Source organism: Kogia breviceps, chromosome X (assembly GCF_026419965.1).
Source record: "Kogia breviceps isolate mKogBre1 chromosome X, mKogBre1 haplotype 1, whole genome shotgun sequence".
NCBI lineage: Eukaryota > Metazoa > Chordata > Mammalia > Artiodactyla > Physeteridae > Kogia > Kogia breviceps.
The window spans coordinates 104,718,498-104,790,586 of NC_081330.1; the positions used below are offsets into that span (position 1 = coordinate 104,718,498).

Consider the following 72,089-nt stretch of genomic DNA (forward strand, 5'->3'; position numbering starts at 1 on the left):
GAAATCTCATTTATATTTTTTCTTGTGGAAGTGTTAGTAGGTAGTACATTTCCAGCATATGAATAGCTTTTGGAATCAATAAATCCTGAAGATTAGTTTGAGACAGAGGAACTAAACTTCAAAAAGTAGCTTATCAAGGGCTACATTTATATGGCCTTTAGACATTTCTTATATTATTGTCCTGAATTTTTATTTAATTTCAAGAGTAACTGTCTTGTCTCTCTAACAACAACAGAAAACGAACCTTAGATATTATCTGTGTTTCCATTACAAATTTTTCTCTCCCAGAGGCTCAATAATAATGGTGTAATAAGTAGTAGATCTTATGGACTTTTTTAGTCCACTGAATACAGATCCACTAAATATTGGTACTGATACACTGCACTGTATTGTGAAAATTTTGAAGGTTCATCATGTTGAATTTGCTTTTTAAAAAAATTGGGGGAAAGATTGCAAATATGCAATATATAGTAGATTCCAGTGATTTTTATTTTTTAATTTATTTTTTAAAATAAATTTATTTATTTATTTTATTTTTGGCCGCATTGGGTCTTTGTTGCTGCGCATGGGCTTTCTCTAGTTGTGGCGAGCAGGGGCTTCTCTTTGTTGTGTTCTGTGGGCTTCTTATTGCTGTGGTTTCTCTTCTTGCAGAGCATGGACTCTAGGCACGCAGGTTTCAGTAGTTGTGGTGCGTGGGCTCAGTACTTGTGGCTCGCGGGCTCTAGAGCACAGGCTCAGTAGTTGTGGTGCATGGGCTTCGTTGCTCCACGGTTTGTGGGATCTTCCTGGACCAGGGCTCGAAACCGTGTCCCCTGTATTGGCAGGCAGATTCTTTTTTTTTTTTAATTTAAATTTTTTTTTATACAGCAGGTTCTTATTAGTCATCAATTTTATACATATCAGCGTATACATGTCAATCCCAATTGCCCAATTCATCACACCTCCACCCCCACCCCCCCACAGCTTCCCCGCCATGGTGTCCATATGTTTGTTCTCTACATCTGTGTCTCAACTTCTGCCCTGTAAACCGGTTCATCTGTACCATTTCTCTAGATTCCACATACACGTGTTAATATACGATATTTGTTTTTCTCTTTCTGACTTACTTCACTCTGTATGACAGTCTGTAGATCCATCCACGTCTCTACAAATGACCCAATTTCATTCCTTTTTATGGCTGAGTAATATTCCATTATATATATGTACCACATCTTCTTTATCCATTCGTCTGTTGATGGGCATTTAGGTTGCTTCCATGACCTGGCTATTGTAAATAGTGCTGCAATGAACATTGTGGTACATGTGTCTTTTTGAATTATGGTTTTCTCAAGGTTTATGCCCAGAAGTGGGATTGCTCTGTCATATGGTAGTTCTATTTGTAGTTTTATAAAGACGCAGACATAGAGAATGGACTTGAGGACACGGGGAGGGGGAAGGGTAAGCTGGGACAAAGTGAGAGAGTGGCATGGACATATATGTACTACCAAAAGTAAAATGGATAGCTAGTGGGAAGCAGCCACATAGCACAGGGAGATCAGCTCAGTGCTTGGTGACCACCTAGAGCGGTGGGATGGGGAGGGTGGGAGGGAGGGAGATGCAAGAGGGAAGAGATATAGGAACATGTGTATATGTATAACTGATTCACTTTGTTATAAAACAGAAACTAACACACCATTGTAAAGCAGTTATACTCCAATAAAGATGTTAAAGAAAAATAAATTGCTATTCATGAAATGCAAAACATATGAATAGATTTGTGAGGATATTTGATGTTGCTGTGTAGTTTTGATCACAGATGTCTATTTTGCAAACTACATTTGCCAGGGACTTGAAGCACCCTGCTGTTCTGTATCTGTGATATAGGATATGGAAATATTCCTTTGTGGTGAATTTTTATGAATATTGTAAAATTTAAAAATTATATTTAGTTGGGAGATATGATATAATGGTATAACTCAAGTTTTACCTACAATTTAAGTAAGTAGTATTCAATCTGGTTTGGGGGACTTGATGGAATTGTAAAAGGTGAAATAATAATTTCACTATTAAGGGGAGTTAACATTGTTTTGACCATAGATTTCAATTTTTGCTTAACAAAATAATTGTAATTATTTCATTATAATCTTAATGTAAGTGGAGCTATACAATCCTTTTTTTACCTAGCACTGTTATTTTGAGATTCCTCTCATGCTGTAGTGACTTAACTAGATCATTTTTTTAAGAGTAATTCTGCTTTTACTTTTGGCTTCATTCTCGCCAGTAATTGATATAACACTGTAATGTTCATAGCTCTACAAAAATATGAGAGGAAAAAAATATGAGAGGAGTATATATGAATGTTGGTCTCATAGTTGGCAAACTATTGATGAACCTAGAGATAGGTATATTCACATTATTTATTCTTGAATGAACTTGATTAGTTTGTGTATTTCAAGGAATATATCTATTTCATCTATCTTGTCAAAATTATAGTCAAAGTATTCGTGTTACTTCTTGTTATCCTTTAGATAGCTGTGGAATCTGTAGAGTGATGTCATGTCTTTCATTGCTGATTTTAGCAGTCTTTTTTTTACTAATTAGACTGGCTTGAGGTTAATATATTTTATTGGTCTTCTTAAAGAATTAGCTTTTACCTTCATTGATTTATCTCTATTTTTTTCTGTCTTCTATTTGATTGAGTTCTCCTCTCAATTTTGTTCTACTGTTGACATCTATTTTGCTCTTATATGTCTTGTAAATTCCATACTACTTAAAAAAATTACCTTTCTTTAAATACTGCATCACCACTGATTTTAATATATAGGAAATCTTATTTATTTACCCATGTAGTTATAAATTTCACTACTCCTTATTCCTTTAGACATTTATTTCCATCTGGTATAATTTTCTTTCTGCCTAAATGAAATTATTCAACTCTTTTGGGGGGTACTTTATGTCTGCTGGTAATGAATTTGTTCATCTTTTGTATGACTGAAAAAATCCCTATTTTGCCTTGGTTTAAAGATATGTTTTCACTGTACATAGAATTCTAAGTTTACCAGTTTTTTTTTTCTTTCTTTAAGGAGGCTGTCTACTTCTTCTCAGTTGCATTATTCAGATAAGAGGTCTGATTTCATCCTGATTTTTGTTTCTTTGTATGTAATGTGTCTTTTTTTCCCCCTGGCTCCTTTAAAATTTTTCTGTTTATCACGGTTTTTGAACAATTTGTTTACGATATGACGTGTCCTTTTTTTTTATGTTTCTTGTGCTTGAAGTTTGTTGAAGTTCTTGGATTTGGGGACTTACAGTTTCCATTAAATTTGGGGAAAATTTGCCATTATTTCTTCAGACATGTTTTCTGTGTTGCCTTCTCTCTCCTTTTCTTTGGAGACTCCAATTTTATATACATATACATTAGATTGTTTGAAGTTTTCTTCAAACAGTTTACCGATGCTCTGCTCATTTAAAAAAATTTTTTGTTTTTGTTTTATTTTGGATAATATTTCTTGCTTAGTCTTCAAGTTCACTAATCTTCTGCAGTGTCTAATATGTCATGGATGCCATTCAATGTGTGTTTTTTTTTTACCATCTTACCCTTTGAAGTTTTCATTTCTAGAAGCTTGATTTAGGACTTTAAAAAATATATTCCATGTCTCTAACTTTTTGAACCTTTTGAGTATAGTAATAAGAATTGTTCTGTGGTCATTTCTGCTAATTCTAACATCTGTGTCGATTATGAGTTGGCTTTGATTGCTTCATTTCTTCATTACAAGGGCGATTACTGCCTCTTTGATTCCTTGATAATTTATTATTAGATGCCAGCCATTGTAAATTTTACCTTCTTAGTTGCTGGATAATTTTGTATTTTTACAAATATTTTTTACCCTTTCTTCTGGGATACTGTTAAGTTGCTTGGAAATGGTTTGATCCTTTTAGGTCCTTTTAAATATTTGGTAGAAAGAAACATAGCAGTCTCCTGTTATATTATATGGCTAAATAATGTTGCTGTATTGTTCTTTTATAATATATGGTTAAATATTCCCCACCACTGAGGCAAGACCTTTCCATGTATATTGTCCATTGCCCTGTTAATTTTGAGGTTTTACAGTCTGGCTGATAGGAAAAGTCAGTATTTCAGTCCCTATATGAGTATTAGGCACTGTTTTCTATAGTCCATTTAAGTGATTCCTTTCCTGGCATCTAGTAATGTAGTCACACACATAAGCTGATGAGTAATCAGCTGAACAGTTAGTGTGGAGGTGCAAGATTCTGGAGTTCCCTCTCTGTGAATCATTCTCCTCTCTGGTACTCTGTCTTGAGAACTCTACCCACCTTGTTCTCTAGAGTCTCTCAGCTCTTTCTCCTTTATTTAGTGAGACTGCTGGTCTCTGCCTGGGATCCCCCTCCCTGAGCTGTGGCCTGGAAACTCAGGTAATGTGAAGCAATCATAAGGCTCACATCATTTATTTCCTGTCTCTCAGGAATCAGTCTCTGCTCCTTGATGTCCAGTATCTTGCAAACTGTTGTCTTATTTCCCTACCCTTTTTTTTAGGTGTTCCAGAGGGTAACTCTGATCCCTGTTACTCTATTTAGGCCAGAACAGAAAATGTAATTTACTTTTTCTTGCTTTGTCTCCACCAATTTGTCAATCTGCCTTCTCAAAAGTCACCAATGACTTCCAAATCATCAAGTATAGTCAGTCCCTGACTTACCATGGTTCGACTTTGTGATGGTGTGGAAGTAATACACATTCAGTAGAAACCATACTTCAGGTTTTGAATTTTATCTTTTCCCAGGCTAGTGATATGTGGTATGATACTCTTTCGTGATGCTGGGCAGCAGGAGTGAGCTGCAGCTCCGAGTCAGCCACGCTATCATGAATGTGAACAACTGGTACACTTAAAGCCATTCTGTACCCATTAACCATTCTTTTTTTTTCACTTTCAGCACAGTATTCAATAAATTACATGAGATATTTAACTCTTTATTAAAAATTGGCTTTTTGTTAGATTATTTTGCCCAAATGTAGGCTAGTGTAAGTGTTCTAAGCCCGTTTAAGATAGGCTAGGCTAACAAGCTATGTGGTTCGGTAGGTTAGGTCTATGAAATGCATTTTCAATTTATGATATTTTCAAGTTAAAATGGATTTATCAGGACATTACCCCATCATAAGTTGAGGAAGATCTGTACCTTATTACATTCTTACTGATCTCCATCATTAGAAATTATAGCTCACACTTATATCATTGAAACAAAGTTCTCGCTTAAAATCCATACCATTCTATTTTTCTTTTCCTCCAATACTCATGATATTTATCTACTTTAAATCCACGAAATAAATACCAAACTTCTTAGCATACATTAGGTGTTTTACAAGTTTGATGCGGCATAGCTCTTCTTTTGCCATAGCCAATAATACTCCAATACACAAATTACATATTAGATGTAATTCTTCAACCATGGCTGCAACTCGTATCTTTTCTTAAAATCCATTTTTTATTCATTTGTTTGCTCAACACATGTTTGTTAAGTTCCCATTTTGTGTCACAGTGTGCTGTATCCTCAAAACTATTGCAATTAAAGTTACAAACATTATGTTTTCCTATAATAAAATTTCTACCAGTTCTTTGCCAGATGAAATGAATTTTGTCATATGAATTATTTCAAAGATTTTGTTCAAACTTCATCCTTGAAGTACATTCTTTCTGAGTAAGTTTTGAGTGGGGCAGGTTAAGATTGTAAATCAGTGAAATAGAATTAAATGTGTCAGTACAACCAGGATGACCTAAGATTGGTGTGTCAGAAGCTAAAGTATGAAGCAAAGGAATAAAAATTTAGGTGACCATCATTCAATGGGAACTTGGTTTAGTCTAGTGACCATTGCGTGTAACTGTTATTATTATTATTATTATTCCCTGCAGTATGAATCACAGGCAGAACATCTCCACTTAAGGTCAAGGACAACGTGACATTTTCATTTAAAGAAGAAAAGATGATTAGCAAATTGCCTACAGTTAATGGCCAGTTAGGAAAACATCTGATATTCAGATACCCTTGAAAGTTCACTATCTCCCCATTTTGTGATATGGCATATACTTTTTCCATATGATGAGAGATGTACAATTAAAATTACACACACCCATTATTACAATTATCAAGTGAAATGTAATGAATCAGCATCATGTGCTCCAAGTAATGCTTTCAGAGCTCACTTCACTCAAATGAAAGAGATTATATTATTGTATGAAAATCAAAATCTTCCAATTATCCATCCTACTCTGGCCATGGAAGTCAATATCAGGAGATAAGACTATTGAAAAGGAGCCTGCTGAGGTTGTTTAACATCTCTCAAAGCCATATTTCTGAAAAGTGATTATAGCTGTAGAATCCCATCTCTTTGCTCAATTGCCCCATTTTTTGCTTCTTGAAGTATTAGGGAGCATGTTAATGTTGTATCTTAAAGGTAATTGTTACCATAATTTTCGTTTTTTATACCAACACACAATAAAAACATTTTTGACACCTTGTTGTCTAGGAAACCTTTTCAATATCAGATTATTCTACTAGCTTCCTCTTTTAGTGTTCATTTTGATTTTCCTTTTTTTTTAAATCAACATGACATTGTTAATTCTCTATATGCTTGGCTTCTATGTGTCACTTCTCTCTCTTGATATTATCAAATGTTTGTATATAATTATGTTTCCACTTAGTCTTCTGCTTTTCCAAGTTTTCCAAATTTAGTCTCCCTTGTTTAATATTTCTTTATAAATCATTCCAGGCATGCATCATTATGTTAATCTTCTCTGAACTTCAATTTCATCTAATTTTGCCCTTAATTTTCACTATGGAAGCATGCAAAGTTTGTTCTTCCTAAAATATCAAGAAAGTTCATATTTTATTACTTGAATAATCAAATGAAAAGAACATGACTGTGAAATTGTAGATTCATTTCTGACCTAGCAAAAGGAAACACAACCAAGAAGCTGTGTCGTGTGAAGTTCAACTAGATAGGAGAAAAGTATCAGCCATTATAGCATTGAAAGCATAATGTGAATATTCACAGACCAAAACTTTGTGAATTTTAGAAATTAAAGTGTTAAAAGATGAAATTCAGCATTCAACTATCATGAGAGGCACAGATTCTTTCCTGTAATAATGTACTTTATATAGGGAAAAATACCAAAGTACAGACTCATTTCTGATTTCTTAAAGAGGAAACACCTTATATCTTTTCAGAAATATAAGTCTAATACATGTTAGTTTTCCTTCATTTTCCTGGATCAGATTTTCAGTGTGTCTCACCACAAAAAAGTATCATTCTCATGGTCTCTCTTATGTCAGGCTTGTACCCTCCACTTTCTACATTGATGTAGAATATACTCTTCTTTTTTTGAAAATAACAGCTTTATTTTGATTATGATTCACGTACCATACAATTAACCCATTTCAAGTGAACAATTCAATGGCTTTTAGTGTGTTCACTCAGTTGGGCAGCTATCACAATGATCAATTTTAGAATATTGTCATCATCCCCAGAAGAAACACTATATCTATTAGTAGCCACTATCTTTTACCCCCATCTCCCTCAGCCCTTGGCAACCACAAATCTACTTTTTGTCCATAGATTTACCATTCTGGACATCTCATATAAATGATTACATAGAATATGTGGTCTTTTGTGGCTGGTTTATTTCACTTAGCATGATGTTTTCAAGGCTCATCCCTGTTGTAGCATATATCAATACTTCATTTCTTTTTATTGCTAAATAGTATTCCATTGCATACATATACAATATTTTATTTTTTCTGCTGTGAGTAAGGCTGCTATAAACATTTGCATATACTTTTTTAATGTGACATACATTTTCAATTCTCTTGGGTATATACCCAGGAATGGAATTTCTGGGTCATATGGTCGTAACTCTTTGTTTAACTTTTAGAGGAACTGTGAGATTATTTCAAAGCAGCTATACCATTTTACATTCCCAATAGCAGTATATGAAGGTTCTAATTTCTTCACATCCTCACCAACACTTGTTGTTATGTCTTTTTGATGATAGCCATGTCAGGGTGTGTGAAGTGGTATCTCGCTGTTGTTTCAATTTGCATTTCTCTGATGGTTAATGACATTAAGCATTTTTTCATGAATTTATAGACCATTGTATATCTTCTTCAAAGAAATGTTTATTCAGATATTTTGCCCATTTATAATTGGATTATTTGTCTATTATTGGTCTGTAAGAGTTCTTTATATATTCTAGATTACAGGCCCTTTATTATATATATGCTTTGCAAATATCTTCTCCCGTTCTGTGGATTGTCTTTTCATTTTCCTGATGGTGTCCTTTGAAGCACAAAAGTCTTTTAAAAAAATTTTTATGAAGTCTGATTTATCTATTTTTTTCTTTTGTTGCTTGTGCTATGATTTTGGTATCATATTTAAGAAGCTACTGCCTAATCCAAGGTCACAAAGATTTACCCCTAAGAGTTTAATAGCTTTAGCTCTTACATTTCCATTTTGAGTTAATTTTTTATATGATATAATATGAGAGATGGATCTAACTTCATTCTTTTGAATATGAATATTCAGTCATCTCAGCTCCATTTGTTGTAAAGACTATTCTTTCCCCCATTGAATTATCTTAGCAGTGCTGTTGAAAATCAATTAAATGTAAATGTGAAGATTTATTTCTGGGCTTTCCATTATATTCCACTGATCTATATGTCTAGCCTTATGCCAGTACCAAACTCTCTTGATGATTGTAGCTTTGTTTTAAGTTTTGACATATGGAAGTGTGAGTCCTCCAATCTTTTCAATATTGTTTTTGTTAGTCTGAGTCCCTTGAATGTCCATATGAATTTAGGGTCAATGTGTCAATTTGTGCAAAAAAGCTAACTGGAATTTTGATAAGGATTGTGTTTAAGGTGTAGATAAATTTGGGAAATATTGCTACCTTAACAATATGAAGTCTTCTGATCCAAGATGTCTTTCCATTTATTTAGGTTTTTAATTTCTTTCAGCAAGGTAATGCTACTTTCAGAGTATAAGTTTTATATTCTTTTGTTATAGGCCTCTGCCCTATAAGTAGAGGCTTTAAGTGGTTTAAAAAAAAATCATTTTCACCAGCTATGATTGTTTTGCTGGGGAATGGGTCTGCTTTTCATATCATCATTCCATAAGTGCTAGTGTGAGAATAATCTTGAGGTTGATTCTGACTGCATCCATTTCTTCCTTGAATTATATTGCTTTATTATTACCCTATAAACAATTAATGATCATTTTCTAAATATGATGTGCCATCTGCCTTACAAGCATTGTTTTTCATTTTTTCCCCATGATAATCTGGGCATAGAGAATGACTCACTATGTCCTGAAAACCCCTGTACCTTTTAGTAGTTATACCTTTAAAATGAACCTTTTTACATAGCTCTTTCCTCTACCTCTGTCAAAGAGTTTTCAGTCTTTGAAGGATCACTCAAGTACCACCATCTCCATCATGAATCCTTTTGCATTCTCAGGAGGCAAAAGAAGTATTTCCATCATCTGTCTATATTAGCAATTTGAAATTCTTCCATAGCCCTATCCCATTAAACTTTGCTCTAGAGTCATTTTATGTATACTTTTCTAATATATTATTCCATGAGCTCTTTGTAGGCAAGATTTCTTACCTTTTTATTAGTTCATATCCACAATACTTAGCCCAATTCCTTTCATATAATATGATCTCAAATTTTTGCTGAATCCAAGGGAATATGTTCTGTGTCAAAGTACTATGCAGCTTTTGTTCCCTTAAGGAATTCTAAATATAAAACATTCAAAATTGATCATGGAGCAATTTAAATTTGATATCTTTTAATTCTTTTACTGGACCATTAAAGCGCTATATTTCATCTTCTAATTAAGGGATCTAGCAAAAGGAACAAAGCTGGCCTTTCAGTCTTTACTGTGACTGCAGCAACACCATGGATTACAGTGTAGATTACACTGATTTACTGCTGAGTAAATGGAGACTTGTGGACTAGTCAACACTGTGTATACTCTGCTCATTGGTCATATTAGGTCACGGTATTGCTTCTATGTGCAATGACTTCACTGACTTATGGGGAAAATAAAATCTTTTCCTTCTAGGAGCTTTAACAGGTCTTATTTACTTTATTTTGGTTAAAATAAATACTTATGAAAAAGTAAAATTTCCAAGGAGTGGGTAGCATTAATAAGCACTGATATGCATTGATTTGATGATTTAGGAGTATGAAAAGTGGTTTGAGAAGCGTTATGAGCATTCATAATCATTTAGATATTTTTTTCTAGAGCTTTTTGGAAATGTGAAATTGAAAACAGATGAGATTTGGACTTGATGGTAAACAGTCCTTAGATTTGCCATGAGATGGCATAGAATCCATTTTCTTCCTCAGTACAAAAGACAATGGACAGTTTGAGTATTATACTTGCGCAATCTTATAGACTTGTTTTCCAATCTGTACATTTTGTTTCTGTGATAAGGCATGATTCATTTCAAATTTTTGTTATATTTTGTGATGGCTTTTTAAAAATTCTTGTTTCATATTGGTTGTTTTGTTTTTTCTATCTACTAGGATATATATGGGACAGAGAATTTTATATATATATATATATTTATATATATATAGGACAGCGAATTACAACAGGGCATATAAGTACATATATATGGAGTATATACACACATACAGAGAAAAATACAAATAAGAGAAAATAAAATAGGGAAATTCTTAAGATCTTTCTAATATTATTCTAATGTCATTTTTCTTATTTTAACCTAAATCTGTGCTTGAACAAATTCATTAAATAAGATAGAATACTTCTTTAAGATGGGATCATATATTTTTTTCTACTTTAATTCTTATGACAAGAATTTTTCACTTATATTCCCAGATTGCCTTTCTAAAATTGGTAATTTTTATTAGTGGCATTTAATTGAGTTTTAAAAATGATTAAAACTATGACTTTATAAACAAATTATTTGAAATTTCTCACAACACATGCTATGTATGTAATCCATAGATACAAGGCAACAACAAGATGTGTGGGCTCGGGTAAAGCTCAGATTTCAATTTAAACAATTAATAGTTTATTTTCTAAAAGAATTTCTAAATATCTTTAGAATAAATGACACAATACTAATAAATTCTGTTGTTTGTATTTGTATGTATGTATGTATTTACCTATTTTTTACAAAGAACTGGAAGTGATACAACATTGGCGGAGTTGTTCTTCTTTGAACCCCTGGAATCTAATATGAGGGGAATTTTGCTCAGTGCCTCTGTTACCTCCTAATTTCTTAGATTTATTTGACTGAACTTCCTGTTCTTTTTCCTTTTCACTGCTCCATTTGTGTTCTTCTTGAAGGTGAGATCTTTAACAGGATAAACTTTGTACTTCTTCAAATAGTCTTTAATTCAATTAAAATAGAATTACCCAATTAAAAGTCCTCATCACAAGAAAAAAAAAAATTGTAACTATGTATGGTGGTGGATGTTAACTAGACTTTTTGGGATGATCATTTCACAATATATACAAATATCAAATCATTATGTTATACACTTGAAATTAATACAATTTTATATCAATTATACCTCAATAAAATTTTTTTTAAAGTATTGAAAGAAAGAAAGAAAAATCTGGACCTCAGTAGTCTCTATCACCAAGTAACTTTTCTTTCTGTGATATTTTTTGTGTCCCTGGAACTGCCTTTCAGAGTGGCTGATGTCACTCACCTTGGACAGACCTGGGAAACTGCTGTGGATGCTTTGGTTGCTGGAAAGAGAGAGTATGATGAAGTCTAAGCTTGGCTAGATTATGTCACAGTGATCATGGAATATCCAACTAGCTAAGGAGGTGCCAGAAGAAAAGTTTCCAAATAACCAACATCTTTCCTTATCTTCCACAGAAAGCTTCCCCCCTTCCTCAGTGCTGAATAATGTATCTAGAGCAAAATGACTTGCACTCAAGTGCCTGCTTATTAAGAGAAGAGGTAAATATGCACGTTCAGGGGTGAGAATATAGGTATTAAGTATTTAAAGATGAGTTTCAACAATCCTTTTTTTGATCTTTTGCTTAACAACAAATGGCTTTGACAAAAATCTCTGGGTACACACACATGTGCATGCGTGCACGCACACACACACACACACACACACAAACACACACAAAGGTTGGGGGGGGGAGAAGCTTTTGTGTTATTGCTTATTTATTTAGCCTTACTTAGAAGACTGTAAGAAGACCATGTTTTCTTAATCCTCACTGTCCAAAGAACCAGGCTTCAGGTTATCTGCTAAAGAGTTCAGCATTTAATCAATCAACCATTCAGTTAAATGTATATTTTGCTCACTAAATGCAAGGGGTTTTAGATACAGCTTCTGGGTTGAATATTAAATTTCCATATTTAAACTTTCTTCTTCTTATATCTTGCATTCATTATTCAAAATTTTATCCTCGTTGTGTTACTTATACTTAGATTTATCCCTATTGCAAATTTCCTAGACTTTTCTTTCCCACCTCTAACCTACCTGCTCCTAATTTTCTTCTTTCTCATTTCCTTTCTATAAATCTGTTTTGCAAAGGTTTTGTCAGAAAGCAAAGTAGATTTTGGAATCGTAGAGGTCTATTTCAAAGTTATTATAATTATTATATTACTATTATTTTTACTATAGTTTTTTGAGCTCATGCTATCTGCCAGACACTTTAAAAATGTTCTAAATATATTAGTTCATATAATCTCTATAAGAAAAAAATTATCATCAAAGCAGTGTTTTCATTTTACAATCAATCACCCTCATAAATATTGTTTCTCTGGATCTGTATTCATCAGTTTAGTAAATAAATAGTTCGTGTGTTCATTTTGTACCATGAAATGTATAAGTTACTGTTGTTAAACAGTGATTAGCCTCATAATCTTTTTCTTAATGAGGATAACAAATAAGCAAAGAAAAAAACTATAATAGCAGGTAACAAATGCCGTGGTACAGATATCCTTGTCATCTCATAAGATAAAGATAGGGATGTCTGGGGAATGTTTTAGAGAAGGTAATATACTTTTCTTCTTGAATGAGGAATTAATCAGATACACAAGGTTGGTGTGGACATGACCATGGAGAGAGTATCCCAGGTGAATGGAAAAGAATGTGAAAGATCTCAGAGACATAAAACCTATGATATTTTCAGGTAATTTAAAGAAAGTCAATGAAAGGAAAATCAGAAAGAACAGAAAGTACCAGATATTGAGAGCTGGCAAAAGCAGAGTTTCTTTTTAAACCCCCCAGTTTTATTGAGGTATAATTGACCAAAAACATTGTGTAAATTTAAAGTGTACAATGTGATTATCTGATATACTTATATATTGTGAAGTGGTTACCACAATAAAGTTAGGTAATGTGTTTCAGAAGTTGTGTAGCCTTAGTTCAAATCCAGGTTCTGCCCATTGTTACCTTTTTGTGCCTCAGACTTATATCTGTATAATTGAGATAATAATAATATTTTCCTTATAAAGTTATTTAGGGGTTAAATCAGTTAATAGCTGCAAAGATTTTACAGTAGCCTCTATCATGTAACAAATGCTATATGAATGTTGGCTGCTGTTATGCTCTGCTAAAGAGACTGAAAGGACAGGTATATGTTTAGATTTTTTTTTAACAGGATGCCTGTGGAATAACTGAAATGAGTGGATAGTGGGATGCATAACTGCCCTCAGTGAGACCAGTAAGTAGGTGAGAAATGTTGCATGAACCAACTAAGATGGTACCTGTGCATATGGAGAAGAGGGCTTGGATGTAGTTTGGCCTTGACTCAGGACCTTTATTATATGGAGAAGGAAAATCTGTTCTGAAAAACTGGCTACACTGCTTACAGAAATAGGAAAAAAAAAGTAGGAAGAGGTTTTTCATTTGAACACCTTGTCTTTAGTTGCCTATCATGCATAGTAATGGAGATATCTGGTAAGTGGTTGAAAATGTATGTCTGGAGCTTACATTTAGATTTGTAAGAGAGTCATCATGAGAAAACTTGGTAAATTTTTGAATTATAGTTAGAAAAATTACGAATCATAAGTGCATAGCTCAATGAATTTTCATAAAATAAAACACCCATATCATCACTATATTTTAATCTGAAGATAACTCACTTGAACACATGAAACATATATTCTAGTCTGAGAGTGGTATTTTAGTATAAGAAACAAACCATAAACTAAATGAACTTCAAAATAATTGGAGTTATTTACTTGTGTTTATAAAACATTAACAAAGATATATGGAGTTTAGAGAAACCCTTATTAAAAAGCCATTTTCTTTCTCTTATACTTCCTTTCACCCATAAAATGTCTCAGTGATCTATTCCAGACTCTTCAATAGAACCCCAACCCTCTCTACAGTTCCTTTTAAAAACTCTGACAAAATATCTTTTCTTTAAGCAATAATATATTTCTTTTAATTGTTTAACTGTTCCTCTTCCCGTAATTGTATGTCCCATGCAACTCAAAGAACTAGGCTGTGAATGTTCAAAACACTTTCAGAGAATGGATATCAGCAAAAACATTAATAAAGAAGAATCAGAACCTCTTTTATAGGAAAATATTGGGAGTGCTCACAGAACAATATTTCTTTTATATATACATTTAAAAAGTTTTGAGAAGGAAGCTCTGGAAAACATCAGAAGTAGACATTGCATCAGGAAAAACAAGCAAGGGACATCTGGAGAGGAGTCATAGAAATCAAAGGAGGAAGAAATTTCAGAGAAATGGAGGGTGGCCATCAGTATAGTAGGTTTCAGAAGTAATGTAGGATGGTTTCCAAAAATTTTCAATAGGCTTTGACAAATTGGAAGTTTTTGGTGATTTTAGTAATTGCTTCTAGTGGAGTGACTAGAGAAGAAGCTAAGTTCCAGTGGGTTGGGAAGTGCATGGGCATTAAAAAATAGAGGTAGAGGGGCTTCCCTGGTAGTGCAGTGGTTGAGAATCTGCCTGCCAATGCAGGGGACATGGGTTTGAGCCCTGGTCTGGGAAGATCCCACATGCCGTGGAGCTACTGGGCCCGTGAGCCACAACTACTGAGCCTGCGCGTCTGGAGCCTGTGCTCTGCAACAAGAGAGGCCGCGATAGTGAGAGGCCTGCACACTGCAATGAAGAGTGGCCCCCGCTCACCACAACTAGAGGAAGCCCTCGCACAGAAACGAAGACCCAAGACAGCTAAAAATAAATAAATAAATACATAAATAAATTTATATATTAAAAAAAAAGTAGAGGTAGAGAATTTAGATGACATTTCAAAAGAACTAAAGTATGAGGGACATGAAAGGAATAGTAAGATTTCTGGCAGGGTGAAGGAGATGCAGAATAGATGGAGAGTTGCTTTTGAAGATTTGAGTGGCTTAAATGAACATTTTCTTAAATTCTGAAGAGGAAAGAACCGGTAGAAAGGAAGAAGATAATGATGTATAAATCAGATGAATTACGATGATTGAAGAAATGAAAGCATGTGGAATCCAGAACACAGATGGAAGGATTGTCACAGTCATGAGAAAGAATACTTCCTTTAGTGGGACATGTAGGTGAAGTGGATATGACTGTAGATACATTATAGAAGGATCAGGGAGGTGAGCTATGCCTTGCTGAAAAGGCAGTGTTTCTTGCTGAGACACTTGAAATCAAGTATGTTGCTTCCATGAGAAGTGATTCAAGTCCACTTTCTGACCCTTTCCTAATCCCTCACATAACACGTCTGAAGGGAGAAGGATAGTTTATGAATTGGTTAGAATGAATGTCTTGTTTACTTTTGGAATTGGATATTGTGTTAAATTTTATTTTATCATATTGGTTCTTTCTCTTTTACTCAAATGGCAGGAACATTAAGCAAACCAATGACCTACCCTGTTAGATAGTCTTTTTTTGTTGTTCTTCTGCCTCTTGCCCCTCAAATAGGAGATAGAAAGTAAGGAGGATTGAGTTTGGATGCATGCCATGTCATCTACATTCCTGCTTACCTATTTTCCCCTGGTGCCTTCCTCTGCCTAATTCCTGTTGGTAGGACCTGGTGAAATTGTCCCTTCTTCAAAGAGATTGCTAACCCCACATCTGAATCGTGACCAGTGTTATATTTGTGTGTCTCATAATAGCCCATTTTTTATGTCAAACAACTGTTGATATTTATAATTGCATGTTTTTGGTATTGTTGTTTCAATGTTGCTTTCCCATAAGACTGTAAGTTTTGGAAAGGTAGGTACAAAGTATTTTATAACTTTAAGTTCCCATTGTTCCTTTTACAATGATCTGTTTAGAGCACCTCCCGGCTAAGGAACCATATGTCTGTGGTCCACAGCAGGGTTAAGGTAATCTTGATTCTATGAACAAGCGCTGCAGTGTCACTATAGCTTGTATACTAGTTGGAGGTAAAGGCAATTGATTATTAATGATCTGGCTGACCTAATGGAAAACATACTCATTAAACTTTAAGAGGACACTGGCAATGTATTATTGGGAATTTTAAATGGTCCAGTGTCATTTGTTTCCTTTTTGTATTCTCACTTGATTTACTGTTTCTTAGTTAAAAACAATGCAAACACCTGATTACAGATCACCTAACCAGCTAAACACCAGACCAAACAGGAAAAGAAATGAGAAACAGATTAAAATTAATTTTTGATGTCCAACACATCATTAGTTAGTAGGCACATAAGCAAGTGATTATTTTCTTAGTTAATTCAGGAGTGCTAGACCAAAGAAGTTAAGAAAAAGCTTTTTAACTTTTTGTTTGTTTCTGTTTTTAAAACTTTCAGAGCAGTGCAGGTAAACCTCAAAAGTGACACGTAACTTGGTTCAGAGGCATAAGCCCTGCTGGAATTAAGCCTAAAGTTACTGTTAATCTTATAATAAAATTGTATTATATGTGTGTTTAAAGTGCTTCCCCTGTATGAATACGGAATAACTCAGAAGGCATGGCAAGGCTTATTTAAAATAAAGCATAAAAATAATTCCAAGCATACAATGATTGTTTCTGACCTCTGAGTTTCTATAGGATGATAGCAGCTTCTTAAATCCTAATCTTTCCACACATGCTCTAGAACCCATAGAGATCAACAAGGAAAGAAAATAAAACCATGAAAAACTTATGCCAAAAGCATAGAAGTCAGAGAATACTACAACTTGGGTTTATGTCTACTAGGAAGACATCTGAAACCAACAAACTCGTTTTGCAGCCCAGGCTGAAGGGGAGATTCAGATGAGACTGCTGAAAATCACGAGCATGCAGCAGGATAAAGCTGGTGCCAGAACGCAGATAAATTTCTCCTAGAAAAATGAGGTCTTACCCTGAGTGGAAAAATACCAAAAACAAGTAAGAGACGAGAAGAATCAGAAAACACTGGGTACTAAGAATCCAAAGGAAGGGACCTAAAAGTGTGGGACCAGAGGTAACAGTCATAGAAAGGCACGGCTTCTGGGAGAAAGGGAGCAACTTGGAAGGGATGAGCATCCCCTGGACTTTTGAAAATGAAGAGAAAGAAAAAAGTATATGGAGGAGATTAGAGGTCCTACAGAAACAAAATAATGCATAATCAGAATATATAATCCTCTTTTAATTGTGTCATTCATTAAAGAAATTGCACTTCACTATAGCAATTATATTCTAACTCTAGAAAATAATTAGGAAGAAAAAGAGAGTTATACATGATTATAGGGTTTTGACATTTTGATCTGCCAATAGCAAAGAGCATAAATAATACTGAGATCTTGGTTTCTAAAAATAATTCCTTTCTGAAAGCAACCAGGATTCCTTGGAGATACGGCCTATTGTAGGAAAGGTCAGAGAAAGTACAAGGTAAATCAGAAAGCAAGGAAGTGCTCAAACACAGATGAGACCATATCAAAAGAATTCAGTACTTGACTTCAAGTTGGGCCCAATGGATACATTTGGTACAGTGTGAGCATTTAATAATGATGGTAATACATTAAACAAAAATAAATATCTATGAGTAAGAGTAAAGAAAATTTCATAATTATTTTGGAAAGAGAGGAGAGGGATAGAAAAGATAGGAAATGATCTCTTAAATATAGGATTTAAGATCATACCAAATGATCTCAGCAAGTAAATGTAAAAAGAATTTCAGAATTAGAAACTCACTATTTTGTAACTCCTGATGTCATAATATTTTCAGTTAAGGGTCAATGGCTGAAACCATATGGTAAAGAAATGTGGAAAACAGGATCTTTACAATCCCTTAAATTACGTATTAATTACAAATGGAAAATATGTCTTTGCAACAGAGAAATCAGTGGCCCTCTCATAAATCACTAATATTATGACCTGGCATTAATGAAATGCAGAGAAAGTTACACAATATTACCTACGTGGTGTCCTTGCCAGAAATATTTTATCTGAATTTAAACATGGGAACACAGTCTGATTAATCCTGAAAGTGTAACATACTGAAGAACAACTGGCCTTGACCCTGCAAAGGATTCAATGTAATTAGAAGTACAGGACAGTAGATCAACTCTTCCAGATCATGGAAGACTTAAAGAGCCATCATAGCAAAATACGATGGTTGATGGTTGAATTAGATTGAATCATGGGGAAAACCAGCAGTAAAATACATTTTGGGGAAAATAAAAGTTTTAGATTGTATGGAAGGAAAAATAATTTTCCCTTTACCCTTCTAGATTCTTGGCTAAGATGCTATAAGGGTAGAAAAACTTTCCTTCTATCCTTCTAAGTTCTTTGGCTGGTCTAATAATCAAATAGACATAAAACAGATTAACAGGAGAAAGACATAATTTCGTATGTAAGAGAGTCCCATAAAATATGAGACCCAAAAAGCAGCCAGGTAATTGAAGCTTATATAACATCCTGAGCTAAGGAAAGGGATAGGGGTCTGGGGATACAAAAGGAAGGAAGGCATTCACAGGAATGCAGAGGAGATGTTTAGAAAACAATGGTTATCCTATTATGCAGGTAAGTTTCTTAGGTAAAAAGTTATCTCTGTTAATAGCTCTCTTCCTGTATAGGCTCCCTTTCCAATGTAAATTTAGGAACTTGAGATAGAGGTAAAGAGCTTTTCCTGAATCTGTTGGGTTTTGATTGTTTATAGCTCAAAATAATCCTCTTGCAAGAGTAGCATATTCTGGGGTGGCAAATGCTGCTCCCCTTAAGTTCCACCTTTGAAACTTCAAATTTTCACGACCCAGTTGCTAAATTGTTGGATTGCTGCCTATCTCGTTGACCCAGTCTCAGTCTTGAGAATAGGTCAGTTGAGTTAACAGTTGTGTTTCATTTCAGGAGGTGGATGATGCAGGTGGGCTCCCTAAGTTAGGCTTGTATTGCATAAACAAGCAAATAGATATTTAATAAGAGAATTTCCATGGAATAGAGAGTTTCTATGGAAGAAAAAGAAAAATGAAGGTTAATGGTTGGAGCAAATTATGAACCCAGTGTCTGAGTCCTGAGAGCTGCCAGTCAAGAAGACCTCTAGATATCAGGCTTGAAACATCTTCAGATGGAGAGAGGGCAGACAGACAGTGGGAATCTGATGGATTTTCCTGGTTTGCAGTTTGAATGTCTCTGATGAGGGCACTGGGTGTACCAGTCTGAGTGGCCCATGCAGTAAAAGGCACAAAGGAGATTGTCTAAACAAGCTATTGTGGTGATTTCTCTGAAGTTTATATCGAGTCATTCACGTTCTGTTTGCAGGGGTGTAGGAAAAAGCTTTTGTTCTCCCATGTAAGGATGGGAGAAAATCAGAAATATTAGTTTGGAGAGTTGTAGCCAGGTATTTGAGGGAACTGAAGGAATTAAAGATCCAGTCCACTTTACAGGCAAATAATAAAACCTCAAGGACAAGAAACAGCCCTAGAATCTAATATCCACGAAGGTGTGTTGCTGAAACATACTTTTTATCTCTAAAAAATTTCGACACCCTCATTTTTACAAAGAAGCCAAAATAAGACTAATTTGTTTGCAAAGTAAGTCTAATTTCAATAAAATTTGTCCTGATTTTGTACAGAAGTGCAGCAAGAATAGTGATTGACCACATAAGCTCTTTTAAACATGCTTTGCCGGAATTTTTCAAAAGGAATCTCAGATTGAACTTCTGAACTTTTTTTTTTGGCTGTGCCCTGCAGCTTGTGGGATCTTAGTACCCCAACTGGCGGTCGAACCTGCACCCTCAGCAGTGAAAGCATGGAGTCTTAACCACTGGACCACCAGGGAATTCCCCAGATTGAACTTGTAAAAGCCTCTTGAGGGTAGGAAGCCAAACCAAAGACTTGCCATCTGACTTCACTTGCAATACCTATAGTTATAGGTGAATTCTTCTCTTCTCGAGGTTCCCCAATTATCCTGAGATTACTGCACCTGTCAAGAAGTTCATTACTCACCTGATTAGGCTGTTGGGAACCCTGTAAGCAAGGTTCCAGGCTGTCTTTTCAAGGGTTTTTATTAGCTCCATAAAGTCACCCTTAATTTCTTAAAGTTGTCTGGTCATATTTGATTCTATGTACATTATTCTCAAATATGACATTCCAGTCAAAGCCTTGATTAATATAATCAGTTTCCAATTGTGTCCTGTTACAAGGAAAGCAGATATCTATTGCACTTATGCAGATAACTAACTGTATTGCTGTGAGATGAACAAGAGTTTCCAAAATCTGGAGGGTCAGGTAGGGAGAAAAAGTAAATGTTTCATCTTTGTTTACAAAGGTGTATCTTACCCAATTGCTGCTAGCTTAAGAGAAAAAGTTTTTTTTTTTAACATCTTTATTTGAGTATAACTGTTTTACAATGGTGTGTTAGTTTCTGCTTTATAACAAAGTGAATCAGTTATACATATACATATGTTCCCATATCTCTTCCCTCTTGCATCTCCCTCCCTCCTACCCTCCCTATCCCACCCCTCTAGGTGGTCACAAGCCACCTAGCTGATCTCCCTGTGCTATGTGGCTACTTCCCACTAGCTAGCTATTTTACGTTTGGTAGTGTATATATATGTCCGTGCCACTCTCTCACTTTGTCACAACTTACCCTTCCCCCTCCCCATATCCTCAAGTCCATGCTCTAGTAGGTCTGTGTCTTTATTCCCATCTTACCCCTAGGTTCTTCATGACCTTTTTTTTTTGTTAGATTCCATATATATGTGTTAGCATATAGTATTTGTTTTTCTCTTTCTGACTTACTTCACTCTGTATGACAGACTCTAGGTCCATCCACCTCACCACAAATAACTCAATTTCATTTCTTTTTATGGCTGAGGAATATTCCATTGAATTGCACTTTATTTTTGACTTGGCCCCCAAATTAGTCACACAATTACACAATGTTTAACAGTTACTCCTTCTTGGATTTATCTACATGTATATCACTTCCTTTGCTCAGTATTGTTCTTTAATCCCACTTCTTCATGGTGAGTTTAATTCCCTTCAGTAAGAAACCTATTCCTTGGAAGTTTTACTATTGAGGGTCTATAGGTAGAAATTTCTGTCTTTGTCTGAAAATGTCATCTCTCTTTTTTTTTTTTTTTTTCGCGGTACGCGGGCCTCTCACTGTTGTGGCCTCTCCCATTGCGGAGCACAGGCTCCGGACGCGCAGGCTCAGCGGCCATGGCTCACGGGCCCAGCCGCTCCGCGGCATGTGGGATCTTCCCGGACCGGGGCACGAACCCGCATCCCCTGCACCGGCAGGCGGGCTCCCAACCACTGCGCCACCAGGGAAGCCCTGTTTTCATTTCTTTTACTGATGACTCCATGCACTTCTTTTATCTGAGGATTTATTTCTAACTTAATCTCTGAGAAGTACTATTTCTTCAAATACTTGTTAAATTCACTCTAATCTCACCTTCTAACAATATTATTAGATGAATGTGGGTCTTCCGTTTTATCCCGTATTCCTTTATCATTCACATTTTCATTTAATCTCATAATTTTTTCTGGCTTATTTTCAACTTATAAAATTCAAATTCAGTTTTATCAAATATGTTATTTAAACTTTCTATGGAGTTTTGAACTCCAGTGAACTTACTTTTTATGCCTTTTTCTGCGTCAATTGAGATGATCATGTGGTTTTTCTGTCCTTCATTCTGTTAATGTGGTGTTTCACATTGATTGATTTTCATATGTTGAACCATCCTTGCTTTTTACAAATAAATCCCACTTGGCCATGGTGTATAATCCTTTTAATATGGTGTTCAGTTCATTTTTCTAGTTGGATTATAGCTTATCTTTGAAGGTTCCAGCTTATCCTTGATCTCCTAACTTCAAATCATCTCTCATTCCTCACTGCCAGCCCTACTGACTTCAGGACCGGTACCAAGAGGCAGGGGCAGTGGATTTACATAGACTGCTTAACCAAGTCCCACTATCATGTAAGGTTTAATCCCTATAATAAAGTCCTTCTAGTGGTTCTACTTCTCCAATCAAACCTTAATATAGAGTTTATCTAGTGTCATTTGATATTCTGATCAAGGAAAAAGGGAGAAAGCCAAGGTATAAAGTATAGGAACAGAAAGAAAAAAAATACAAAGGGAAATATATTAAATTTAGGATGATGCACTGAACATAAATATGCTGTAAAAATCTAAAAACTGGATGAAATTGATTATTTCCTAGTAAAATATATATCACCAGAATTGATTGAAGAAGAGTGTGAAAAACAAAAGAGAGGGCTTCCCTAGTGGCGCAGTGGTTGGGAGCCCGCCTGCCGATGCAGGGGATGCGGGTTCGTGCCCCGGTCCGGGAAGATCCCACATGCCGCGGAGCGGCTGGGCCCGTGAGCCATGGCCGCTGAGCCTGTGCTCCGCAAAGGGAGAGGCCACAACAGTGAGAGGCCCGCGTACCCCCCCCCCCAAAAAAAAAAAAAAAAAAAAAGAACCCTTAGAAGACTTTCATTGCTACTTTTGGTGAATTTGTCCACATTTCCATCTGGTTTGGCTTGGAGATCCCACCTCCGTGTTCTAGTGCTGGGCATGTGACCAAGACCTGGCCAGTTAGAATCCCCTGAACTTGAGGTATTAACAGAAATCCCAAGCTGAGTCAGTCTTTTATATAAAGGCTTTCTCTTTGCCTGGGTTCAGTAAATTCGTAATATATAAAAATAGAGTTGCTTTTGGTCATTTTTCTTGCCACCCCTTGGAGAAAGCTTTCCCCAAAATAATACAAAACAAAACAAAACAAACTGCAGAGGGAGGCATATCCAAGTCAGAGAAACATTTTCTATTTATATCCTTTGGACCCCCACACTTACCTGTGTCTGAAAGTATCAGCACTTTCAAACTTTGGTGTATTGTGAGTCAATAAATTACTTTTTAGCCTTTAAACTAATTTGTAAGGGTTCTCTAAAATTACAACTTATGATTAATACAGTGACCGTGGCAGCAATTGCATAAGATTTCAAGAAGCTAATTTGCTTGCAGAAATGAAGTTTGGGTATATACTGTTTCAAGTTCAAATACTCTGAAACTCTTTCCCCGTTGCTGAATTTTAAAATTCCTTTATATTGGATTTCAAAATACAAAAGAAAATAGGCTCTGGTTCAAGATGTTTGTGAATGTAAGCATACGTAGCCATTACCTTTGCCTCTCAAGAACCTATCATAATAATGGTGAAATCTGAAAGAAAGGGAAGCCCACTACTATAATATGCAAGGAGGGGGCCTCAGCTTCTGAGGTATATATGTGCCCAGCAGAACTCCTGAGTAACTCAGGATGGCAAGAGGGAGAAGTAGACTGCAAGTCTATGAGGGGCTGAGTTACTTCACCTACACCTTTTTCTCCCAAGCAAAAAGCCTGACAGAAAGGCATTTAACCACCCTCTTACCAATTCTTTCTTTTAAAAAGGAACCTTTTAGGGCTTCCCTGGTGGCGCAGTGGTTGAGAGTCCGCCTGCCGATGCAGGGGACGCGGGTTCGTGCCCCGGTCCGGGAGGATCCCGCATACCGCAGAGCGGCTGAGCCCGTGAGCCCGTGAGCCCGTGAGCCATGGCCGCTGAGCCTGCGCGTCCGGAGCCTGTGCTCCGCAACGGGAGAGGCCGCAACAGTGAGAGGCCCGAGTACCGGAAAAAAAAAAAAAAAAAAAAAGGAGCCTTTAAAAAAAGATATGTAAAGACTGTTTCCAGGTGATCTATAATGGCCAGTATGTTTGTTACAGTTCCTGCCAAAGACTTATTCTTTCAACATTTGTAGGTTTTTAGAATAGTGGCAGGTCTCCATCTGTTCATGGTAAAACTAAGCCTTTCAGGTTCTTTCCTAGTCCATGAATTATTCCTATTTCTCCCAGGATTTATTTTTCTATTTTTAATATTTATCTTATTCTCTCATGTCATGCCTATCTCAAATATCTCAACAAATACTTATGGAACATCTACTTTGGGCAAGGCAGTATTTTGGGTGCTATGACTATTGTAGTGAAAATTACAAAACCCTTGCTTTCCTAGGAGTTTACATTCTTAACATCTAGAGATATTTTGTTTTCTCTTCATATTTACGAATGAAGACCGTGAGCTCCGTGTTTATGATTATCTTTATACCTCTCATTTTTCTGTCTTGATTATCTTTGCTATCTTCTTTATGTCTGTCTACTTTATAATTGGCTCCTGTTCCAAAGGATTCCATCCATCTCCCTCCACTACTACCATGAAACATACTTTCACAGGCAATACCCTGTACTTCTTTGACTTCAATCTGGCATCTTTACCCTAATTTTAGAAGCATACTTGATATTTGTGATAGCTAGATGAACATTGCCACTAAAATATCACTCTGACATCTCAAATCTCAGAGATTCCAGCTGAATTGTCATCTATTCCTCTACTATGACAAACAAGTTATATTGCCTTTCTTATATCAGTGGAACTTCTCACCATCTACTCAGTCACCTGAACCAGAAACTTAAGGTCATCTTTAAATTATCCAAGCAGCCACCAAATTTTATTGTGCTTCTTTAATACTACTTGAATCTATATGCATCCATATCTCAACTGTCTCACCATTATTTCAGGACTTTATACTGTTTTCTTCCAGTTAATGCCATAACTCCGTAAGTGGGACAATCTAAATTTTGACAATCTGTTCATACCCCTGCTAGTATGACCATTCTAAAAATTGAAAAATTTTATTCCTATTAGAAAAATCATGTTGTCTGTGCATTGCTTAGAAGATCTAGTTCAACTCTTCAGCCTGATACACAATACCACTTGTTACCTCTTTGGCCTCATCTCTTCATTTTTTGCTAATGTACTTACATCTCTTCCTCTTCTACCCCAGAGTATGATGATTCATACTTACTGTTTACTGAGCCCTAAATTTTCAATGCATCTTTACTGTTGCATGCAGTGTTTATTTTGCTTAGAATAAAATTAATGACTTCATTTCATTTGCTAATTGCTACTAGTCCTGTAAGATACAACTCAGATATAACCCAACTTTAAGGAGTTTTGAATTATTAGTGTAGATTTCTCCTCCTAGATCATTCCATTATATCCTGTATCTGAATCTGTGTCAGGGCATCCCTCACATAGAGTGTTACTGTATGTTTATTCATCTGCCTTCTTTAAAATTTAATATATTTCTTAATGATAAGTGCTGTACTTCTTAACTATAACCCTAGCACCCAGCATTGGGCATGGCACATTCTTGGTCAGTGTTGAATGCCTGAAATAGTGATTTAAAAAAGGGTTGGCAGATATTATAACTTAATAGGCAAGAAACCCTATACAAATATGTTAAGTAAGTGAGAGAGGTCTAGGTTGAAATAGATCAAATCCAGGATGGTAGCTAACACTATTAAAATAGGTTTTCTTTGGAGAATAAAGGGTGAAAAATAAGTCTGGGATGCTCACAGTGGCCCAAAATTCTGAAGCTGTGTGTGTGTGTGTGTGTGTGTGTGTGTGTGTGTGTGTGTGTGTGTGTATGCTAGTAACTGTTCTAGTTCTTAGAAATGTAGTAGTAATTTTTAAAAAAAGAAAGATCTTTTGGAGCTTCTATTTTGGGATGGGAATGGGGAAGAAAACAAGCACAAGATAAATAAAATTTTTTTTAGATAGTCACAAGTGCTACTAAAGAAAAAAAAATACACTGCCAGAATAGAAGATGACAAGGCCAGGGGTGGTAGATAACTGTGTTGTGACTAGTGATGTCAGAATGGATAACCCAGAACTGAGTTGGCTCATAATTAGTGTCTGTCCTGTACGAATGGTGGATGAGAGAAAAAGGAATTTCCCCAAAATGCTTTTCCAAATCCCCACATTTTTGCAGTGATGTTAAAGATGCTGGCTTGATGATTAAAAATGGAGAGTTTTGAAAATCACACAAAGGAGAGCCTCTTATTTCATAGTGAAAAAGCCTGAGTTAAGATGGTAAAGAATTTTCAAATCTTAAATGAAGTCACAGAAAAGAAATACAGTTCAGATTTCCATTCGAAATTCTCATACCAGGAAACTTCTCATTGAAGGGAGTATACATTCACCTCTCAAATAATGAAAAGATATGAAATGTTTGGTTAATTGTGGTAAAGAAGATACTGAAGATCTCAAAGTATTGTATATTGATAACAAGTAATACTACTTAACAGAAACGTCACATTTCTTTGTGAACTTTCCAGTGCATGCAGTGTTTTGATGTTCATGTTGTTTAATGCTCAAGCTTGTTTGCACTTACAAAAGAATCTTTTTTTTTTTTTTTTTTTTAGTGGTACGCGGGCCTCTCACTGTTGTGGCGTCTCCCGTTGCGGAGCACAGGCTCTGGACGCGCAGGCCCAGCGGCCATGGCTCACGGGCCTAGCCGCTCCGCGGCACGCGGGATCCTCCCGGACCGGGGCACGAACCCGTGTTCCCTGCATCGGCAGGCAGATCCTCAACCACTGCGCCACCAGAGAAGCCCCAAAAGAATCTTTATACTTAATTCTTCATGGAATATTGAGAGCACAACTTATTTTCATGGTTAGCCAAAAAAGGTAGACTTTATATTGCTATCAAAAACCTATCCACAGGCTATAACTACTTTCAAAAAGAATTCGTTATTCAGATAAGTTTATTTTTGGAATTAGGCCAAAATAAACAAATATTTAAAAAACTACAAAGAATAGGCTTCCCTGGTGGCGCAGTGGTTGAGAATCCGCCTGCCAATGCAGGGGATACGGGTTCGTGCCCCGGTCTGGGAAGATCCCACATGCTGCGGAGTGGCTGGGCCCGTGAGCCATGGCCGCTGAGCCTGCGCGTCCGGAGCCTGTGCTCCGCAACGGGAGAGGCCACAACAGTGAGAGGCCCGCTTACCACAAAAAAAAAACAAAACAAAACAAAAAAAACAACTACAAAGAATACAGAGAAAATTCTTAAGATGGAAATATTTATGCTCACAATCACAGTGAGTGATGCTGTGTATTTAAACTGATGTACTGTAATGTAAAAAACGTATCAGGTTGAGCTCAGAAGATTCAGGTACAAATCTTCTCAATTTCTGATTTGTCAGGGCAGATAGAGAGGAATATGATTTGGAAGAGCAATATAATACTCAGCGATCGCTTTGAGACAAAAATAAGTGGCTATATAGTTTCAAAGTCAGAGTGTTAAATTGGGTTTATGATATAAGCAGCATACATTGGTAGAATGAGATAGGGTGATGTGAAGTAAAATTAGAGCGATAAGATATTGGTGGTTGTTCAAACAGGAAGGATACTGTCTTCTAGGAGCTTCAGTAGCAGGAATTAGGGATTCCATTCTTGGGAAAAATGGTAGAATATAATGTCATAGTGGGCCTAGAACCAAGACATTAAGCCATTTACTTGTCTAGGACTCATTATAATCATTTTCTAGGTACAGGATGGATCCCGGATGAGAAGTTGTATTAGTTTTCTGTTGCTGCATAAGAAATTAGTACAAATGTAATGGCTTAAAACAGCATCCCTTTATTAGCTCACAGTTCTATAGACTTCCCTGGTGGCACAGTGGTTAAGAATCTGCCTGCCAATGCAAGGGACACGGGTTCGAGCCCTGGTCCGGGAAGATCCCACCTGCCGCGGAGCAACTAAGCCTGTGTGCCACAACTACTGAGCCTGTGCTCTAGAGCCTGCGAGCCACAACTACTGAGCCCACGTGCCACAACTACTGAGCCCGTGCGCCTAGAGCCCCTGCTCCACAACAAGAGAGGCCACCACAATGAGAAGCCTGCACACTGCAACGAAGAGTAGCCCCCGCTCACCGCAAGTAGAGAAAGCCCACGTGCAGCAATGAAGACCCAACACAGCCAAAAATAAACAAATAAATAAATAAATTTATTAAAAAAAAAAAATCCCATGCCAGGGATACTGGCATGGAGTGACTAGGTTCTGTGTTCAAGGTCTTAAAGGTCTGAAATCAGCATTTTTAAACCCTTGTCAGATAATTCTAACATCTAATTCATCTTGGGTTGGCATCGTCTGTCACATCTTATTCAGGCTGTCATGTATCTGGTTCTCGGTGTAAGTAGTGATATTTTATTGTCTTTTGGACATTTTGGCTATTATGTTAGGATACTTTGGTCCCTATTTAAAGTGTTTTTTTCTTTTAAATTTTTAGCAGGCATTCACCCTTTATAGGTTTGGCACACATTTCCTGTATTTTTATGGACTGTGGTTCCATGATAACCTAATTTTCAGAACTTTTGTGGTACTCTTTTGGTCTGGTTATCTTGTACAGGTGGGGTTACCTCTGGTCCCTTCTCATGCTGCTTATGGGGTCTGAAGTAGCTTCCCCAGGATACGGCACTTGGTGCTTCTGGTGAGGGAAGGGAATCTCTGGAACACTTGATGAAGAATCCTTCCTGTCAGGGTCTCCCTGGACTGTAAGGAATGGAGGGTGCTTACCAGGTTGAGCGCTTTCAGTGGAGGGATCTCCGTTGCTGGTACCAGCAAGTTGCCTGATGTTTCTGGGTAGGGGAGAGGAGTCTCAGGCCCATCTGAGGAGAGCATTTTCCAGGTGGGAGCTTTTTGTGGTAGGATCACTTTTGCTGGTACCCTTAGCCACTGATGTGTCTGGGTGGTGAAGGGGGATCTCAGGCCCAGTGGGGAAGGAAAGCACTTTCCATGGTCATTTATTGTCATCAGATCAGGGCTTCCAATTGTTCCTCCTTGCAGGTTCTGCAAGGCTCACCTGGTGTTTGGGGGATTCCCATTTGATGTGATGGAGGAAGAGCCTATTTGAGCCACTTCCTGTTACTAAGTTGGGAGTTAGGAAATGCTGGGCCTGGATCGCATTTTTTTGTTGGTAGAGGGTCATAAGGCGCCCTGCCATGAGGTTGTTCATCCATTCTGAGGGTCTCTAGGCAATTCACCTTCTTTAGACCTTTCAGAGCTCTCCTTTGGTTGTCTCATATTATTTCCAGGATATATAGTTGTGCATATAAAGGGGGAGCAGGGAGAGAGAAGTATAAACCATCTTATCTGGATTAGAAGTCCTCTCTGTGCCTTTTAAGTGCTCACCTGATTAGGTCGGGCTCACTCTGGATAATCTCCCAATCAACTGTGCTATATATCATAATCTAATAATGGGAATGATATTCCATCACATTCACAAGTCTCATACTCAAGGGAAGGGGCTACTACAAGGATCATTGGGCATCATCTTAGAATTCTGTCGACCACAGAAGGTGCATGTGAATGTACTGAAGCATTAATTAAGCAATTATCATCCTTTGGAAGGTTTTAATCTGTTAGGATAGTATGAAAGCCAAGTACTGTTATAATTATTCTACTCACTTTAAGTGAAGTATATCTGATATCAAAAATACTTCATAAAAATCAGAATATTCAAACAACTTTCAGAAGTTAATGTAAATTTCAGAGGTTTGATCCAAGCCTTCATTTCTGGCCATGCAGATATCTTCTGTGTGAAAAATATGCTACCTCAAAGATGTTTTAAAAAACTTCACCACCACTCCCCATTTATATTTTGTAGTTACGTGCAAATACTGTGGCTGCCAGCAATTCACATAGAAAATAAAGGTCAGTGACGTTTCTGACTTTAACTTTTTAGAGAAGGTTTATACTTAACACTGCCTACGTTTGTATAGGTTGTACATTGCACAAAATTTCTGATTATTGCTTTAGGTTATAATACAATGTACTCTCACCTATACCAGGATTGAAAATTTTAAGCAAAATTTTCTGGACTTGCCAATACAACCCCCCCAAAAAATAGTTTTCAGGCTGAATTAGGAGAAAAATCCTTCACTTATATTTAGGTTGGAAGGAAGCATGACCTAAATTTTGATTTCAAATACTCACGGTTTTGGGTGATGGTTTTACTGGGGACAATTAGAATTGAACTATGTAGACATGTTTTTTGAAGCCAAGTTTTAGCTTTAAGGCTTTCATATTGCAGCTTGAGAGGCTCCAAGCAGCAATTGGGTACTTTGGGTCATTCACACAAGGATTAAGAGTCATATATAAACCATAAAACCCTTTATAAGAAATCAGAATCTGTTTTAAAAATTAATTATATGAACTAAACATATATAGAAAGAAATTGAAGCTTGAATATATTTAAGAAGCAAAAATTAAAGACATACCTATAACTGCCCTTTTTCCTTATCTGTTTACAATCACAGCAAATCAAAGTGTGACATGTTTAAGAGAAAGGTAATTAAGTTCTAAGGCTTTGTCGTCTTGTCACTTTTAAAAATACAAGATCTGAGTAGATGAAAGGAAAATAGAGAGGGTTGTTAAAGAGCTGAGTCATAGAGTGCAATAGAGAACAAGCGGAAGAGGCAAGAAAGAGTACATAGACTGGGTTTGAAGAGAGTTGGGAATCCTGGTTGTGGTAGATGGTCTCTGATTTGCTTATCGGATCTACGCGCCATCCTTCTTAACCCTGCTCCGCGATTCCAGGAGGCTGACCTTTATCAGCTTCATCGACCAGTCTCTGTGTCTTCAGGTTGGGTTTGGCTAATATGAACTACTGACAAGAGATTAGAAGTCAGGAGGAAAGAAGGTAAGGGTATTTATTTCCATGATCTGCCCCCTTCCATACTTTAGGTTGGCAGTGGATGCCATTTTCTAAGTTTACATCTCTTGTTGGGTGGACTTCTACTACAACTCTTAAGACATTCTGGGCTGCAGGAACTACTATCTCTCTATGCCCCTTCAAACCTAGTGGTTATAATACTGGCTTCTCACAGTTGCTAGCCTCAGGGTACTTCATCATCTCTTGGTTTCCCTTCATTCTTTACACACTTTAGTCTCTTCATTAAATGCTATCCCATCACTCTTTTATTTTTTTATTTTTTTTAACATCTTTATTTGAGTATAACTGTTTTACAATAGTGTGTTAGTTTCTCCTTTACAACAAAGTGAATCAGTTATACATATACATATGTTCCCATATCTCTTCCCTCTTGTGTCACCCTCCCTCCCACCCTCCCTATCCCACCCCTCTAGGTGGTCACAAAGCACAGAGGTGAACTCCCTGTGCTATGTGGCAGCTTCCCACTAGCTATCTAATTTACATTTGGTAGTGTGTATATGTCCCTGCCACTCTCTCACATCGTCACAGCTTACCCTTCCCCCTCCCCATATCCTCAAGTCCATGCTCTAGTAGGTCTATGTTTTATTCCCGTCCTACCACTAATCTCTTCATGACATTTTTTTTCTTAGATTCCATATGTATGTGTTAGCATACGGTATTTGTTTTTCTCCTTCTGACTTACTTCACTCTGTATGACAGACTCCAGGTCTATCCACCTCATTACAAATAACTCAGTTTCATTTCTTTTTATGGCTGAGTAATATTCCATTGTATATATGTGCCACATCTCATCAGAAACTCTAGAAACAATAAATGCTGGAGAGGGTGTGGAGAAAAGGGAACACTCTTGCACTGCTGGTGGGAATGTAAATGGATACAGCCACTATGGAGAACAGTATGGAGGTTCCTTAAAAAACTACAAATAGAACTACCATATGACCCCGCAATCCCACTACTAGGCATATACCCTGAGAAAACCATAATTCAAAAAGAGTCATGTACCAAAATGTTTATTGCTGCTCTATTTACGATAGCCAGGACATGGAAGCATCTCATCACTCTTTTAAAGTGCACCATCAGTTTTTAGCTAGAGCTGACTGATACATTGGTAGTGGGGAATAGGAGAAACTTTAAGGTAGTGTTAGGGAGGTGGGATAAACTGCTGTGGAGAGAGATAGGAAGAGAAGGGTTTCAAAACTTTTTATGGCATTCTATGAATGTAACATGACTTCTTTATGTGAATGGCTCTAATATAGTCTTAAATTGCTTCTTAATTATTGATATTTGGTTGGGTTTCTGTTTCTTTGCATGCACAACCAGGACTGAACAAGGCTAAGAGATGTCTGGGATTTACATGAGTAGATAATACTACTAGGATCTATCTAGATTCATTATATCATATTAAGACATTTCTCCCATGGAATCAGGAACAACCCAACCCAGTGCACATGCTAAGTTTTTATTGAAATTCAGTGAACTGCTATGGTGTGAAATTAATTTTTATTGTCAAATTGAACAATATTGTTTGACTTTTTAATATTTCCTTTTATTATGGAACAGAAATTGGGGAAAGCCCAATAATTCCTTCAGGAACTACTGTTTCAGTTCACATTGTTACATATAGATTCAGATTTAGATTAGGTTCAGATTGTTATATTTAAGTACAAATAAAAGTGGACATTGAGGCAGGTGACTGTTGTTTGTCCATCACTATACCACTTTATATAGCTGAGAATTCAGTTCTCAATTAGGATTTCATTCTCATTGGAATCCACTACTTGCCCACGACAAATGGGACAGGTAGGGTTCTCAGACAGCCAGCGATCAATGCAGTGAATGTGATATTCATGGGAGCAAGGTAGGATGCGAAGCATGCTGTCTTCTGTGTACTCTGTAATGCAAATGCTACAGGCTTTTAACGCATCATTTTCACCAAAAGATCTTACAGCCAAGTTGTCAATCTGTGCTTTGGTGAGTCCTGTAGTTTCGTATAGATCATCTTCATTAAAGAGGAAAAACTGATCCAGATCATGGGAGGACCAAGAGTCACTGTCATCAAATAGTACTGGGGTCATTTGTGTACCCTCTTGCCTGGTCTCTGATGATAAGTTTCTTTCTTCACTGGTTTGAAACATCAGTGAGCTAATTTCTGAATTTTCATCACTTGGGCTGGAACTGGAAATAGGACTAAAACGGGAATTAAACCTACAATTGGGGCTTGAATGACAAATCAGTGGGGAACTTGAATGGGGATCATAGCTAGGATTTGAATAAGAACCGAATCTATCACTACCACTACCATTAGGACTATCACTTCTATTTGGTGACTCTGGCCATTCCATGTTTTGACTTGGAGGTGAGACACTATGCTCTAAATTATTGTCACTGTCCATAAGGTTACTTGAGTTACTAAATTCTGTCATTGTCTGCCTTAATGTACTCTGAATTGGAACAGATGTTGTATCATTTAAGCTAGTATTTAAAATTCTACAAACGGGGTTTCTGATGGTATTGACATAAGCTCTCACATCTGCCTGCTCAGAATGTGAATACATATGCCTCAGTCCTCGTTCACTTTCAGAAGTGACAGTGTTGTTTGGTGTTTCAGATGTTAACTGAGTTCTACTAGCTATGCTGTCTCTCTGAGAATATGCTCCAGAATGAACTTGTCCTACTTCAAGATTGAAGGCTATGGTTGGATATATTTCCCTCATTCCCCAAGATTCACCACTGCTGGTTGTATCTGGAGAATTTTCTCCATGAACTGCATTCCTTGTTCTAGAAGTTTCAATAAGACCACTATCTTGTAACTCAAATCCAGTCATTTGCTGTCTCAATATTTCTTGGTGCTCAGTTCCAGAAAATCTCGCATTCTCACTTACCAGAAGCTGCTCAAAAGTCTGAGATGGTATACTATGATTAAGTCTTTGTACAATTTCCCTAAGTGAACATGGAGGCGACCAACTTTCAGTTCTTGCTCTGGTTCTCTGACACTCTGGGCTCCTACTTCTTGCTCTTCTCTGACTTCTGGTAGGTGGGAATTCCATTAATGTTTCAGTTGTATCTTGTTCAGACATAGATGGTCTTGTAAATATTGCTTCAGATTGTGGATTTTCCACTTGCCTTTGTCTGTCTTCCATATTTTCTCTTCTGGGAAGTCTCACAGATGCTACATATTCATTCTCTGGATTTGGACTCCCATTATCAATGTTAAAATGTATTTCTAAACTGAATCTGAACATACCACTTTTAGGATTGATTTGGCTCTCTTCTCTCTAAGATTGGTTTTCTCTTTGTCCACTGGTGATATTTTCAGTTTGTCCAAAACAGTTAAGCCAGTCTATTATAGAGTCACCACTAGACACATCATCTGAAGAGTCTCCTCTATCTGTTAACAAAAAAAAAGGGCAGGGGGCATAAAAGAACTACCAAAATTAGAACCATCATAAAATAGCACTCTGAAACTTTGTTTCAAAAACAAACAAAAAATGAGAACTTAAATACTCAGATGTTTTAAGCTGATTTCACGTTTATAGGGTTAATATTTTATAAACTACACTGTCTAGATTTATAAGTAAAGGTAGAAAAGTTTCAATTCCATCTGAAAAGAGTGAGCTAATCCTAGGTAAACTTAGAGAATTTTTTAAAAAGGGAATCTGGAGGAAGTCTATTTTTCAGTATTTCATCATATACACAGCCCTGTATACCACTGTAGGAGGAATGTCAAGGGACTTTTTTTTCAGTCCACTGTCAAAACACTAATGCAATTAAACAAGGTAAACACCAGTTAAGGTACAATGCTAGTATTTTAGTTCAATTTACGTTATTGTCTAATTTTCATTAGTCTCCAACATTACTATTTCTAGGCTCTTCACTTATGTGCTTTTGATAATATATAAGCTGTTTTAAAATATAAGATTATTGCCCAAACATAAACAAGTATTATAGGTTTAAAAGTGTTTGAATTTTGAATACTTCTTAATGTTACCAAGATTTTAAATTGACATTAAATTGAAGGTCAGATCAAATGAATAGACTGAACATAGCATGGTACATATAAGACCATATTCAAGAACCAGAGTATTATAGTATCCTCTTCATTAGACAGTAAAATTCTGTACTTCACACTGGGAGAGAAGGCACCAGACCTGAGGTTCGAGCAGAGTTTCTCAGCCTTAGCACTATTGACATTTTGGTGCTGGACAATCCTTTGTTTTGGGGAGCCATCCTGTGAATTGTGGGATATTTGGCAGCATCCCTGGCCTCTGCCCACTAGATGCTAGTAATACCCATGCCTCCCCTGTGACAACCAAAAATATCTCTAGCCATTGTCAAATGTCCCCAGGTGTTGGAGAGAGCAAAATTGTCCCCAGTTGAGAACCACTTGATTAGAATATAAAATATTTCTGTTTGCTTTTTTTTACGTGTCTATGTAGAAAAAAATAATTCAGGAAGTACGAGGGACTTTCAATTGAGGTAGAAAACCAAGAAAAATACAAATAGGCTACTTCACACTGTTTCCCAATTAAAACAACCCCAATGTAAATCAGGAAAACAAACAAACATACCTTGACATTCTCACCAAAAATCAAGTAAATGCCAGTTCTTTTTATGAGGTTACTTACCAAATTAATTTACATCACTTCTGTATAATTTACTGTTTACTATTATGAAGTTACTATTTCCTATTATGAAGTTCCTTATTCATCCCATCCTGTTCCCTCCAAAAGCAAAATATACCTGTATTTTCATCCGAGTCTTGTGGGGGGTTTTCTTTAATTAGCTGAAGTCTTCTCAGCAACTCTTCTGTACTTTCACCTGGAATGCCTAGAAGATTGTTGCCTCTCATAAACTTGTAATTTTCTTCACTCAGATTATTTACGAACCTGGAGAAATCTTCCCAAACCAATCGGTCCGTTTGACTTAGGCGTTGGGTCGAAACTCCAACTCCTTCATCGTTGGAATCCGAGTTTTCCGTCTTAATAAACAATTGGAAAATTATCTGAAAGGCACGACACACTGTTGAAATTCACCAATGGTCGTTTAGTTTTCTTCGCTTTCTACTTCCTGCCAGAGTGTCCGGTTCTGACTCAGTCGGATAACCCTCCGCATACGTTCCTCCCTTCTCCCGTACCCGACTCAGTTCTGTTGCCCCTGGTGACGTGACGTAACATAACGGTCGGGAGCCCCGTCTATCCCGGAACGTGCTAGACGTTGCCTAGGCATCTATTATCTTCCCCACCGTTACCGAGTAGGGACTGGATTCAAGTTAGGTTTCCTTTCATTCAAAACCAGCCAATATTACTGAGGGTTTATAGTGTACCAAGCACCGTCTTTCACCTCGTTTCACCCACATGAGCCTTTTCTCAGGTTTTCAGGAGGCGTTTTCAGGCTCTGATATGCTGTATTTATTCGTTACATTACATATGCCTGCCTTCTTCAAAATGCCATGCCAAAGTCAGCCTAGTTAAATGCAGCAATTCTCATTTTCAGGTGCCCAGGGACCTCCGCCTTTTCTCCTCATGAATTTCTCAAATCATAGACTCTCACTAAGAAAGCCCACAATTTTTGATAATTTACCAGAGCCCTAGCTGAGTCCCTTTCGTGTGCCCTCTCCCTTTTAACTGTTAATGGCTTCATCTTGCATTATACGGTCCTTCAATCTTGTTTCAAACAAACAAGAAACACCAAAACTTTGGCAGCCTTTTCTGCTCAGCCAGGGAATTCCTTCTCCACAAAAGCATCAGGTTCATTTTTGTCCTCCTTTCTCATAAGTATTATAAATATTACTTAAACAAAACTAGCCAGAACATCACAGGAACTTTTAAGACAGATACATAATAGTTACTTTGTCTGCCACAATGAGTACTGACTTTGCTGATTTTGTTGCATGTATAACCTGAAAGCCTTGGTGAAAATAAAATAATGCTCATTTGCAATGCTATCTGAGGGAGACCTCTAAGAGCTTCTGGACTCATTAATATTACCAGCCCCACTTAACACTTGTTTAGGAGCTCTTTGTTCAACTTATTCATGTAAAGACAAGATTTGGCTGCTGAATTTGAGACTTTATTCAATTTGACTTATTTAATAATTAATCCATCCAACTTAAACTGGGTCAGTTATTGCCTTAGTGGCTAGAGATATGTCAATTGTTGAAGCAGTTTGTACTCCGAAGTAATTCACACACCAAGTGAGGGAAACACCACATAGAAACTATCAAAATACAGTATATTTTATAATAGATTTATATATGCAGTATTGTGTAAGTACAGAGAACTATGTAGCAGTTATTTAATGGGAGTTGGGAAATGTTTCACAGAGGTATTATATTTAAATCTGAATCTTTAAATTTAATTATACTTTCTATAGATGGAAAGTGGCAGTTATGTCTTGCTGGAGAAAGACTATGTCAGATGAAAGAAGTAGACTTGAAAGACCTTGGCTTGTTTGGGCAACTGTGGCCACAATTTTGGGATTGGGTGGAAATGTGGAGTTAATCTCAGAAAGAGTAATTGACACAAACTATAAGTTGAGTTTTGATTTTTTTCATGTAAGAAATAGGACACTGATTAAGATGTTTTGGTATTTTTTTGAGAACAAGCAGTAGATTTTATTTTTGTCTGCTTAGTGTCCCCCTTAACATACTTATGCTAATAGCATCCTGATTTTCATGGGGGAAGAACCCATTCTACAATCTTAGTCCACTTGGTTTAGGTTTAGCTGAATTCATTGCCATGGGTAGAGGAAAGGACACATGATGCAGCCATGTCCAATCAGTATATCTCAAATTGGTTATGGTGATTGGTTTAAGCATGGGCATGTGACCAAAAGTACATTTAAGCGTTAAATCTGAGATGTTAGCTAGAACTACTGAAAATGAGAAATCATTTTCCACTGTGGTTGCTAAGCTGATAGGATATAAACCTGAAGATGCTTGTGGCTATGTTATGTCCCAAGAATGAGGAACATTGACATAAAGAGACAGAGGAAAACAATAATGGAGAAAGAGCAAGATACCTGAGAAAAAATTTGAGAAATACCTGAAGCTAGATGTGCCTTAAGATTTTTAGATCTGTAAAACAACGTATTTCATTTTTAAAATGTAAGCTTGTGAAAGATTCCTGCCACTTATCATTGGAAGGCTCCTAATAGTTGTAACAGGAGAGCCATATGATTGGTGGTGTAATCAGATGTCAAAAAGTAATTTGATACAGGGGAGGGGGTCAGAGAATGAGTGAAATATGTGTGGGAGATTAAGTGGTACAAACCTCCAATTACAAAATAAAGGAGTCAAGGGAATGAGATGTACACTGTCGAGGATATAGTCAATAGTAATGTAATATCTTTGTATGCTGACAGATGGTAACTAGACTTGTGATCATTTTATAATGTACAGAAATATCTAATCACTGTGTTGTGCACCAGTGACTAACGTAGTGTTGTAGGCCAAGTATACTTCAAAAGACAAACAAACTAACTAATAGAAAAAGAGATCAGATTTGTGGGTACCAGAGGTGGATGGGGAGGTTGGATGAAGGTGGTCAAAAGGTACAAACTTCTAGTTACAAGATAAATAAGTATAGGGATGTAATGTATAACATGATTAATATAATTTAGACTGCTGTATGTTGCATATGAAAGTTGTTAAGAGTAAATCCTGATTTCTCATTACAAGGAAAAAATATTTTTTTTCTTTTTCTTTTATTTTGTATCTATATGAGGTCATGGATGTTTGCTAAACTTATTGTGGTAATCATTTCATGATGTATGTAAGTGTAGGGGAACCAAAATTTCCACCACAAAATGTTTCTTTGGTATGCAGGTGATTTCAAGCTGAAAAAAAATCTAGGCCCAGAAGTCTCAGGAAGAAACTTTTGACCTTGCTCCTAACCGCCTAAAAAAATTTAGATAGAGGGCCAATTATTCCCCAATAGAGCTATCACCAGAAATATCTACAAAGAATATGGGCTAGTAGTGGTAGGAGAAACTCAGCAGGGCCTAGAGATCAGACTCCACTCTGTGTCCATTGTCTCTCTACACGGCTCATCTAGCAAACATTTGCTTTTCCATCTTCATATAAATCACCTTGCTGCCATTTGAAGTCTCAAACACTACCCACAACATCCTCTTTTGTTTTTAGCTGAAGATGATATTTAAGGTGAGGGTTTCAGCCATATTGGTCATTCAGTTTTCCTGGGTCTCTCCCATATGTACATGTTATTAAACTTTGTTTGATTTTCTCCTGTTAATCTGTCTCATGTTAATTTAATTCTTATACCAGTCAGAAAAATCTAGAAGGGTAAAGGAAAATTTCTTATTGCCCAACATAAGTCAAATCATTATGCTGTACAGTAAGTTCCCTACAAAGGAACGAATTCCACTCTGAGAGTGCGTTCATAAGTCCAATTTGTTCGTGAGTCCAACAAAGTTAGCCTAGGTACCCAGTTAACACAATCGTCTATATAGTACTGTACTGCAATAGGTTTATAATACTTTTCACACAAATAATACATAAAAAACAAAAATATACAGAAAACATTTTTAATCTTACAGTACAGCACCTTGAAAAGTACAGTAGTACAGTACAACAGCTGGCATACAGGGGCTGGCATCGAGTGAACGGGCAAGAAGAGTTACTAACTGGAGGAGGGGGAGAAGGTGGGAGATGGTAGAGCTGAGGGATCGTCAGCAACAGGAGACGGAGGGCAAGCTGCAATTTCACTCATGCCTGACGTTGTTGGCACAGGTTGTGGTTCCTTGCTGGATTCAATTCTGTCTCCCCTTTTGAAAAAACAATCCAGTGATGTCTGCGTAGTAGCTCTTCTTTTCTTGCCACAGGTGATGACACGGTAGTACTGGATTGCATTGTGAATGGCTGCTGCAACCTTTGTGTACTGTTTTTTGTTTGGATCCTATGCCTCAAAAACTAACAGTGCCTCCCCAAATAAAGAAAATCCCCTTGCCATTTCCCGCATGGTGAATCTCTTCGGTTCCTCAGTTATTTCTTCTTCCTCTTGTCTCTCTTCATCCTTTCTCTGGGCTGCCAATTCCATCTTTTCGCCTCGCTCCACTCTCTCAATTATTTTCAGTTTTGTTTCCATCGTTATCACTGCTTCTTAGCAGTACCAGCTACATCATCGCTGCTTTTATGCTTGCTTCCGGACATCCTGGGCTTGAAATAAAGATACTGTACTACTGTATTCTATACAGTACTGTAAAGTACACAAAAGCACAACCACTTGTAGAGGATGCACACACATGACAGTGTACGCCAGACACGTGAACTAACTTACTTGATTGGACATGTGACCACATGTTCGCATATTTGACCTTTCACAACTTGAAGGTTCGTGTGTAGGGGACTTACTGTATGCCTTAGACTTAAGACAGTGCTAAATGTCAAGTATATCTCCATAAAACTGGAAGAAAAAAACAAGTAATTTATAATAAAATTGCCATGTAAAACTTGCTTTTGTCCATTCTATTAACATGTTTATGCAATTTAAGTTTTATTGGATTTAGTTTTTTTTTTTTTTTTTTGCGGTATGCGGGCCTCTCACTGTTGTGGCCTCTCCTGTTGCAGAGCACAGGCTCTGGACACGCAGGCTCAGCGGCCATGGCTCACGGGCTTAGCCGCTCCGCGGCATGTGGGATCTTCCTGGACCGGGGCACGAACCCATGTCCCCTGCAATGGCAGGCAGACTCTCAACCACTGTGCCACCAGGGAAGCCCTGGATTTAGTTTTTATGAAAAAATAAGCAAACAATTTTTCTGTCATTTATTTGTTTAATAAGTATTTATTAGGCTTTGAAATTCTGTAAAGTTGAAGGAAATGAACAATTTCATTTGATTATGAATGAAATGTGGTTATGACATATAATGATAATATTGTGAATAAATTTCCTACTTCTTTTGTACCATGAGGTCCTTTCAGAATGTCCCTTTTTTTTTTTTTTTCGGTATGCGGGCCTTTCACTGTTGTGGCCTCTCCCATTGTGGAGCACAGGCTCCGGACGTGCAGGCTCAGCGGCCATGGCTCACAGGCCTAGCCGCTCTGCAGCATGTGGGATCTTCCCAGACCGGGGCACGAACCCGTGTCCCCTGCATCGGCAGGTGGACTCTCAACCCACTGTGCCACCAGGGAATCCCTGAATGTCCCTATTTTTGTATGTGTTTCATTTATTATACAATGTATTCTGATACCTTGGCCCAGTAATACTCATTTAATTCTCATATGAAGAGAAAATATCCTGAGGTAAAGTACCACTGAACATTTGGCTTATATTAAGAAACAGAATGGTCCTGGTGGGAACTAAAATGTCTTTCACTGATACCTTACTAATGAGTGAGATAATGTTATGTGACCAATTAGCTCCCTGGTAGGATTTTTAGGATGCCTAAATTTAGCAAAGTCTAAGTGTGAGTAAGTGTGTACTTATGTGTGTTCCTGCATGTATGTGTGGTGTATTTGAAAAGTTTGAACAGATGTTTGGTTAGGTTAATAACCATTGGCTTAAGTGTGGTTTCTGGATACTAGTAATAAGTCTATTTCACTGAAGTTTTGAAAGTTCCTCTACAGTGTGAACATACTTTATCTAGAACTTTGAATTCCTATAACACTATAGTTATTGTCTACTTTAAAGTCTTATTTTTAATATTTGTTCTATGCATAAACAAAAAGATACAGCATGTTGTTAGCACTTAGAAAGTTACAGTTTACTTCTTAACATTTTTTCATATTTAAGTTTGTAACTGAAGATGGTCAGATTGACCACTTTGGGAATGAAAGGAAAAGATAAAAGCATATTTACTTTTAAATTCACCTGCCAGATGTGCTCACTGTATGCTCTGTTATATATGTAAGGCCAGGGTGACTGGAAGTGCAATTGTCAGGCTTTTTCATAAACTGGATAACCATTTGTTTCTGTGCAGCACATTACCTTTACATAGGAGCAATCAGGAGGAAAGGTGAAATAGGCAAGCATTCTGCACTACAAAACACCACCTTTAACAGCTAACCAGCATTACTCAACTGCTGTACAGCTGTGTCTAGTGCACAGAAATACATAAGAGATTAGAACTATGTTTGATAAATAATCCTTAAAAAATTCTTTTCATCTTAAATGTCTCTATACCAGTGCAGGTCCAGATTATGAGTTAAACCCAAAGGTAAACAGCATATGTAAATAAAGTTATAATAACTTCAAGGAGGTCTAATTTTAAAAGAATGATGTTAATGATGAGTCAATCACTAGACAGTTTTTGACTACTCTAAAAGAAAAGGCTGCACACATTTTCTTAAGTCAGGAGGGCCACAAATTAGATAACAATCTGTTTACTTTCAAACAAAATGCAGTAGCGCTTCCCTGGTGGCTCAGTGATTGAGAATCCGCCTGCCGATGCAGGGGACATGGGTTCGTGCCCCGGTCCGGGAAGATCCCATGTGCCGCGGAGCAGCTGGGCCCGTGAGCCATGGCTACTGAGCATGCGCGTCCGGAGCTTGTGCTCCGCAATTGGAGAGGCCACAACAGTGAGAGGCCCGCATACCACACAAAAAAACAAAAAACAAACCCAAAATGCAGTAAAGAGAAATGAATTTTTACCTCAAGTATTCAAACCAATAATAACTTGAAGTTGTTCACCTCACTAACTTAGAAGACAGTTGAATAACAGCAACAAAATACCATACAAAACGAGGTTTACCACTTGAGGCAAAACTTAAAACAAGTAAGAAGTTATACAACATGCTAAAGAATAACATTTTCAACAGCTAGTGGCTTATTTCAAGGACTCTTTGATAACCTGAGAATGTTGCTCCCCTCCCCTCCCCCCAAGTCCTCAGGTTGTTTGCTAATGACTCATTATCCTAATGGGGCACCGCTCCTTCCTCTTTAGGAAACTTGGAGGGATTTTTCAATTGTGATCAGGACTTGGGCTTTTTTCTGGTGTAAGTCTTATGGATCTAGACCTGGACGTGGTTACTGAGGAAGCTCTGGACCCAGAGGAGGACTTGGACTTGGAACTTCGAGTAGTTCTGGATCTAGAGGTTGATGGAGATCTATCATCAGAGCAAGATGGAGTCTTCGCATGGCTGAAGGGAGATCGACGCTGAGATCAAGATCGTCTCCTGCTGCTGGAACGACAGTGGCAAGGAAGCCTCGGGCTGCGGCTCTGGGTGGCCATCCAGCAGGATCCCGTCGAGGGCATCCATGGTGTCCTTGGCGTGCCACTTGTCGTGGAAGCGGACAACAGCAAAGCCACGGAACTTTGGTGAAGCGGTCCCACGGGATGTACACGTCGCCAACGTGCCCATACTTCTCAAAGACGCGCCTCAGGGTGTTGGGTGAGGTGTGGTAGGTCAGATTGTCCACCTTGGGGGAGATCATGCCGTCCACGCTGGGAGGAGGGCAGCTGTAACTCATGGCCTTTGCGTGCTCAGCTGGGGCTCCACGAACTGAATTCTGTCTGAGCAAGCGGCAGTCTGACAAGGCTGAGAGCACGGCCCAGGCGTCATAATGGTTGCCATGAGTTTGTTCTGCCTGAAGCTCCTCCTCTTTGTATCAGTTGCCATCAGCGTGTGGCTGCTTAGAGAAACAAGAATGTTCCATCCGCCTGGACTATCTTCAGGGCTGAGACCGCCTGAGGAACAGCTCTGTACCAATTTTTCTTTTTCTAAGGGAAAGTTCATGACTAACATCATTATATGACTTTCCCAGTATGTTTCTAAACACCCAGATTCAATTATGGATAAAAGTATATACATATAGATATAATTATGTGATGAAGTACATGGCAATGCTGATTCATGTATGCTAGAAACATTTGTCTACTTTAGAGACAAAAAAAATACCAAACAAATGAACAGATAGGGTGATTCAGTAATACTAACAAGCAAGGAGAACATGAGAGCCACCTACAGGGTGTGAACTGTAATCAGAAACTCAATATGGGTCCCTTATTCTGCTTAAAAAAAATAAGAGTCAAAGTTGTCATGATCTGTGTGATTCCAAATTACATAATTGAATATAACTCAGATTACTAAAATTAAACTTTCTCATTCATTAACCAGATATACTTTCTGATGGAGTAAGTTCATTTGATGTGCCTTTCATTTAAAAAATGTTTAGAATTAATATTTCATCAAATTGTTGACAAGGCATCTTTTCTTATGTATCATGTCCATGGGACTCTAAGAAATGAGCTTGACAATGATAGGGGTAGAAAGTAGTATTCCATTAGGTATTTTTCACCTACAATGAACATTGTGTGCTCTTTACAAGTGGCAGGGAGGGGGAAATTTCCCCCTCTACCCCTTTTGAGTTCTTATGGCTGGACTAGTAAGAAAATTGGCACAAGGCAGATTAACAGGAAAAAAAGAAACACGTTTTAATTCTTGTGCACAGAAGTCTCATAGAAACGGGACCTAAGGAGTAGCCAAAGCAGGAAGCTTTTATACGTTTTAGATAAACGATAAATTTGTGAAGAATTGACAGGACAAAGACACTTAGGCTTTTGGTGCTTAATTAGTGAAAAATCTAAACAGTTTGGGCTTGGGGTAGTCAGTTAAAGAAGTAATACGGTTTGTTTATATACAGGCTTCTCTGCCTGAATTCCCTGTTTCTGGCGATAAGGTTGTCCTACCTCCAGATGCAGGGAGAGCACCTTTCACATGAGATTTTTATCTCCTGCTTTCAGAGGGACAGGGAAGTATCTTGTGTCCCTTTTGTACTGGCTGTTTCTTAAGTAACTTTAATTAAAAATAATCAATATGCCATTGATTGACATTGTTGGGCCCCAACAAAAGCCACAACATCTTCTGCACGTTATTAATTCCTACGTATGTGCTCTGGTTATCCACTACTGCATAACAACCTACATCAAAATTTAGTGGCTAAAACAAATTTATCATTATTTTATCTCATAATTCTAAGACACTGGAAGCCAGGCAGAGAACAGTAGGGCTTCTTTCTTGATTTTATTAGCTGAATTAGCTAAGGAGACTGGGATGGCTCTTTTGGAACTACTGGGTGTTGGCTGGTTCCTATCTCCCACCCCCAACCCCCCTTTCCAGAGCCAGTCCATGTAGTCTGGTAGATTTTTTTTTTTTTCATCCCTCGCTTGCAATTGATCCATACCTTTGAAAATGTCTTTCCAGAGTCTTCCCTGGTGGAGCAGTGGATAAGACTCCACACTCCCCATTCAGGGAGCTGGGGTTCAATCTCTGATCAGGGAACTAGAAAAAAAAATATTTTTTTAGAACTTTTAAATTTTATTTTATTTATTTTTATACAGCAGTTTCTTATTAGTCATCCATTTTATACACATCAGTGTATACATGTCAATCCCAATCGCCCAATTCATGCCCCCCACCACCACTTTCCCCCCTTGGTGTCTATACATTTGTTCTCTACATCTTTGTCTTTATTTCTGCCCTGCAAACTGGTTCATCTGTACCATTTTTCTAGGTTCCACATATATGCGTTAATATACGATATTTGTTTTTCTCTTTCTGACTTACTTCACTCTGTATGACAGTCTCTAGATCCATCCACGTCTCTACAAATGACCCAATTTCATTCCTTTTTATGGCTGAGTAATATTCCATTGGATATATGTACCACATCTTTATCCATTCATCTGTTGATGGGCATTTAGGTTGCTTCCATGACCTGGCTATTGTAAGTAGTGCTGCAATGAACATTGGAATGCATGTGTCTTTTTGAATTATGGTTTTCTCTGGGTATATGCCCAGTAGTGGGATTGCTGGATCATATGGTAATTCTACTTTTAGTTTTCTAAGGAACCTCCATACTGTTCTCCATAGTGGCTGTATCAATCTACATTCCCACCAACAGTGCAAGAGGGTTCCCTTTTCTCCACACCCTCTCCAGCATTCGTTGTTTGTAGATTTTCTGATGATGCCCATTCTAACTGGTGTGAGGTGATACCTCATTGTAGTCTTGATTTGCATTTCTCTAATAATTAGTGATGTTCAGCAGCTTTTCATATGCTTCTTGGCCATCTGTATGTCTTCTTTGGAGAAATGTCTACTTAGGTCTTCTGCCCATTTTTGGATTGGGTTGTTTGTTTTCTTAATATTGACCTGCATAAGCTGTTTATATATTTTGGAGATTAATCCTTTGTCCATTGATTCATTTGCAAATACTTTCTCCCATTCTGAGAGTTGTCTTTTCATCTTGTTTGTAGTTTCCTTTGCTTTGCAAAAGATTTTAAGTTTCATTAGGTCCCCTTTGTTTGTTTTTATTTCAGTTACTCTAGGAGGTGGATCAAAAAAGATCTTGCTGTGATTTATGTCAAAAAGTGTTCTTCCTATGTTTTCCTCTAAGAGTTTTATAGTGTCCAGTCTTACATTTAGGTCTCTAATCCATTTTGAGTTTATTTTTGTGTATGGTGTTAGGGAGTGTTCTAATCTCATTCTTTTACATATAGTTGTCCAGTTTTCCCAGCACCACTTATTGAAGAGGCTGTCTTTTCTCCATTGCATATCCTTGCCTCCTTTGTCATAGATTAGTTGACCATAGGTGTGTGGGTTTATCTCTGGGCTTTCTATCCTGTTCCATTGATCCATATTTCTGTTTTTGTGCCAGTACCACACTGTCTTGATTACTGTAGCTTTGTAGTATAGTGTGAAGTCAGGGAGCCTGATTCCTCCAGCTCCCTTTTTCTTTCTCAAGATTGCTTTGGCTATTTGGGGTCTTTTTTGTCTCCATACAAATTTTAAGATTTTTTGTTCTAGTTCTGTAAAAAATGCCATTGGTAATTTGATGGGGATTGCATTGAATCTGTAGATTGCTTTGGGTCGTATAGTCATTTTCACAATATTGATTCCTCCAGTCCAAGAACATGGTATATCTCTCCATCTGTGTCACCTTTGATTTCTTTCATCAGTGTCTTATAGTTTTCTGAGTACAGGTCTTTTACCTCTTTAGGTAGGTTTATTCCTAGGTATTTTATTCTTTTTGTTGCAGTGGTGAATGGGATTGTTTCCTTAATTTCTCTCTCTGAACTTTCGTTGTTAGTGTATAGAAATGCAAGAGATTTCTATGCATTCATTTTGTATCCTGCAACTTTACCGAATTCATTGATTAGCTCTAGTAGTTTTCTGGTGACATCTTTAGGATTCTCTATGTATAGTATCATGTCATCTGCAAACAGTGACAGTTTTGCTTCTTCTTTTCCAATTTGCATTCCTTTTATTTCTTTTTCTTCTCTGATTGCCATGGCTAGGACTTCCAAAACTGTGTTGAATAATAGTGGCGAGAGTGGACATCCTTGTCTTATTCCTAATCTTAGAGGAAATGGTTTCAGTTTTTCACCATTGAGAGTGATCTTTGCTGTGGGTTTGTCGTATATGGCCTTTATTATGTTGAGGTAGATTCCCTCTATGCCCCCTTTCTGGAGAGTTTTTATCATAAATGGGTGTTGAATTTTGTCAAAAGCTTTTTCTGCATCTATTGAGGTGATCATACGGTTTTTCTTCTTCAATTTGTTAATATGGTGTATCACATTGATTGATTTGCATATATTGAAGAATCCTTGCATCCCTGGGATAAATCCCTAGTCTGGCAGATTTCTACTGTATTTAGATTTCTTACAAAATGGTCAGGTTTATAAGAGACCATAGCAGAAGCATCAGTCCTCTTAAATGCTAGGCCCAGGCCAGTATATAGTATCAGTTCTGCATCACTTCTATGATATTCCATTGGTTAAAGCAACCATAGGCCAGACCAGGTTCAAAAGAAAGGAAAAAAAAAAATCTCTCAGTGAAAGAAGTGTGAAGGATTTGCAGCCATCTTTAATCTACCACAGTCAATCCTCTGGGCAGATAATATTTACATTTTTCTCACATGAAAAAGTACATTCACCCCCTTTCAAGACCACTAAACTCTTATTTCCTTATAATAATGTTTGAACGTCCAGGACTTTGTCATCTTAATTAGATGTAGAAGTAGAAGAGACTCTTCAGGTGCATTTCCTCGAGTTTTATTCCTCTTAAAGAGAATACCTGGGAAATAGAAAGACAGGTTATCTGCCCTCTTCACATCTATATATACAATATTGAGATAGGCATAGGATAGCATTAGTTGACAGTTCTATTCAAGAGAAGGAATAGTTCACAGTAATTCTAAAATTCTACTGACTGCATGATTCCAGTTTCTTGGTTTTGGGCCCAGACCCGTTCCCTGGGTCACCAATTGGTCCTGTAATATCTTAGTTCAGCCTTCTGAGTCATCCTATCTTCATTAAATTATCCATGTTTGTAGCTGAGTAGCTTTCTTAGTGTTCTTCCTCTGTGCAAAACTTTGAGGGTACCAAGAATTCTTCTCATTCTGAACTGTGTCTGTCCCTTTTAGTCTAAGCTCATGGTGCTTCTAATAGCACAAATTCTCCATCTCTCTGTCTTTCCCTCTCTCTCTCTCCCCCCACCACCATCTGTTGGGTTGCTTATGATTCTTTTTGGGTGTTCAATCCATTAAACAAAAACTACACCCACATTTCTTTGTAAGACAAGTCCTTATCTACCTTGGGCCACCTAAAATCTTTCTGAGATCTTAAACAAGGGTCTGTAGCTATAGCCTTTACTTCTTTACCCTGAGACTGCATTTTACTGTCCAAGTTCTGTTTTTTGCTCTGAGGTCATTGTTTAACTTTGACTCTTCTTAGCTGGAAAGGCTATCCTGGGCACTCTATGTTTTGTCTACCTTCTTTTCTAAACCTGAATAATTCCTTTCTTAGTTTGTCTCTTTCTTCTCTTATATTATTAGGGGCATTTAAAGAAGTTAACTGATTTCTTTTTTTACTCTTTCTAGACATCTCCTTAGTCAGATCTATGAGTTTATTAGGTATACTTGCTATTTTCCAAAACCCTCCAGGTGATAGTTTTACTAATTGTTTGTTTTGCAGTAGATAACTTAGGGTCTAGTCCTCCATGTACTCATTGACTTTCTTTCAGTTTTTTCAAATTTTAACAGAATTATATCATGGCCTACTAAGGGACACATAATATGCATTGTTTTAGTTGTTCAAGCTTCTTTACTACTTTCTCAATAAAAAGGATTTTAGCTCTTAATTACATCAGTTCCCTTAAGAGAAACCATTCCCAGGTAAAGGTGAATTGATGGGTATTTTGTCCCAGTTAACAAAAATAACAGTGTATGTGTCAGAAGTGTTAAAAATTGCATGGACTTCTATCCATTTAAAGGACTGTATGTCTTTACGTTAGTTTTATCAGAACAAGATGTATATTCTTCATGAGAACTGGGTTTGATTTATGTCAGAGAGGAGAGAGTGCTGAACCAGCTTTTGGGGACTTAGATTCCTGTCCTGGCTCCGCTATATATAAGCCACAGTACTCAGTCAATTCCTGGGCTCAGGTTTTAATCTCTCTTCAATGAGGAAGTTAAACCAGTTGATCTTTGTGTTCTATCCAAGCTGTAAAATATCACTTATGTAAAATTGTTGAAATGTTCATTTTCATAACTTTGACAAAAATTTAAACAAATTTATTGAAATTAATATTACAATTAAACTGCTAAAAGTTCTTTTCCAAATTATAGTTTATAGACTGTGTTGGATTCAATTCTCTGGCAATACTTTACTCATTTAAAATGATAATCACTATATGATTTGGATCAAGTAAAGAATAATTTCAGAAACTTTAGAGTTTTGTTATCTAAGAGACTTATACCTGATTTGAAAGTCAGGAAACACATGTTCCTGTTTTACTGTCTGCCTTACATTGTCTGATTTGGGGCAATAATTCTTAACACATTTTAACACCTGTTGTAATAAACAGGGTCATGTGTTTCATGAGGTGATTTGAGAATTTCTCAGTTTGGCATCAACTTTGTCCTTGCAACTGAAATAATTAGAAGTCTAATGGAAACTTCTCCTCATGGAGTTTATCCTCCTTGCTCAATATTCCTATTTCTTTATCATCCACAAATATTTGTAAACTTACTACTATGTGTACAATACTTGTTCTAGATGCTATACATTTCTCGTTTTATTTATCTACTACATGAAAGGATTGAAGTGAATTGCTTAACTATATTCTCCGGCTGTTCCAAACCTCTTTACTAGATAGAAAGGATAGGAAACCTGAGCCACTAGAAGAATGATGAACTATATATTGTGAGTGGCATCCCAAGTAGAGTTGTCTCCTGGGAGAGTGTGCTGATCAATATGTACAAGTAATTAAAATCCATTTTAAAGCAGTATTTACAAATATAACTTAATAAATTCATTTTTCAGTTTCATTCCCAAATTTTCCAAATTTCTTATGATTTTGGAGTTGTTAACTAGAATTATAAAACTAATAGCTTCTGAGTTTATTAACTTATAAGGAACATAGCCTAAAACCCAATATGTAATTCTGGAATATGGTAACCCAGTCAAAGTCTTTTCACTTCCTAGTTCTGTGTGAAAGACTGGACAGCCTTCCCAGTCAGAGCTTCCTTATTTTATTGTCTTGTTGCTATCCTCAAACTGCAACACTTGGTATAAACTGGGTGGAAGATATTAATTATCTTAAGGCAAGGCTGTGATTTGCTTAAGTCTAGGCCCTTCAGTCCTGAAAAAAATGTATGCCTTACAATGGAATATTTTCATCCTTTAAAAAGAGATGCCATTTGTGAAAACATGGATGAACCTGGAGGATATTATATTAACTGAAGTAAGGCAGTCTCAGAGGTACAAATACTACATTCCACTTATGTGACCTATGTAAAAGAGTCAAACTCATAGAAACAGAGAATAGAATGATGGTTGCTAAGGACTGCGGGAAGGGAGAAAAAGGGTGTTCAACGGGTATGAATTTTCAGTTGTGCGAGATGAGTAAGTTCTAGAGATCTGCTGTACAACATAGCACCTGTAGTTAACAGTACTGTATTGTGCACTTAGAAGTACATTAAGTCGGTAGATCCCATTTTAAGTTTCCTTATCACAAAACAAAATGAAACAAAACAGAAAATACCCAAAGAGATGCAAGGAAACTTTGGGAGGTGATGGACATGTCTATCACCTTGACTGTGGTGATGGTTTCATAGGTTTATGCATACGTCCAAACTCATCAAATTTGTATGAATTAAATATATATTAAATACATATAAACTAAACATATTAAATATGCATTATATTGCATACATTAGGTATATGTGATTTAAATGTATACATTAAGTATGTGCAACTATATATAAATATATATTAAATATAAATTATGTACATTAAATATGTATAATTATACCTCAATAAAGCTGTTTTAAAAACAGCAACAAAGAATGGTTGGGGGGCTTCCCTGGTGGCGCAGTGGTTGAGAGTCCGCCTGCCGATGCAGGAGACACGGGTTCGTGCCCTGGTCCGGGAAGATCCCACATGCCGCGGAGCAACTAAGCCCGTGAGCCATGGCTGCTGGGCCTGCGCGTCCGGAGCCTGTGCTCCGCAACGGGAGAGGCCACAACAGTGAGAGGCCCGCATACCGCAAAAAAAAAAAAAAAAAAAAAAAAAGAATGATTGGTATTCAGAAAGGAGCAACAACATGAAGCTTTTACCACCTCTAGAGCTGAGGGGCAAGAGTTGGAAAAGGTATTACCAAAATTTGTGAGAACTAGCACTTTGGAAGTGGGCCTGCCCAGTGGGAGAGCTAGTTATCCAGGGATTCAGAAATTGCCCAAGACATGGCTCTGGAGCATGGAAGGAATGGAGGAGATATCCACCAACGCTTTTTCTCCTAACTTACATCCAGTTCATGTTCCTCTGGCTGAGCTCAAAATGAAGCTACGACAGCCTGGGAGATGGAGTTTGAATGGTACAAACTTCCAAGGCACAGAACAATTAGAGAAGAGCAGAAAATGAAGCAGAACATGTTAACAAACAGAGAATGTCTAGCGTATCCTGTGTGTTTGTCTTGCCTTCCTAGGATCATGAATACCTTGATTCTGGCACTTATTTATTTTACATTAAAGTATCCACTATAAGAGACCATAAGTAACTTTCTGATCCCTGCTTGATAAATTAAGTGCTTCATTTTGCAAAAGGGACTTTTCAGGATACTTTTGTTCTTGTTTTTTACTTTATTTTCCCTCCTTGAAGTCCCAAGTTTTTATTGAATTGGCTGTTTACCTTCTAAGTCAACCGTGTTGGTGGTTTTATTTTAAAGAGTTATTGAGTGAAGAAAATTTTCAGATTAAATCTGATAAGTGGCATTATATTAATGCTATCTTGAGGGTCCTTCTCAGTCCTTTCTGAATCCTCCTGATTCTGTTCATGTTTGTACTTTCTAAGTTAATCCTCATGTTGAAAGGAAGTTTAGGCTTTGCCTTACTGATTCCTATAGGTCAATAAAATGAATTTGTTAATTTATCAGGGTCAGCTCCATGACCAGATTTGATTTGGGTCTTATGTACCTTAATTTTTTTTTTTTTTTTCTTTTTTGGCGCTACGCGGGCCTCTCACTGTTGTGGCCTCTCCCGTTGCGGAGTACAGGCTCCGGACGCGCAGGCTCAGCGGCCATGGCTCACGGGCCCAGCCGCTCCGCACGCGGGATCCTCCCGGACCGGGGCACGAACCCGTGTCCCCTGCATCGTCAGGCGGACTCTCAACCACTGCGCCACCAGGGAAGCCCATGTACCTTAATTTTGAACTGTAATTTATGACTTACTCTGTTTGTCATCATCCATCAAGAGCTTTACTGGAAAGAAATATATATCTTGTCTACTAAGGCAGAAAAATGGGTTGGATGGGTTGGAATTGATGTTCCTTATGTTGTCCTAATCCTCTTTTTGTGAGACACTAGATATAAAGCAAAAACTACAGTTATAATTCAGTTCATAGTGTGATCAAATTAGCGTGGAGCTGACATCTGCATTCATAGGCCTGATTCAACAGTCGGTGTGATTATGGAAGAGGTATTTTACTTCTCTATGTCTCAGATGCCATATCAATAAAATATGAGAACTGAAGTGCTTTATATTTTATATTGCATTCAGCTCCCAATATTCTTAATCAGGAAGTGAGCTGAACGTTACTGAAAGCTTTTTCTTCCAGTCAGTACCCTATAATATGAACAATGAAAAAAGAAAGTGACCTTGCATTATAAGATGATTTTTATTTCCATATAAAAGTTTGTGGACTCATTCTGTTCAAACACTCTTCTCCTACCTGATTTGAAAAAATAAAATAAAATAAAACATACTGAGCAATAGAAAACATTGAACTTGTGTTGTTTCCTTTTCCTGGACTGAAAAGTAGTTTCTTAAAATTTGTTTGTGCTCCTAGGTCAGTAGAACCAATTTATTACCTCTTTCAACTAAGCACCAACACTTCATTGCAGTGACTATGATGTTCACAACATCTTAAGTTTGAGTGATACCCTTACTGTAAATGATGGTGTAAATACCTACCAAGAGTTCAAAAATGATGAAAGGAAACTCTTTGCGCCACTTGGCATCAAAATATCTTGAAAGCAGATGAAGTAGGGCAGTCAGCAAAAATTGGCAACAAGAAAGGGAAGAGAATGGAGAACAAGAGATGAGGGACCCTAAAGAAAGCAGTTGGATTCTTCCTTTTTAAAATAATTTAATAAGACAGAAAAAAAAATCCCTAGCTCATTATATCTTTTCCATTTTCCTGTTTTTTTCCATTGTCCTGATTACTTGAAACTAAGACTGCATTAAATTTTTTTAAAAAAATAATATTTCTTTCAGTAAACATCTCTCATTGAAAGTATCTTATCTGGTAATTACGAATTTTTTGTGCTTCAAAAACAAACATAAATCACAGCCAGACATGGGCATTTGAAACTGACCATAATATACCCTCAGAGAATTTAGTCTGGAAGGTGATTTTAAATTTACTTTTGCTTTCTTCAGCTCCTCATTTCCATTAAGAAACTTCCTAAGGTCTTTGGGGCTTGTCTCCCTAGAATCTATTCATTCCTTCAAAAAATTTCAATTTATTTCATCATATTCTTGGAGAGTTTATTATTAGAACCAAGCTCTCCCATGGGGATGGAGAGTAGCATATTAGTTATAGTGAAAGGGCTAGGACGGGTAGCCCTTTCTTATTATATGAGGTTCTCAAACTCCATGGGTTTTCCTTTTCTCAATCACTCCCCGGAGAGATGAATGAGAGATTAAGCAATATTGGAGGATCTTGGAGTCTACTTTCCCAAGGAAGCAGTAGAACAATTTCAGTATTCAAAGGAAGTAAGACATAGGAGGGAGAGAGATTGGTGAGGAATGGGGACGGAGAGAAAAGAAGAATGAGGCAATCTTAATTTACCCATTTTTTTTAAATTGAAGAATTTGTTTTGTGCTCTAAGGCAGATAGTCAACTGCAACTCTAAGTTCCTGGAAGGCAAGGACTCCTCTTTATCAGTTTCTGTACATAATAAGTCATAGAGGGTAATGTGAATAAGAACTCTCTGAATAGTATATGATGAGAATTAATGGAGGCATGCTAGTCATATGTTCCCAGAAGTTTCATATTCTAACTAAATTTTAAGACAAATATAAGTATTATATAATGGAATATTACTCAGCCATAAAAAGAAATGAAATCGAGTTATTTGTTGTGAGGTGGGTGGACCTAGAGTCTGTCATACAGAGTGAAGTAAGTCAGAAAGAGAAAAACAAATACTGTATGCTAACACATACATATGGAATCTAAAAAAAAAAAAATGGTTCTGAAGAACGTAGGAGCAGGACAGGAATAAAGACGCAGGTGTAGAGAATGGACTTGAGGACACGGGGAGGGGGAAGGGTACGTTGAGACGAAGTGAGAGAGTGGCATGGACATATATACACTACCAAATGTAAGATAGATAGCTAGTGGGAAGCAGCCGCATAGCACAGGGAGATCAGCTCGGTGCTTTGTGACCACCTAGAGGGGTGGGATAGGGAGGGTGGGAGGGAGATGCAAGAGGGAGGGGATATGGGGATATATGTATATGTATAGCTGATTCACTTTGTTATAAAGGAGAAACTAACACACCATTGTAAAGCAATGATACTCCAATAAAGATGTTAAAAAATAAAAAAAATAAAAAATAATAAAAAGCAAATAGTCAAAAAATCCTATTAATATTGTTAGCACTAAATGAAATGCTTGAAACGTAGATGTATGTTCTTATTGTGACTAGTACATGGTTAGTTCTTTTTAAATGGTAGTTGCTTTTATTTTTAGGTAAAAGTTCTTCTTATGTTTAGTATAGCTTTCTGTATACATCTTAGGATGCTAGATAGTATGAAGAGTTAACGTTTTTTTCTGACAGGATTTCAGACTTTATAATGTATTCATTTTTATTCCGTTATCTACAGCAAAGATGATAGAAGTGCTAGAAAGGATAGAGATTCCTCACAAAATGGATGAGTGTCCTTAAAGCCCTCAGCTCTCAGAAAATGGTTTGCTTTCATCCTATCAAATGACATTAAGCTTGTCAGATCAAAACAAGTATGGGGACATAGCAAAGATGAAAAAAATGCTGATGCCAAGAAGGTACAATTTGGGCTTTTTTTTTTTTTTTTTTTTTTTTTAAGAACAGCAGTACAAAAACCTAGAGGCTTAATTATGAATGAAATAATCCTATGTCACAGGATGTGAGATTAGAAGAGTGTTCATTATTTCCTAAAGCAATATACCTTGACAGCTGCAATACTTTTTTTTTTAACATCTTTATTGGAGTGTAACTGTTTTACAATGGTGTGTTAGTTTCTGCTTTACAACAAAGTGAATCAGTTATACACATACATATGTTCCCATATCTCTTCCTGCAATACTTTTTTTTCCTTTATTTTTTTGTTTGCTTTTCAAATCTTTTCAAATCTCATAGCTCCCTCCTGTGTTTATAGAGGGACTAGCTTTTTCTCATCAGCCTGTGCTGTATCTCCTCATCAGGTCCACAGGTTCTGCAGCGGAGGGAACTTCACTGCATGAATTTCCCAGTAATCAAGTTGAAATTAAAATATTTTTTAGTCCCTGGAAAGTGGCAGGAGAGCACTGAGAAGGAATTTTCTGGAGTAAAATGCTGGTATTTATTTAAAATAAAATGTACATTTATTCATTTCTTTCTGTTTCTTTTTAAATCTGGTGTTTTCAGATATAAAATACTTACCTCAAGTAATATGATTTTTCATAACCTCTTTGGAAGTTATTGACATAGAATCTGCAGTCTACAGCCCTAAAATTAATTCACCATGCATTTCTCAAGTGGTTGTGTGCAAGTTATTATGCCAAATGTCATGGGTGGGGATGGGAAGACAAAAACCCAGTTTCTCTCTCTAAGGCTCATAATCCTGGATAGGATAGGTATGCCGTGGAAAGAGCACATTACCTTAGCTATGGTTTTGACCCTGCGTCTAGCTACCCATATGATCTCTGGACATGGTACTTATCTCAGGCAGAGAATTGCAGTCATCTCACTTATGCAATGAGGGGAATAGACTGGGCCACTGTTTCCTAAATTTAGGTGGTTATGAACTAATCTGGATCATTGTTTTCTTTTTTTTTTTAACATCTTTATTGGAGTATAATTGCTTTACAATGGTGTGAAAACAAGCTCTCAAATTCCACATTCTTAAGTTGTGTCAGTGAGGCAGAAATTTACCAAAGAGAGATGGAAAGAAAAGAGGTAAAATGAGGAAGAAGGTTAAAAAAAATAAGTAAAACTTAAGTGGGAGGGGGGCTTAAGTGAGGTAGAGGCAGAACAAGGGAAAAAGAAAAGAAAAGAAAACAAATTAGGTACAAGTTTAAGGGATCCAGTGTCATGAGTGGCTGTATAAATATATGGAGAGGAGAAAAATAACCACATCTCTTATTTCTGTTTCAAATACCTTAAGTGTAATTTAAGCCTCACAAATACCTATGGAGTATGTACCACCATTCTTACTTAAAAAATAAAGAAAGAAACTTGTAGGAATTGGGAAAAATGCTTAAGATGCCTAACTCATTTTGTTCGTTTCTAAAACTCAATCTTGTTCTTTAACCTGTACCAAACCTTCATTAAAAGAATCCCTAGTTACTGTACTAAAGCACTGGTTCTCAGACTCAGCCATACATTGGAATCACCTGAGAAACCCTAAAACATACTAATGCTTGAGTCTCACTCACTGTAAGAAATTTCAGTGTAATTGAAGTATGGCCTGATAATCTGGATTTTTAAAGCTCTTTGGGTGATTCTAATGTGTACCAGTTTGAGAATGACTCAAGTCTTTGACTTTCTTGCCAGTTATATAGTTCAGTAGGTTCCTAAAGACTTTGTCAACATTAGACCTTTTAATTAATATTTCAAATACAAGTCATTTAATAACTTTATGAAGGAAGAGGCTCTGTTCCAAATTGTTCATGTCAGGAAGTTTGTACTTTTGCAAATAACAAGAATTAACATGGTTGTCAATTCCCCTTTGCTCATATCTGGAGGCTACACCCGTCCTTGATTTTCTGGTTAAGTGACCTTATCTCTATCATCACAAGGGGTGGAAGACACCGCTTGTGCTTCTCTTAGGACTGTTCTCTGTTCTGTTACACAGCGTATAGCCACAGCTGCCACCCTGATAGCAGTTTCCTCTTTTTCAAGTGTCCAGGCCTTTTGCACCCCCTTGGTAGTCTATCAGAGAGTACAATTGCCCTCTTCTGTTGAAATGTGGGTGAAAAAAACTTTCTTCAGTCATTTGCCACACACAGGTATTTTGTATAATCTATTTTGTCCTCAGAAGATTTATTAATTGAAATAAAAATAGGGTGAGATTATTTAGAAATCATGGCCAGTTTTCAGAGTGTTGTCCTCTGGATGACAACTCTAGATGAACTGTTTAATGTCAAACACATGTGTGGTTTTTGAGCCTCAAATTTGGTCAGCCTATTAGTTGAGCCCACATCTGTATCTACTTATATTTGGTTTTTTGGTCTCTTAAACAAGCTGATTCATTCCTAGGCCTCAGTGGTTTGTTTTGCATACATGCAAGACTTCAAGTGTTGTATTGTACTTTCAGTTAAGACTGCCACTTATGCTTTGCTATACTCTGCAAAATCCCACTTAGAGTATTGCATACAACAAAACAATTGCATAGAAAAAAAAAATCTATTCCAAATGTCAAGATCAGGAATCAAGGCATTTTTGTACAGCTATAAGATATTATATGAGCATATGTATTCCTATAATTTTTCTTATCAAAGCAACAATAAAAAGCTCATAAAGTTATAGTTAAGAGTATATTATACTTTTACTAGTATCTTTTAAAGAGTTTTGGTAATGCCGTGGTCAAGCAATAAGTAAAAATGAACCCATTTGTAAAATCAAAACCAAATCCCCCCAAATCCCATTTTCTAATAATCACTATTTCAAAAATGGTGGGGAAGGAAAAATTTCCCCTCTACCCTTTCTATGTTTTTCTGGCTGGTCTAAGAATTAAATTGACATGAGACAGACTAACAGGAGAAAATCAAATTGAATTTTGAACATATAGGAACAACATAAGTAAAATGAGACCCTTTGACATTCAGGCAATTGAGGCTTATATATCACCCTACACTGAGGAGAAGGGGGTGGGGGTCTGTGACTTCTAAGAGAAGGAAGACAACTTATAGGAAGATAGGAAAAATAAATGTTTGGTAAAGAAATATTTGCTGGGCCACACAGAAACAATGGGACATAGGCCTTGCTGAGTTCCGCCTACCACACCTAGCCCATCTTTTTTTTTTTTTTTTTTTTTTTTTTGCGGTATGCGGGCCTCTCACTGTTGTGGCCTCTCCGGTTGCGGGGCACAGGCTCCGGACGTGCAGGCTCAGCGGCCATGGCTCACGGGCCCAGCCGCTCTGCGGCATGTGGGATCTTCCCGGACCAGGGCACGAACCCATGTCCCCTGCATCGGCAGACAGACTCTCAACCACTGCGCCACCAGGGAAGCCCGCCCATATGTTTTGTAGATATCTCTGGTGATAGTGCTCTTTCTGGACCAGGCTCTCTGTCTAAATGCTTTTAGTCAGTTAAGGGGGAGGTAAAAAGAAAGACTTTCTCAGTCTTTTGTTTCTTAAAAATAATCAGCCTAAATTAATTCTCTTGCCAAGGAGACACATTTTGGGGTGGCAAATTTTGCTCCCCTACAAAAACAATGTTTATGTTTTTATTTCAAGTGTATAATCAAACATTCAAGATATATATATTGCACATATGTGTATTTCTTTTACTTCTGTTATATACAAATTGAATACTTTACAAAGTAGTGTGTATGTGTCTTGGGGCCATAATAACTATTGTGGGAAAACATGTACACATATTCACATGCACATAGGAAAGCCAGCAAAAGAGCTATTAATGGTTATTTGTGTACATGGGAGGGGCCATACTATCATGACACTTGTCTTTAAAGTGTCCAATAGATAACATTTCTGAGCACACTCTAGGCACCAAAATATACTTCATTTTTTCCCTTAGTGGCAGAGTAGCTTTTCTCTTAGAATTGGAATCATTTTCTGGCACCTAATCAATGACATTTTATTGAGCAGTTATGCCATTTGTTCATTCATTACATATTTATTTTTAATCTTCAGTGCTATTCTTTGATTTATTTATGCCCTTCCTCCTTCAATAAATGATTTGACATAAATGTACATTATTAGATAAATTGAGATGTGTGCACATTTTTAAAGGGTAATTTGGAAAGTGATATTTATTTTGAAGGGTAAATGGGAAGGATGGGGTAGTAAGTCAAAACATGTAAAAGAAAAAACTCTCAAAAATAAGTTGAAGATGAGAAAACAAATGCCTTTCACTTAATAAAACAAGAAATAATAAAGCTAAAGAAAGTAAAAACTGCCAGTGCCTACATTTCAATTGCAGAGTGGCTCATATAACCCAATATTGTACTTTGAGTTCCCAAGTTGGATTTTAGGTCTAATTCTGCTACCATATTGCACTGTGACTTTGGAAAAGTCATTAAACCTCTCTTGTCCTTGTTTTTCTTTTAGATATACTTTGTTTCCATTAGATAAGTGACTTTGAAACTGAAGAAGTAACATCCTCTAAATGGGCAATGACACAGACCCGGGAGTCAGGGGGCCTAGGTTTTTTTTAAATTTAATTTTATTTTTTTATACAGCAGGTTCTTATTAGTTATCCATTTTATATATATTAGTGTATATATGTCAATCCCAGTCTCCCAACAGAGGGCCTAGATTTGAATCTTATCCTTGACATTTGCTGGGTGTGTCCTTGACCTTCTGTTTTCACATCTATAAAATGAAGATAGTAATAGTACTTTCCTCATGAAGTTTTGGAAGAGATTAATTATATTAAGATATGTTAGGTGCTTGGGCTTGTGCCTAGTGCCTAATAATGGTTGCGTTATCTACTATCATTGTTATCATTTAAAACTATTCTCAGGTGTGCCAAATGGCCCCTTAGAGCTCTTTCAGGGGCTCCATTGACCAGAGGAGAAAAAAAAGGTGCTGTAAGAATATGACTATATAAAATTAAAGTTTTAAAATAAAATGATGTGATTATATTGGCATAAAGTATATTCTAAAAATCTATGGGTTTCAGTGATTCTCACATTTTGAGTACAAGGACCCTTTTTCACGGCCTTAAATTTTAAAATGGCTTCCTCTACAAGAGATTAAATTTTTTGCATTCATTCATTCATTGAAACAATACAATCATTTCAGTAAAAATGTTCAATAAATTTGCATGTATTAGGGTAACTGATAGGAATTTACTATTTTTTTCCCCAAGACAAACTATTGGTCAGAAGAACGTGAAGGATTCTGGAGAGGGTATGATAAATTCCTTTAAGATGATTAAGAAACTTCTTGGAGAGAAACATTTGAGATCCCAAATTCTTCTTTTCCACAGGATTCAGTTAAGAAAACTTGTTATAGTGAGCGTGGCTGTTCTTACCCAAGATCCTTAAAGTAAAATCTCTTCAACTTTGCATATTAATTACAATAGTAATAGATGTGTAACAGATAAATACTAAAATCTCAGCAGTTTGAAACAATAAAGTCTGTTCTTCATTCACATAATAAGAGGTGTGGCTAGTTCTGATCAGATAGTTTCCTATAACTGGTGATTCAGGATTTAGCTTCCTTCAATCACACAGCTTCCTTATCTTTAAAATGTGAATGCCTGGTTAACCTTGGGAATCAATATCTAGATAGCAGAAAGGGAAAGAGAAGGTATAGGACCACATAGAACAAGTAGCATATATCCTGTCTTCTGATACTCATTGACCCAAAGTAAGTTATATGACCAAACCTACATTTACAGAAAACAGGGAAATGTAATCTCACTGTGCACATAAGAAGAAAGCAGCTGGACTTGGTAAACAGCTGGCTGGTGTCTACCAGAGGATAAAGGTTTTATTTGGCGTGATTTTGGTGGTAATACAGGAAGAATGGGAATTACAGTTTAGTGAAGTGATGAAAGTGTTCCATCCTAGATCTCCTAGGAGGGAGGATTGCACTTTGGTAAAAGGGTTGTGTGAATTCATTTAAAGAGCTGACGTTTTGGATCACTAGGTCAGTTTTGGTGTGGAATACTCCATGGGTGAGTATACTCTCAGTGAGGCTAGACTTGAAAAACCTTGGAAGGCCCAGTCTGTGGTGATAGGGAAAACAACCATAAGGCAAAGGGCCTCTTTGGCTCTCCTAGATGTTCACTGGAATATGTCTTCACTCTGGGCTACCAACTGCCAGTGGTAGTCACAGAATGTTCCTGTCACATATGAGTTTCTGCTCCCGTAATGGGAGACAGCCACCAATATTTACCATTTGATAAGAATCGAAGCTCTGTGGAAAGTTTTTGGCTTTATTGTGGTGTTTAGGGGAAAAAGAAAGATGTTCTTGCAATGATATGAGATGTGAGCTGTTAAGTGAGAGTTTAAATGATTATGTGCTTTTTTTCCCCCTGCTATGGGCAAAGTGAAACACATCAGATACAGTTATTTTATTAATCATAAAATCATATGCAGACATTTGAACAATATTATTGTTTATTTGTGTAGACACAGAACTTATTATTATAACGATAGGAGCAGATATGGGTTAACATGTACATTGTATTAATTCCAAAGCACTTATGATTTCTTGGGATCAGAATGGAGATTGCTGGGATGGAGAAATCATATTAAATTATATCCTGGTTCCTATGTGTAAGAATTTTTCTCATAAGGCAGTAAAGCTTAAAGATGTGATGAAAACAGGTAAGAAAACAGGAATGGAACATTGAGATTCAGATGGCTCTTCTAATTTTCACATATGAAAGGCTAGCTCAGATGCAGTCAAATTCCAGGAGTGTGGGTAGATCCTAATGAGACCAATTTGAGCAGTTTTAAGTGGTTTACTTAGGTCTTTTTGGCACAGTGTATTCCAAGGAGAAGGGGCAGTAGTTTTGGTACTTCTGGAAGAGTAGATACCTCTGTAACTGCATCCAGTTGTTTTAGCCCCACATTCTCCAAAGTGACAACTGCTTCTCTGCTTCCTGAGCTGACCTAAACTCTACAGAATCTTTAAACTTATGGATAACCCAAAGATGCCCTTGTGTCCTAAGACTAAGTTGGCCATATAGTTTATCTCTAAGCCACTAAATTTTTGAGAAAAAAAAAGAGATACTACACAGTACAGCAAGAATAAAGCAAGGGCATTCTGTATAAACCAGAATCTAAAAATCTCCCTACTTAAGGCAGAGCTTCTCAAAGTGTTGTGTGAGGAATTACTGCATCAGAATCTCTAACAGAGTTTAGGAAATGCAGATGTGTGGTTCTTAACCTTTACCAACTAATTAAGAATCTCTGGAAACAGGGCCAGGAATATGCCCTTTAAGAAGCCTCCCAACTCTCAAGTCATGTGTTTCTTATACGTGCTAAAATCTTCGTGGTCATAGATAACAAAACCAATTGGAACAATGCTGAAATGAGTCTTTCTGAACCAGTTGAAATGCACAGTAGTATTTGTAAATGGGTTTCAACCAGAATAATAGAAAATTTGTTGTATTAGTTTAAAAGTTTTGTCCTTTCATTACTTTTCTGATTTCAGTCTTAAATTATATACAATAGACTGTTACCTTCACTGGTATAGAGCTAGAATAAAGATTTCTTACAAAGGACTTCCCTGGTGGCGCAGTGGTTAAGTATCCACCTGCCAATGCAAGGGACACGGGTTCGAGCCCTGGTCTGGGAAGATCCCACATGCTGTGAAGCAACTAAGCCCATGTGCCATAACTACTGAGCCTGTGTTCTAGAGCCTGCATGCTACAGCTACTGAGCCTGCGCACCACAACTACTGAAGCCCACGCGCCTAGAGCACGTGCTCCACAACAAGAGAAGCCTGCTCACTGCAACGAAGACCCAACACAGCCATAAATAAATAAATAAATTTATTTTAAAAAAAGATTTCTCAGAAAGACAAATACTATATAATCTCACTCTTATGTGGAATCTAGAAGAGTCAACGTCACAGAAGCAGAGTAGAATGGTGGTTGCCAGGGGCTGGGGGAGGGGTGTGGGGAGGTGATGGTTAAGGGTACAAAGTTTCAGTTATGTAAGATAAATACATTCTGAAGATCTGTTATACAACAAAGTGCCTATAGCTAATGGTATTGTATTATATACTTAAAATTTTCGAAGAGGGCAGATTTTATGTTCAAGAGTTCTTACTGCACACACAAAATTGTAATAAAGGGGACAGGAGGAAACTTTGGGAGGTGATGAATATGTTCATGTTCATGACCTTGATGATGCCAATGGTTTCATGGGTTTATACCTATCTCCAAACTCATCGAGTTCTCTACATTGAATGTATACAGCTTTTTACATCTCACTTATACCCTAATAAAGTGGTTTTAAAAAACATATTTCACATGCCTTTTGAATTTTGTGCTATATTTTGTGTTTTTCCTTCTGAAGCCCTAGAGGTTTAGTGTGGAGTGATATTAATGTATCACATTAACTTTTCAAAAAGAGTTACTTTAATACTATAATTTCAAGCTTTCTAATCCAATATCAATCTTAATAATAACCTGTTAATATTTAAACATCTTTCAGGTATAAGACATTGTCTAAATTCTAGATTGAAAAACAGTACTTCTCTTAAAAAGTAAAACTATCAATATATATAACTGTTGGAAAAAAAAAAACCTTTGTCTACATGTACCTATTAAATCATGGGGCATAAATTCTCAGTACACAGCTTTGAAGTTTAAGGAGCTGTGTAAATTCACAGTTGTTTTGTTCAGGGTCCACAGCAGGCTTTCTTGTTTGTTCTAAAGGAGATGGAAGGATGGTAACTTTACTGGTGTGACAGTGAAGAATCTAAGTCTATGTCCTGCTTTTGACATTTGTTCGATGCCTTGTTTAACTTAAGCTAGAAAATCAATCTTCCCCCTCTGAATCAAATCTCAGCAAGTCTTTGGATGAGAACAGAATCCCCTAGACTACCCTGCCTCCTTTATGGACTTCTGAGTGTATTTTTTATCTTTTACTGAAGTTACTATTTTCACAGGGGAAATCTGTTGTAAACTTGTTGTTTGCTGTGCCTCAATCAAAACTAGCAGTATTATGAAAATTCAGCGTGAATTTGTACTCTTGATGCAGGAAACCCTAACAATTGTTAGTGTTCTTGAGAGTGATTGATTCAATTTAATTCAATTCAATCAATTCAAGTGTCAAGTACATTTAACTTTTGTTAAATGTCAGTCATATTATTGTATATTAAGATAAAAAGATGAGTATATTTAAGAATCTGTTGTCATTAGAGTATAACAAACAATTGAGCTACACAGAGGTAAAATTACAGTTTTGAGGAGAAAGTGATTTGAGTGAGAAAGAAAATAGGTTTCACTGCATTTGGGTTTTAAAGGATGAATAGGAGTTTTCTAAGTGAATGAAAGGGGGAAATATTTTCAACAGCAAGAACAGCAACTGCTAACACTCGTAAAACAACAAGGATAGTAGATTTTAATTACTAAAAAAAGACATTAGTTAAATTGGCAGACCAAGGCCAAAAAATGGAGACCTTTATGACATGTTCAGAAGTTGGACTTTATCATTAGTGCAATGGAAAGATATTGAAGTCTTTAGATAGTTGATGGTCAAATTTGCAATTTAGAAATAATATTGGTAGTAGTGTTGAGGATGAATATGAAGGGCAACAGTTCAGATGGGAAGGGCAGAAATAGATAAGAGGGCAGCCTAGGCTAGTGATGACGAGGATCTGAATCAAGGCAAAGGAATATGATTAAAATGAAGGACTTTAAGAGATCTCTAGGCAGAAGAACTGATTAACCCTAGTAATATATGGGATAGAGGGAAAAGTGGGGAGGGGGAATATATGAGGGAAAGGCAGGGGTCAGGATTACTTCTGTATTTCTGTCTTTGCTTAGTGGACAGTGGTACCAATAAGAAGTAACACCTGATTCTGAAATTGTATGGTTTAGCTTAAGAGGGAGCATGATTGCTTATGATTAGAATAGTATGCAAGTTACCTGAAGATTCAGAAAGTCTTACAGTCTATCCAAATTTAGGTACAGAAGCACATGAACTAATAGCCCCAGATGTTTGGTGTTCCCTGTAGTTGGCTCTCAGTGTCAATGACTCTAGCTTCCTGAACTATTTGTTCCTGGTTATGTCCCAATTCTGGTGCAAGTAACAGGGTATAGGGATCATCATCCCAGAGACCTATTTATTGATCTTGATTGTTTAAATAGAAGCCACCAATATAGCTGTGCTTTACACTTAGTTCTCTCATGTCTTGACTTTCCTTCTGCGTATTGCAGTGTAGGTTCAGTAGTTTTTCCTCTGGATGGCAATATTGCTGCTTTGGCCTTTGTTCTATCACTTGTCTTGATATCAGAAGTCTTCTGAAGATGTTTTTTCTTCACTTCTCATTTCAGAGATGGGAGGTGCATCAAGAAGTCCGGAGGTTGACTGGAGCATCACTCTAAGTTGAGTTGGCGGGGAAGAGGTTGAAGATGGAAAGTTGCTTACTTTCAATCAGAGTCAGGCACTTAAAAATTTGGCCAATCCATTGTTTATGACGTGGTGAAAAAATGGGGTGTGTGTGAGCAGATTTGGCTGTTCTTTTATCCTGGTTGTAATATGGAGTTTTGTAATCAAGAGTTTTCTTTTACTGACTCTGTCCAAGGAAGCTTCTGAACAGATTCTATGACTCAAAGGGAGACTGAAAATAGGCAAGAGATTTCATTCTCCCTGAATATGGTTAGAAGGAGTTCTGTGGCTTTAGAACTGTAAGAAATGATCAAGACATATGTTCCAGATACCTATTGCAGTATAACAAACCATTCCAAAACTCAGTGGTAGATACAATAGAAACCACGTTGTTATAGTCAGGACTTTGTGAGCTAAGAATAAAGATAAAGAATACTGGGAATGGCTCATCTCTGCTCCATCATGACTGGGCCTGAGCTGTGGTGGCTTGAATGACTGGAGATAGATTAGACAACTTGACTGGTGTCATATGTCTGGGGCCTTGGTTCTGGCTAAGTTTTCTTTGAGTCACATCTTTTGGTGCTGAAATGTCCAACCAAGATGGCATCTTCATTCACAAATCTGGTGCTTGAGTTAGGCTGCACAGGCTGAAAAATCTGGGGCTGGTTTTCTCTCTGTCTCTGTCTTTCTCCGTGAAATTTCTCCGTGCAGTTTTGCAGTCTTAGCAACCTGGAAATCTCAAAGTAGTTGAATTCTTACATAGTGAGTGGCTTCACCCAAAGTAAACATTTCAAGAGACTTGGCTGGAATCTGTAAGGCTTCCTATGACTTAACCTCACAAGTGCAAGAACACCTTTTCTCTTGCATTCTGTTGATTGAATAAGCCACTGGATCAGCCCATATTCAAGAAGAGGGACACCACATTCTACCTTTCAATAAGAGAGGTAACAAAGATTTTATGGTTATATTTAATGTCCCATAGCACATGATGAAAAAATCTTATAATGATGACTTTTCAGTTTAAGTGGAAATTAATCTCTCCCTCTGTTTTCTGAATTGCATTATTCTCTGGGTAAAAATAAAAAAGGGAGGACATAAAATCTGAAGTTCTTTGCATTCAGCCTGATTTTCAAGATACCCGATTAAGGATCTTTTTATTATGTAATAGTTTTCCCACATCAGAGACCGTTGGTAATATTAAGAGCTATTTACTGAGCAACTATAATTGCTAGATACTCTGCTTGTGTTTTACTTATTTGATCTCAAGCCCCATGCAAGATAGGTATTACTATTCTCAGAGATAAAGGCATTGAGGCTGACACAAATTAAGTAATTTTCTCAAAGTTACAGTAATAGATAATATGTTTAGGTTCAAACAAGGTCTATAGGATAACTCTCACTGTTTCACTATACTCTGCTATGTTTAATGAAAACACAATTTTAGACATCATTACACACATGTAGTAAAATCTCAGTTAAATGAGATGCTTGAATCATGTTTGATCATTTTCGTGTGCCATTTCAATTCTGCTTTGGAGTTAGCCTAGAATATCTTCGTTTTAACTTAATAAAGAGTAATTTTAAATCAAGAAGTAAACATAATTAAAGCTTGATAAGATATTTCATATTTTTATGTTTTTTTCTTTCCCACCAGAAGGATGGGTTAAAAGCTTGAATGCACTGATGCAGAAAAATGAATATAAATATGCATGTCTCATGGAATTTACTGGAATTGGTTCTTTGACACAAATACTTGTTTTGAATCTAAACACGAAATTCTTGTTAATTGAAATTACAACATTTCCACTTACATAGGCTTGACACTAGGAATTATTTTCATCTCTTCCTTATGCTTAGATCTAATTATGGAAATGAAAATGTATTTATTTAGCAAGGTCTCACCCTCTTATGATTTCCTTTCTTCCTGGTTCTGCTCAGATTTAGACTTTTGATAGCTTTTCTATTAGTGCTGTGTCAGTGGATAATTTGCTTTTATGCTTTCTCTAGTTTTGAGCCATTTTACACACTTTCTCTAGGCAAGGTCCAGGTCTGTTATTCACAAGCAAGTTAGTTCATATTTCTGCACATTTGTTTATTAGTAAAGTCTTACCTCCTAGATTACTGTAATAAATAAATAAAATTACATATACATAAATAATATTCTGTTTGTTGCCTATATAGATATAGTTAAAGATGAATTTTATGGTTCCAAGGATGAAACTGATATCAGGTTTGTTTCTCAAAACAAATGAACACAGAGAACACAAAATGAATAAGCAGCACAAAAGCTCACAATATATGAGCAAAACCAAATTAAGCAGGCCCGCCATATACAGATTCACAGGTTGTGCACTGTAAAATTCCCAGGGGGCACCATTCATGTAAAGAAGAAAGTGAATGACACTCCTACAAATATGCAGTGCACCACCTGTACACCTGAACATGCAGACCCTGAAAATGAGCTTTAATGCTATCTTCTGCCTTGCTTCAACACAGTAGGGAGAAGAGAAGAGGATAATGAACTCAGGGGAGAGTAAATCGTTACTTTATTACTTGTTCTTCTCCAGGCCTCGAATTTTGTATGCTCATATTGAAGGGAGGTTGGTGATTTTGTTCAGTAGCCTGCAGTCACAGGGAGGTGCACTGCCTCTTTCACCAAGTATTTATACCAGTAGGTGTAACCACAATGGCAGCCTGTGGTGTGGGTAAAAATGGTCACCTCACATCTCTGTCATGTGGACTCTCCCTTTTATGGTGCTAATTGGGTGTTGTAGTCGCTCTTATGGAGAGTCACTGAATGGTCAGTCTGGGTTGTCTATTCAGAGAAACTCACTACATTTTCTAATTACGTTACAAAAAGGCCCCTACATTTCAGGCATACCATTTTGCTTAAATTCAAACTACTGTACTGTAATCAAGTTTCATCTCTTGCTTAAGTCTCAATATCCACAATCCTCAACAAATTTAGTGGACAGTAGGTTGACCAAAGGGTGAAAGTTTTTTTTAAAAAAGTAACACTTGCATTGGGAGCAGAGTTTGGGTTTCCTTATGGTCGGATTTCCTGGGGCCTCTTTAATATTCAGGCTAAATGCAAGCTCTTATCCACACTATTAGAATGCAACCTCTATCTTCAAACACCTTTGACAACTTATTGCATATAGAATAAAGTAAAATGTGTAGTAAGTCCTTACAAAAATCACTCTAGATTTCCCAACGTTACTCCATTTTCATCTTTCAAACTTCAGTTTAACTGTCTCTTCCATGGAAAGGTCTTCCTGACCAGTTTATCTAAAGTAAAATTGTGCATGTCATGCTCTGTCACAGAACCTTATCTCTTCCTCCAATAAACTGTATACTATAAGAATAGTGATCTTTATAGCTCAACCTGTGTTTTCCGTCTTTTCAGTTTCTTTAAGTAGGTACTAAATGAATATGCGTTGGAGAGTGAAATAAGTGAAGGAAGGAAGAAAGGCCAGAGGGAGGAAGGGAGGAAGAAAGGACCTCTGGCAAAGATTCTCTCTCTGTCTTTTTTCATTCTGGCTGCTGTAACAAAATACCACAGACTGGGTAGCTTATAAACAACAGAAATTTATTTTGTAATGTTCTGGAGGCCAGAAGTCCAAGATCAAGATGGCAGCATGGTCTCATTCTGGTGAAAGCCCTCTTCCTGATTCATAGCCAGAACCTTCTTGCTGTGTCCTCACATGGTGGAAGGGGGCTAGTGAGCTCTCTGGGACCTCTTTTGAAAGGCATTAATCCCATTCATGAAGGAATCTGTGGAATCTAAAAAATACAACCAACAAGTGAATATAAGGAGAAAGAAATAGACTTACAGATGTGGCGAACAAACTGGTGATTACCAGTGGGGAGAGGGAAGGGGAGAGGGTAGGGGATTAAGAGGTACAAGCTATTATGTATAAAAGCTACAAGGATATACTGTACAGCACAGGGACTATAGCTAATGTTTTATGATAACTATAAATGGAGTATAACCTTTAAAAATCGTAAATCACTATATTGTACAGCTGTAGCTTATATTGTCTACCAACTATATTTCAATTAAAATAATAATAGTCACAAAAAATCTGAAAAAAAAGGCATTAATCCCATTCATGAGGGTGCCACCCTCATGACCTAATCACCTTCCAAAGCCTCCACCGCCTAATACCATCAATTTGGGGGCTTAGGATTTCAACATATAAATTTTGAGGGAACATAAATATTCAGACCATAGCACTCTCCTTTGACCAAACTTGAGTCAGGCTTCTCTGAGTCCTCTTTCTAACTAGTCCCTGACCTTAGGCTCTGTCCTTGGCCCATTTAGACTAGTATTAGCATGAATTCTGGTGGGTCAGTTTAGCAAAAATCCTCTACCCTTGATATATGATCAAACTCTTTATCCCTCACCCTTCATGTCTTATCACCCTAGCCTGACTACAGAAAAAGTTCTGTCAAATTGGTTTAGCCAGAATTCTCCTTACCCCTGATGTTTCCTCTCAGTAATTTTCTATCCACTGACCCCCACCCTGCTCCTTGCCTTTAAATCTCTACTTGTTCTTATTATATTAGGAGTTGAGCCCAATCTCCCTCTCGTACTACACAGCCCCTTTATAGTAGTCTCCCTGACTTATCCTTACTATCTTTAACAAGTGTCATGTATACTTGTTTTCTTCAATATCTTCCAAGGCTTTCCTTACCTACATCTCTCTGCATATGCTGTCACTTTTTCCATGCCTTTATTCACATTGTAGTCTGTGCTTACGATGCCCTACCCTTTATGCATATCCTTCATATCAAACCTCTCTGCAATATCTGTACCTTTCTAGTCCTGTATTAAATACATCGCCCTTCAAGATGGCCTGTAAAACTCCTGTTTGCATAAATATTTGCTATTTTTCACCTTCCTATTTCCTCTTAGCCTCTTAAATAGAACAATGTGTGCATTTGCCTTCTACTAGATTGTAAACTGCAGTGATGCAAGAACTAGGCATCATTATGTGCCCCTCTAATGCCTAACACCAAATGTTATGCACAGTTAGAAACTCAATAAATACCTGATTAGTTGAACTATGGTCCTGCTATATAGTGGAAAATTCAAAGGCTATTGAATTGGATTCTGATCTCCCCCACTCATGAGCTGTGTGATATTGGATAAGTTATTTAATCTCTCAGTTTTAGTTTCATTATTTGTAAAAGGCAGTGATAACTAAATGGGTTGTGGTAAACTTTAGATGACATTCTATGTAAAATAAAGTAAATGTGATACTATATGTAAAGGTGTCTCCTGCTTAAGGACAGGAATCCATTTGTAAAAATCAAGCAGTTTTTGTTAAAATGTAACCAGGAAACGATTTCCTAGTATTTTAATGGAAACCTTTAATATGTTTTATATGTTAGCCCAACAACCCCAACAAATTTCCTGAAACACAATGAAACAAAAGAAACAAAAAATTTTTATAATATAGATGTTTAAAATCATCATATCCTAATCACCTAATAATTAATATGGTTTTAACAAACATTGCTTTGCAGTAACATGGCCTCTCTTAACCCCAGTAACATCAGAGTTGCACATCCTCTTCTGTGACACTTTGCAGGCTTTTCAAAATGTCTACACGGGAGTCTGAAGTTTTACCCAATGTATTTGGAATGTAACTCAAGATTTTCTCCAACCACTGTGTTATTATAAAAGTTACTTTGCGTTTGCAGATGCAAATATGTTTTATTGCTGTATAATCACTGACTGAAGAACATTTGATTGAGAAATAATTAAATTCTCTGTAGTGTAAATATTAAAGCAAAGAACTCTTCTAACAGGGAAGTAATAGGAGGTATTTTGTGTGTTATATCTTCATATAGGATTGCTAAACAGTGTTGTTCTTAATAAATGTTATTTTCTAACTTCCTTCCATTATGAATCAAATTAATTCTAAACCCAAGATTTAATTTAGTAGGTTTTTTTTTTTTTTTTTTTTTTTTGCCGTACGCGGGCCTCTCACTGTTGTGGCCTCTCCCGCTGTGGAGCACAGGCTCCGGACGCGCAGGCTCAGCGGCCATGGCTCACGGGCCCAGCAGCTCCGCGGCACGTGGGATCCTCCCGGACCGGGCACGAACCCGTGTCCCCTGCATCGGCAGGCGGACTCTCAAC

At 37.1% G+C, this 72,089-nt stretch overlaps 1 protein-coding gene and 1 pseudogene across 1 annotated transcript; both read right to left on the bottom strand.

The window, feature by feature from the left end:
- Nucleotides 1-32,719: 32,719 nt before the first annotated feature.
- Nucleotides 32,720-40,087, bottom strand: LOC131748187 (E3 ubiquitin-protein ligase RLIM-like). The gene is given in 3 exon segments (XM_059050225.2): nucleotides 32,720-34,371; nucleotides 35,724-35,961; nucleotides 39,950-40,087. Coding segments are annotated over 3 exon segments (2,028 nt in total).
- A 2,765-nt stretch (nucleotides 40,088-42,852) lies between these two features.
- On the bottom strand, nucleotides 42,853-43,408 carry LOC131748188 (serine/arginine-rich splicing factor 2 pseudogene; annotated as a pseudogene).
- Between the last annotated feature and the right edge of the window lie 28,681 nt (nucleotides 43,409-72,089).